A 72,089-nucleotide genomic window follows, 5' to 3' on the forward strand; every position below is an offset into this window, starting at 1 on the left:
AAGTGAGCCTTTAGCATTAAAATGAATAAAGGGCAATAACTCTAAAACTAAGAAAGCAAGAGTTACTGTTAATATGCACTGCACTTGCACTCCATGAAATCTATCTACATATTAAGTTTCAAGTTGATAACTCTTATATTCTACAAGATATGCCCCGGACAAAACGTAAAACATGAAAATTAACCAAGGGCAATTACTCTGAAAATATGAAAGCAAGAGTAACAGTTCTTAAGCAATGCACTTGCCCTCAATGAGATCTATCAACATATAAAATTTGAAGATGATACCACATATAGTTTATGAGATATGCTCCGGACAAGTGAAAACGAGACGCGACGGCTTCCGCCGCGGACAAAAGTAACCATTATATGTCGCCTAGTCAGGCGACTCAAAAATTAATGTACTTGATCATTGCTTCACTTAGTATGCTGCAATTATTAACATGGACCTTGTGCAACTAACAATGAAACTATATACATGTTTGCATTATATTTCATCGGGTGACTTAGCGTCATTCCAATTGTCATAAGTCAATCTGTTTTAAGTGAGAATTATGTAAGAATAACCTTTTTGTTTTACATTAGACGCTTTATTCAAGGTGGAGTATGACCAGTTTTAGCAAACAATGCAAATTATCGATCAAGAATTCTTTAATGTGATTTAGAACAAATGAATGTTTTAGTATAAGAATTTAGTATATCGCCGTGTGAATCAAACATTTATGTTTAAATGTATGGCAGTCATTTTTGAAAACAGCAACAGCCTTTGTTTGAAAGCAATGTGATACAATGTAGATCTATGGAAAATCGAAGCATAATCTTACACCAAGATTAAAACAAATACAGGCTAGATTAAATTAAGCGGGGAAAATTATGTCACTTTACGGTTCAGTTGGCTATTATACAAGTAGCTATCTAAACGTGGGGTTATATACTGAGTGCTTTAAAATTGGTTATCAGATAGCTTTTAATGCTTATTATGAATTAGTTGTAAATTAGTCATCATTGCTGTGTCATATTAACTTATGAAAAGTTTCGTCTTTTTAATGTTTTACTAATATTACTACAGGATTGATCATGAGTTCAGATACTTCACAAAAATTCTATTCAAGAGACATTTTGTACTTATTGACCAATCATACAGTATCAAAAGAAATCAATGTACATGTGGTATTTCATTTTCAAATCAAACCTGTGATAACATTTGGCCATTGACATTTTAAAACATCTAGACAAAACAATTGCATTATAAGTGCCTCATATGTGAAGGTCAGTGAAAGGCAAAAGTGTGTGTATGTGTGTGTGCGTGTGTGCGTGTGTGCGTGTCTGTGTGTGTTTGGGGGGGGGGCGTTCGCACGTGTGGGTGCGCATTACCGCCGTGTGGGTGGGCGTGTTTATCTGTTTGGCAGTTAGCATTTCAGTTTGTCGGCCTTACGTTTGTTGCAAACATTTGTTGAGCAAACTACTTCTGCGAACAGATTGAATGGATTGTTTTGAAACGTGTTGCAACAAATTACAAAGAAACAAGTGCCTTGAACATTTGTGTTAGTTGCATGACCAATTCGTTTTAGAGGCATGGCACTATAACTGAGTCACTTTAATACAATATAGGTTTTTTAGGTTTAATTCCACAGATTATAAGAGATGGTCTGAAACTTAGTACACGGGCTCACCATGAAGTATATTTGTGTCTGACATTGGTCTCATAAATTGCGGCAATGTGGTTTAAATTAACTTGCCCTTGTAGTTGATCTACACATTTACGGCTATAATATGAGTGGCGCAAACTACTTCCACAGTTTAGAAGAGTTTTTTCTATGCTTTGTACACTTGCTCACCTTGGGTTCGAGTGCTAAATAAATGTTCAATCAGTTTCAGCAAAGCCATGTAACGGAAATGTGCCCTTTAACTTAGATTAATTCACATATTATTATTGAAGTCTCTGGAGCAAGCGACTTCTACAATTGAAGAGAGATTGCTCTAAAACTTGATACATCTTTTCACATGACAGAGTGTACTAGTACACTCTACTACTGCTTGGTGTATTTTCAGTGAGATCTTGTACTTATAATTTTTGATTATCAATATTTAGTCTACGCACAAGAGAGTGTTTACCACTTTACAATATTAACGTCATCTACCCACAAGATTATATTGTCTGTTTAAAGACTTCTTTTTGTGGCAACATTTTTTTCTAAGAAATAAGTGAACAATTTTCTAAAATGTTGTTCTTCATCTTTCACTATTAAGTTGTGTTTCATACAATTAGAACACACAAACAAAATAAAGTTTTACATCTGTAAACATGTATTACCGGTAAGTGATGAAATTACACATTAAGGCAATGCAATAACACGTTTAAAAGTAGCAGTTATGTTTGAATGTAAAAACTTTTTGAGTGTTCTGGCTACATGCCAAATTGAGACATTGTCTCCGTAATGTATCTTCAATGATCTGCTGTAGCACATCCAAGCACTGCATGTTATGAAACTCATGTCTAAGAATGGTTAAGGCTGTGTCAATGTGGATATCAGCTTTGTAAAAACTGATGAAGTATCCTGGCTGCATGCCAGATGCAGACATTGTCTCTGTCATAGATTTCCATTGATTTGTTGTAGCACATCCAAGCCAGGTCCATCCTGTTCTGAAGTTCATAGCAGTGGCCCAGCATGCTGTGGGCTGTGTCAATGTGGCCAAAGTCCGTCCCCATTGTATACTCATGTAGGTTATGTAAGGCTGTTTGTGCTCTCCTAGATTGCTGTAGCTCCCAATATGTGAGATGTTGTAAGTAATAAAGGAATGGGACACAGTCAGTGACTACATTGTTCTTCCACTCTTCATATTCTAGTCTGTCTTCACCTTCTATCCTTAGATGTTGTGGAATACAGTTTATTTCTTCCTTTGTGAAGGATATACACATCATTGTGTATTTTTTCCGCATCTCTGTGTTTGAGTTGACTATCAACTTTTTCTTATACTCAGTGATAGGTTGAAGGCATTTCCTCCCATAATGTTTACAACACTGGCACACTTCTGGTCTCAGGAGCCCTTCACAGTAAGTCAGTACTTCTGAAGCTTCCTCATACTGCCCTCTGCAGTACAACATGGAGGCAAATTTCAACCTACTGGACATAAGGTCCGAGTCAAGAGACCGCTGGTACCAGTTGAAGATATCCTGTGTGATTGGTTGTCCCAGATAGATGCACCTTGAAGCCAGCATGGAAGCAAGGGTGCTACATAGGAATGGGGTCATCAGAGATACTACTTCCTGTTCAAGATCACTTGAGGAAGCAGACATACTCTGTAGGATAAAAAAGTGCCTTTTAATGTCATCAGCTGAATAATCAGTTATCAATACATCTAAAACAGCAGTCAATTCAGCTAATACATCCCACAGTAGTTTCTGTAGAACATCACTACAGTTTTGGGCTCTTGTGCCCACATGCTCATATGATACATTTTCAAGATTTGAGCATTGAAGCAATCTCATATCAATATTGTCCATATGAGTGAAAAACAAACACTGCAGTTTTGTGTTGATGAGATGTGAAATAATGCTGCATACCTTTGGAAGTTCCCAATTATGCAACTTTCCAACAAACAGATTTACTCCAGATATTGTGAAATGGGGACAGTATTTTTGTTTAAACCATCTTTTTAGTGTTGTCAGAAGTAGACACACACATTTAATAATCTTGTTTTCCCTCCATATTTCTGTAGGATAGTTTTCTATTGTAAATAGCATTGCTGTTTTAATATGAAATGTGCTGAATCTGTCATCAAACAAAGGTTTGAAACACGTTTTTCTCAATATTTTTGTCAGTGTATATACCTTCACTTGAACAGTGTTAAAATCAAACATTAAAAGCCGTTCCATTAATGAAGTTGAAAACCTCCACTGCCATTTGGAATAAGGGTAACTTGTTAACTTTGAAGGGATCATTAATGCTTTAGATCTACACAATGATTGTTTAGGTGGGATCTCTGTGTAGCCCTGTGGAACTATGAATACTCCAGTCTGCCTGGCACTGGCCAATGTTTCAGGTCTTGGCCATTGTCTAGGGCGTGGTCTGTGGAACATGAACTTGCACTCTTCTGGCAGCCTGCTACAATGGTATCCATGGACTATGTCAATCCTTTCATCATGTGACATTGATGGGCCATGTCTTATTATTTCACCAGATTCACTTCGTTGCTGTGCAATGTCCTGGTATTTCACTCTAATATTAGTCAATATTATTCTCCCTTCCCCATCTAGAACATCATCAGGTCCTTCTGGTTGTACTGCTGGCAGTGGGCAGTCACCTCTCAGTCTCTGTAAGTAGCAGTGTTGAGGAGGCGTGAGCTCATTCTTTAACACCAGCAGATTTGGCTTTCCATACTGCCAGGTTGCCAAGTTAAGAGCCACATGATCATTGTTTTCACAACACAAGTAGTCAGTGTCAGATTCCATCCCAGGTGTTGTGGTGCCTTCACTCTGACTGCCAAATATGTATGTAGTTATATTAATATCATTTAACAAGCCATCAACATTGTGCATAGTCTCAATCCTCAAATATGTTCTTCTCCTCCTTCTTATCATCCATCTGTTGACCCCTATATCCTCCATCACCCGGGACAGCCGCAGTGAAAACAGTCTCTCACTCTCCCTATCACTATCCATAGCTTGATGTTTTAAACTTAGTTTATAATGTCCAGCAGCAAGGCACATAAAATCAAAATATTTTTTTATTTCATGTTCATCATGTTGCTGACAAAATGTAAACTATTAATTCAGAAAGGTCTGCTTTCTTTTTTAAACACAATATTTAACCCATCCAACTTCATAGGCTGTTTACCATATACTGGAGAGGATCAATTATTTGTATTGAAATCATAGTTTCTTATCTGCCATTGAAATTTACTTTACGGTTCAGAATTTAAACAATCTTGTACATGTCTATATATACATCTGTCAAAAAGGAAGCATTTTTAAGCACAGTTATGTATGTTATCATGTATAGTGCATGCGTGTGGGTCATTCTTTACATACAAATCATATTTCTTATTTGCCATTCAGATTCATTAGACCTTGTACCATATATTTTCAGTATATTGTAAAAAAATTACTTATTGGTCATCTTTACCTCAATTTCAGCTTTTCTTCTTTAAAGTATATGACCTACAATTACTTATATGACACCCCATATTATTTTTAAACACATATGTCATTTCATGTCCAATTTTAGTTAAAATCATTGGCAAAAATACCAATTACAATATGTAAAAAAATAATTATATTAAAATGATTTTTAGTCATGTATCTAATATAAAATACACCAGCAAGCAATAATAGCTTTTCAATTAATTAAAAATTAAAATGGCAAAATAAATTAACATTGTTTATTAAAAAATTAGCTTTTATGTTTGTCAGAATATTAAGAACATAATTTCATCGCAGGTATTTAATGTAAAATTATTAATTTACTAAATTTAAAGAATCATGTACATTTATCAACTTTCCAAATATTTAAAATCCAAAAATCACTAATTTGTATTGATGTTTACCCATATACCCCCATCATACTGGGCAGCGACAGCGGACACAATCATTCCTATCCAAATACCCCCATCATACCGGGTAGCGACAGTGAAAACAGTCATCCATACCCAAATACCCCCATCATACTGGGCAGCAACAGCAAAAACTATCATTCCCATCCCAATACCCCCTTCATACCGGGCAGCAACAGCGAAAACAGACATTCCTACCCCAATACCCCATCATACCAGGCAGCAACAGCGAAAACAGACATTCCTACTGCAATACCCCCATCATACCAGGCAGCAACAGCGAAAACAGACACTCCTAACCCAATTCACCCATCATACCAGGCAGCAACAGCGAAAACTGTCATCCCTACCGCAATACCACCATCATACCAGGCAGCAACAGCGAAAACTGTCAACCCTACCGCAATATCCCCATCATACCAGGCAGCAACAGCGAAAACTGTCATCCATACCCCAATACCCCCATCATACCAGGCAGCAACAGCGAAAACTGTCATCCCTACCGCAATACCACCATCATACCAGGCAGCAACAGCGAAAACAGTCATCCATACCCCAATACCCCCATCATACCAGGCAGCAACAGCGAAAACTGTCATCCATACCCCAATACCCCCATCATACCAGGCAGCAACAGCGAAAACAGTCATCCATACCCCAATACCCCCATCATACCAGGCAGCAACAGCGAAAACAGACAATCCTAACCCAATTCACCCATCATACCAGGCAGCAACAGCGAAAACTGTCATCCCTACCGCAATACCACCATCATACCAGGCAGCAACAGCGAAAACAGTCATCCATACCCCAATACCCCAATCATACCAGGCAGCAACAGCGAAAACAGATATTCCTACCCAAATACCGTCATCATACCAGGCAGCAACAGCGAAAACTGTCATCCCTACCGCAATATTCCCATCATACCAGGCAGCGACAGCAAAAACAGTCATCCCTAACGCAATACCCCCATCATACCAGGCAGCCAGAGCGAAAACAGTCATTCTTACCCCACCATCATACCGGGCAGAAACAGCAAAAACTGTCATCCCTTCCCCCATACCCCAATCATACCGGGCAGCTACAGCAAAAACAGTCGCACCTACCCCAATACCCCCATAATAACAAGCAGCAACAGGGAAAACAGTCATCCCTACCCCCATATCATCATTATAACAGGCAGAAACAATCATCGAAATCAGTCATCCCTACCCCTATACCCCCATCATACCAGGCAGCAACATTGAAAATATTCACCACCACCCCAATACCACCATTATAACAGGCAGAAACAGGGAAAACAGTCATCCCTACCCCCATACCCCCATCATACCGGGCAGCGACAGCAAAAACAGTCATCCCTACCCGAATACCCCCATCATACCGGGCAGCGACAGGAAAAAAAGTCACCCATTCCCCTAAACCACTATTATAACAGGCAGAAACAGGGAAAACAGTAATCCCTACCCCCATACCCCCATCATACCGGGCAGCTACAGCGAAAACAGTCACCCATACCCCTAAACAACCATTATAACAGGCAAAAACAGGGAAAACAGTCATCCCTACCCCCATATCCCCATCATACCGGGCAGCGACAGCAAAAACAGTCACCAATATACCCCCATACCCCCATTATACCGGGCAGCGAAAGCACAAACGGTCATCCTTATCCATGATTTTTAAAATGAGTTAAATTTATGGAATTAATAGTTCCTTTAAGATGTATATTGCATTTATATATCTTGTAGTGGACTATTGTTTACTTTCTTATTCAAAATACACATGTTTAAATCAAGCATTTATTTGACTTCATTTCTGATACATAACCTATTTGTGTGTAAGATCATGAGTTTCAAAAGGTAATTGTTAAATGAGATCATATTTCAAATCCTGTTTTCAAATGATTTAAAGTTTAATAGGCATGCCCGTAATGTATATAATGATCTGGTTTCAAAGGGAAATACCCATTCTTGTTGCCAATTAATAAGTTGAAATGAATGCAAGATTTTAGAATGCTGGGTTATTTCTCAATTTTGTACATACAAAAGTGCTTTTCGTTTGTGCTCTTTTGTTCTTTAGAAAAACAAAGATTCCGGCCTTAATGATTCACAGAGTACTTTTCAACATTTTTAATGTGTTTCAAGTGATTGAGATAAGATAGGAATTCAAACCTCTTGCAAGAAAGACAATGTTTATTTCTTTAAATATAATTTTCACAATTAAAGGGTTATAATTCTGCAGTGCCAAAGAGGAATTTCATCATATTAAAAGATAATATGCCTTTTAAGAGAATTTCTAGAGTCAAAGGGTGATAACTCTCGAGTAACTTGATCAATAACTGCCAAAGTTTTCAAGTTATAATGCCCATTCACATTCTGATGAAATTTGGTGGTTATCTAAAGTTATTGATCGTACATGACTTTAATATGGTAATTTCTATAATCAAATGGCCATAATCTTCAATTGCAGACATGTGAACTCTACCGGCAGTATGTAAAATCTACAGTTTGTGAGACCCCCTCCCGCTCTACTGCTCACCCGACGAAAACTACCACTCTTGAAAAGACAAAAACAATTTTTGGCCTAAAAAGTTCATTTGAAAACCCGCAAAATTCTATAAACCATGCTTGAACACCCCATTCTATGTCACTTTAAGGAAATGGTGCAATAAACAACCTGTCAAATAACTTGACACCTAGGCCGAGATCGTTGCTGAGTTACGGCACTCAGAACCACCGGCATCCTACTATTCAGCATTCTATATTAATTGGCATCCTACTAATCGAAAATTAACATACACAATTTTGCAGTTGTCTACTCTAGACCTGTTTGGCAGTCTGATTGAATTATCAAGAGCTCTACTTAATATAAACTTGAGATTTCACTAGCCAGATGTAAAACCCCGATATTTGACAAGACCCTGAACCAATTTAATCATGACATATTTAATGCGTATTTTCCGAATATCTAAACATATGAACAACCATCAAGTTTTTGTTAACATTATGTCCATCATTGTTTTTGACTTAAAAATAAAAGGGATTAAGAAATTCTATCGCTTTTGAACCCAATCTACCGACTTGTAGACCAAAATGTACATCGCTATCATTGCCAGTCGGTTCAAATGTCTGCAATTGACATAGGCAATATGGCTTGATTTAACTTATGCCATATATATTATGCCCATCCACATTCTGGCCAAATTTGGTGATAAATGGACAAATGCTCCTCAACAACATACTGGACTTTAATGATTCAACGCCCTTACACTGAAAGTGAAACTATAATGTAATGTTCTATGAATGTAGCTGAAACTATATGTCCTGTTCTATGAAAGCAGATGAAACTATATGTCCTGTTCTATGAATACAGGTGAAACTATATGTCCCGTTCTATGAATGCAGGTGAAACTATATGTCCTGTTCTATGAATGCAGGTGAAACTATATGTCCCATTCTATGAATGCATGTGAAGCTATAATATGTCCCGTTCTTTGAATGCATGTGAAACTATGATATGTCCCTTTCTAAGAACGGGATAGAAAAGTTCCATGAACAGACCTATGAAAATGCTAAAACATATTATACATATTCAAAGAGAACAAAATGTTGTTGTACTTACTGTTATAATTCTATTCCAGAATTTTATATTGCTCTTTTCATATACACAATAGAAGTCCAAAAGCGCTTAATTATTTATGAATCTCATAAACAAGCCTCTCATTTTATCAGTTATCCTTTACAATTTTTTTTTAAAATCATTTGAATGGATAACGATTTTATGTCACCGCAGCAAACCATTAAGCGTATCTTTTCTTCCTAATCAAAGGGGCATAATTTAACATTATATAGAAGCAAGAATTTGGGGCCTGCTACACATAGGCACATTCTCACTGGTAAGTGTATACAAAGTTCCATGTGGAAATCATGATTGGTCATTAACTTACAGGCAAGTTTTTGCAATGCTAGTTCAGCTTTTACAGGACAGTTATTACAAACTTTATGTTCATAATGAGTTATGTAACCTAATTGCGTGAAAGCCTGGAACAACTGTGTTTAGTATGAAGTCCATGGAGTGAATAATTTTTGACATCTGAGTTAAAACCCAAAAATATTGTAAAACCAAATCAAATGCCAAAATTTATTTACAATAATATGGAGTTATGTAACCTAATAGAGTTATAGTCTTGAACAACTGCGTCATGTATGAAGTGCATTGAATGAACAGTATGTGTAATCTGAGTTAAAATCCCTACTTGCCCCAAAATTTTAACCAACTTATCTTAGACAGTCAATGGCCTTAATTTGTATAAAGGATGATATGGAGTTATGTAACCTAGTTGTGTGATGGTTGTGATAACTGGGGATGGCAACCAGTACCTGAGTACTCGAATACTCGATCAATCATCCGAGTATCAAATCATTACTCGAGTACTCGAAAAAATATAATTTTATTTTATAAAATTCACCAAATCCACAATTCAGATGTAAGAATCAGATCTTTCAAGTTTTCAAGCCGACAATTTACTGCCCCTCTAATCCCCACAATTGACCTTAATAAATTATTTGACAGTTTTGATAGTTGCAAACTGTCAACAAAGGGCCCTCATTTGCAAATTGCACTGATGTCAATTAGCGAAGTTTTGATGGCAGTACATCTCCTAGAGAATTGTATTGTTTACCAATAGAGTGTTTTCACTAAACAATGGATGTTGACGAGCAAATAAGTACCGACCGCTATGTGCAATGATTCCAGAATGGGCGTATTTTTTGCAATGATTATCACAATTGATTGGTGGATATCTTAATCATGGAAAAATGAATATTAATGAGGATAAGAACAATATTTCAGATGAAAAACTGTCATTTTAACAACTAAATTTACGTTTATTGTAATTCTGAATGTTGTTCATTATTGAGTGTAGTCGCGATCGTCTCAATGCTCGAATATGATCCGAGGTCTACTTTCCATTTATAATGTAGTACATATATACGTATAAATTGAAATGAAAACGACAAATTAAAAGCATGAAACAGTATTTGTTTTCTTTTTATTGATTTCTCTGTTAAGGTACATAATGACAGTCTTATTTAAAAAATGAAATGGCCAATATTACGGCCAACGCACAATGTACATGACCGATACATGTATACACGAACTTGTCTTTCCCAAAAACCAATTCAAGTTATCCGAGTAATCGAGTACCCGAGTCCTCATTCGGAAAATTGTCCGAGTACTCGAGCATCAATTTTACTACTCGTTGCCATCCCAAAAAAAGTAAAACATAATCATACCAGTCTTTGAAGATTGACTTCATAGTTGTATCTAACGCTTCTGTTCACGATTGCTCGATCGCTGCCTTGGAATATCAGACACCATTTCTGAACATCTGGCATGAAACCAGCCATCCTGTAAGAGTAATAAATGCACATGTACTTTTACAGGATATATCATATTAAGCTGTGTCCAAGGTTCATTATGTAGAATAGGGCTGGATTTAAGAGTTAGTTTCGTATGGGTCCACTTTAACATATGGGCTGACGATTAAACAAACATTTATTGCAATGTACAGTTTCTCAGTTTGACACAATCATTCAATAATGGTCGTCTGTCTTTGAGTTGACAAAATTTGCAAAAGCCTGAAAGCTTTACACAGAGGGATACATGTTTTACATATCTGGAACAGTTTTAGTGAGGATTTTGTGTCTGAGCTGCAAAATGTTTTGAAAAATAGATATTTTAGAATCTGTTTTCACCTGGTAGGTAGGATATATTACATAATATGTTAACCTCCCGGAGTGTAAGGCTTGCAATGTTTAAATTGTGATAATGGTCAATTAAGCCTTAAACTCTCCTATGCCAAAATGGAGATCACACCTATTTTTAAGCAGGAACTGGCTTGGTATCTTAATTTTCAGCCGCTTTATTAGCTGTAACTTTTAGCCGCCATTTTGCAGCTCAGACAAAAAAACTCAATTAAACCGATGCAAGTTGTAATATGTTTACTCCCTTGACAGTGGTAAAATGCCTTTGCAGACAAATAATGTATGTCATATAGGAGAGCTAGTTAACAATAAATGCCAAGCTCTTATTTAAATTAAGGCATGTTCATCCAATGATGGTCACCATTGTAAGTTGACAAAATGGGGTTTTATTTACAATTACATTCACCTTGGCTTACAAATGAATGTCAAAATGAAAACGGTGATAATTTTTAATAAAGCCTGAAGCACTCCTGTGCCAACATGTAACATAGTTATTATAAACTGAGACCTCACCTAGTTTTTAGCGGGTATTTGCTCCTTTGCAGACGGTTTGGGTAGAGAGATTTGCGCAGTGGTTTCAGCTCGGCCGCGTGGGCAAAACCATGCAGGGCACTTTGCAGGGTTGTCACATTGCCGGCCAGACCCTAAATGGATGATATACTTGTATTGTGAGTATAAATTTCTTATCAAGTTTTAAGGTGGAAACAAGAGCTGTCAGAGGAACATGACAAATAACCCTGTCTATGGCTAGTCTGTCTTGATATAGAACAATACATAAAAGTATAATATTTTGTTATTTCTGTTTGCTTAAGCATAATTATATCTTAATACTTGACTATGCATTATTATTGGCGACAATCTTTTGAGTTTGCTGGATATTAACAGCAATCTTTATTCAAACCTAAATTCGAAATGCCTTAAGCGTTACATCTGGCCAAGCTTCCAAAGAAATGAACAGTTCAACAGAATTTAGATCTCCTGCGAGAAATCATGCGAACAACTACATAAAGTAACATAAAGCAAAATTCATATTTTTAAAACTACTGGCCAAGCAAAATCAATAGTTTCAGGTAATTGTCAAACTGATTGTATACCCATAATATAGAAAAACAGCAGAACCAAACAACACAAATTATAATCAAGCTGATCACTAAATTTGATGAACTATTGCCTTTAAACTGTTGATTTGCGAAGGCTACAACCATCATTGGGCACGCTGTCCAACCCACATGCCCCAACGATGTACGCGAATGCATCCCGGGCTTGTACAGCAGCTGCATCTTCTCTTCACTTTTTCACATCTATAAGACAGTTGTCTTTTAAAGGGACTCCTTCATCGAGGTAAGGTTGAATACAATAAAATTTCGACTTTGTGGAAACGGAGTTACAGATACTCTAGATCTTTTGAAAGGAGTTTGTAAATCCAGCATAAAAACATTAGCATTCAAAATTGATAACATTCTTTAATGGAAATTGAACATTTCCTGTCACATAAATTGATATATACTAGGGGATTCATTTGAACTTCTGTTGTTGTTTAATCATGGGAACAAACACTTTTTTTAAATTTACACAAATTATTTAATCGATGTCTGACACTAAGATACATGAACAAGTCCCTTGAAACAGGCAAGACATATATATATATATATATTTCAATTTTTGTATTCGCCAAGTCTTAAGTGTAGATACAACTGGAGTTTCATATTGCATAACACGCAATGAATTATGCCATCATTTCAGGATTGTGGTCTGGTTGGATAAGCGTGACGTCATTTAACCTATGATATATAACATCACTTTTATCAGCTATTCTTTGATACAAAAGTATGTTGTCGGTAACATTTCTTTTAAAACAGATAGTCAATTGCAGAATAAACTGCTAATTTTAATCATGTTTAATAATTATTTAAAAATAATATGTAAATATAAGTATTGATCACGATGCGTTATTGCGCTTAAACGCAACGTTTCAATGTACTAAGTTTCATTGCATTTGGCTTTGGCCTAACTGTGAGAATTTACACAGTGGGAGAATTTATGATTGATCGCCGTTAGCTAGGGAATATGACCTACAACTGGTATCGAAAAGGTCATAGCTTTATCATGCATACTGATTGACACAGCCCAATCAGTCTGACCGAGGCTCTGGTCGTTGCATGTTTGCTATACATGTGCACAGTAGTTAAATATTTAACATTCAACCATCACCCGGGTCTTGTTTATTTACAATTCCTTTATCTTATTAGCATACATTATACATGAAAGCATAAAGGCTACACAATCATCTGAAAAATGAAAACGTGGACACAGCCTTTGATCTCTAATCAATATTTCAATAAATATTAAAATTGTACCTAAGATCTTTTAAAGTTGTTGCATAACTTTATATAAATCCACCGCAAAAACAAAAGTATCTCATTTTGGTCAAACTGTTAGATAGAGCCTTTCAATTATTATGTGGCGGGGATATGCTTAAATGTTTCCTGTAAGTAGCAAACCAAAGTATGCACTAATTAATGCAATCCCAGGACACCAATATCAAATAAACTATTCGACTATTACCCACAAAAGGCCAAACTTGACGTTCGTGATAAACGCAGAAAGTTCAGCGAGAGGACAGATGTCCGAAAAGAGACAAATTTGAAACGCTTAGTAACGTTTAGGAAATGAAAGCCCAATCGAGACATTAAAACCCTACGTCAAACAGGATTGGTCATTCACGGACGCAGGACAACCCGCACGGCTGGGAGCAAGTGATCGAACGTTGGGTAGAAAACGAACTTGAAAGAATATAAAAAAAATACGAAATAAGCATTATGGGGCCTCGTTAATTAAACAGAGTACAAAAACTTTGTATCTACCACTGTTCATCTTCTTTTGTATTTTTGAAAAAATTAATATGTAATAAGCGATCGATTTTTTTTTGTCATTTTGCCACCCCCCCTCGTCTGATTTTAAAGGAATTGAAGCAACTAAACAGTTTTTAGCAAACAAATAAGCAAAATTATAAAGATCAGAAAAAACATATTCTATTTTAACCGTAGAAAATTTGTTTTTATTAACTGCCTCTAGTTTGAGTACGGTTAACTTCATCTTGACTTTTATTTTTGAAACAAATCATATGTATTAAACAAGTTTAAACCAATAACTCCTCTCCGTATTATGCGTCACGTTACATCCCTTATTTCCCTTGCTATGTTAGATGAAATCGACTTAATTATCATGTAAACGAGTTTCTTACTTACATTTCACGATGACTTTGGTAATACACTCTATATAAACCGTGAATGGCAATGAAAGATAAAACAATTGGCTAGTTATTTGTTTGATTCCACTTATATCCCATGATTACAAGTAAACTTCTAAAATATACAGCTTAAAAAGGTGTCCATTTGAGTCGACAAAGTTTTGAAAGGTTTACATTTAAAATTGAAATATTACGTACACGTGTTTGAAAACGGTGTAAAGAATTATATTTTTAAAAAGGTGGGAAAATATATTATATTAGAAAACCTGCTAAGCCCAAGCAGTTTCGAAAATTCCCTCATTTTAAGATGGTGGATGACGTTCCCTACATTTTAAAGCTTTCGTCTCTCTTGCAACCTGTAAAAAGGAATAACTCCATGCGACAATGTTTAATAAAGCAATAAAACAATGTTATACTAAAGGGTATAGACAAGAGTATCGCAAGCAGTTGACAATGATTTTATGTTCGTTAAGTTGATCAAGAGGAATAACTCGACATGTTTTTCAGTTAGAGATAGGTGTCTTGTAAGTTGCTCCATGGTCTCCCTTGCATGATTCGCAACCAAGAATAATCCATATTAAAGCAAAGGCAATGCAGTAATAAATAAACTATAACGAGTCCAATTTTCTATTTATCAGCTGATTAAGGGTCATAACTCGACAAGTATTTTAGTCAGAGTTATTTGACATTTTTTGAGTAGCTGGAAGGGATTATAAGATCGAGTATTATCGGAAATCATTTGTTTGTCTTCAAGGCTTGTAATATCGAATACGTTGTATTTGGCGAGTATGTGAAAATTTGCATTGCATGTGAATCCAAGTTACATATGTCAATACCTTTGTCAAGAGAGCCATCATGGCCCTAAATCGCTCACCTGAGTAAAAGAGTTTAACCTTTGTAATCAATATAACTTGATATTTGTTCTCAAAGAATATTGAAAAACATACTGGTCAAACATGTTGCCTGGATAATCACTGACAGAACAGTTGCCTGCACACTGACACATCTTGTTACATTTTCCTGCACACTGACATGACTTGTCGATTGACTGCACACTGACAGGATTTTGATCAGTTGCCTGCACACTGACAGGAGTTGATGATTGCCTGCACACTGACAAAATTTTATTCTCATACCTGCACACTGACAGGACTTTATTCAGTTGCCTGCACACTGACAGGACTTGATAATTGACTGCACACTGACAGCACTTGGTACAGATACCTGCACACTGATAGGATTATTTTCAGTTGCCTGCACACTGACAGGACTTCGTTCAATTGCCTGCACACTGACAAGACTTCGTTCAATTGCCTGCACACTGACACTTTGTGCTCAGGTGATCTAATAATGTTCAACAAGCTTCAATATTTTTCAAGTCATGATCAACTCAGATTCCAACCTAAAAATATTAAAATTCATTAACTCAAAAACAATAAGAACTGTTTTCTATTATATTCTTTAAAGCGATACTTCATTAACAGTTGGAAATAATAAGTTTAGCTAATAAATGTAAAAGTAAGAACAATCGTTATATAGAAAGTCATATACAGTAAAAACAAAACGAATACATATGCAAATAAGGAAGCAATGTTCAATGCAAAGAATTACAACAAATAATGTTCGTTCATTATACAAGGAAAAAAATGTAATCGTTTCTACACTATGTATTTTTTGTGTACATCTAGTAATTATAATACCGAATAATAATTATAGTAAGCCAGGTGGTTGATAAATATCAGGTATTCTGCTATGCTGAATTACTTGTATCAGTTTTGGGGATTTTATTAGATATGTTTATGTTATTCATAATTATAAACGAATAATGTTACCATGTTAGTACACAAGTGTGCATCCAATCTTCAATAGACCTAATAAGATACAAATTATTGAAACCCCTACTAAAATGTACATCTAATATCTATAACTTAAGTACTTGTCACACATGGGTGCCTTCATTCTATTTTTAGCCACAGAACTGTGACTCGGTGTTTTCCACTTACATCATAATTATCATGTGACTTAATTTATGATACTAGCAATTATCTTTGGGTTTATCAAAAATATACATGTAGAAAATAGCGTACCGCATACTATATAGATTAAGAAAGCTTTTAAATTACGACTTTTGATTGCCCATATTGTTTGAATACACGGGTAGCTAATGTCATAACTCAAGGTAAATGATCAGAAAGCTTTTGAATTACGGTGTGATTGCAAAAATTACTAGAATAAACTTGTAGTTAATATTATATATATTAGCATTTATATATTATGTATAGTATAGTATACAGGTACCTTTTATTGTACCTCAAATCATAGGTTGAGAAAGCTTTAAAATTATGACTTATGAATCCGAAGAGCCTCAAGTATTTTACTTTAGTAATATAAACATACTCTTTATTGTTTTTTTTACAAAGGCATGTCATAATTTGTATAAAAAGACGATTACATACAAAAGTCTCACATGACATAATGTCGTGGCAAATGACATTAGATGGCAAAGATAAAGCTAGTTTTGATAGTGAGGTCCCAGCTATTGTTCACATATGGACAGGAATTTGGGCCCATCTATTGTTCACCAAGGAATGGTAATTTAGGACCAGCTATTGTTCACAGAGGGAATTGTTCTTTCACGACTTCAAACTTGATGTTGTTTTTGATGAGTCGTTCAATCAGGCTTGTTTCTCGGAAAAGCATGGCTGTTGTGTACACACCACCCCTGAAAGATATTTAAAATACATAACATACTAATCTGTTATAAGGTCTTAATGGCTTCTATTAGAATCTATATAAGGATGAATAGTATGCATAGAAGTTACAAAGTTTCAATAAATTTTACAATAGTGCTTGACGTTCATTGCTTTACAAAAGGTTGGTCGCTTTGCCTTATAATAAACTATTAAAAAATACAACCAAATGTTTTGAGTTCCCCCTTAATTGAAAACAAGATTGCAACCGTATATTTAATAGCTATAAGGCACAAATATTCATCATTTGTAATATATTTAAACAGTTGCATAAATTGTGGTACTGCTTATTTGGTAGTAAGAATGCAGCTTTAACGTACCTAAATTTGTCTTGGGAGATTTCCTTCAGCAGAGTACAGGCGCACTGAACCATGACAATTGGCGTGGCAACATATCCCGCTTCCGGGCCCGACACCCGCACAATCATCTGTGTGTCGGGGGCTGTGTCATGCTCTGTGTCGGCATCAGGAAGCTTTTCCTTCCAACCCTTGCCGACCACTGTGACGCTAAATGTTCCTGTCTCCATCTGTCGGGGAATCACCAATCAGTTTTTTATTACAAGAGAACATCAGGGAGATAACACTTCTTGTCTATCAATCTTATTTTAATAGTCAATGTATTAACTTTCGACAACCAGATCATCCAGAATAAGGGTCATTGCTGCACATTCTCATGAAGTTACAGCCGTGGTCCTTCTGATATAAGTCAAACTCTATGAGCCTTATATATTGATAATCATGACAGACAAGAAAGCTACGATTAATGTGAGGTCATATTCTACATTCAAAATTGACCCTCACAACAATACAACATTAATCAGTCTTTGAAAACTGTTCAAGGATCGGTGTTAAATGTTGATCAATAATGGTGTGATATTTTTTCACTAAATTAAATTGAAGATAAATGCCAGAGACAGACTGTACAAAGAAGGGAAACATCTCTGGTGTCCCATGCTAACTAACTTACCTGACAGATTTACTACATGTACATTTTTACCAACAGAAATGAAACAGATCATCATCATCATCATAATCATCATCATAATCATCAATGAATAATGTCATGTTATCCGACCAAGCTTAAAAACAGGTTCAGGTAGCCTTTTTAAAAGGTAGTCCATCTCAACAATTTATTAATAAACTTATATTTAGGCAAGCTCTGATTTATTTAGATGGAATTTAGGCCTAAACCTTTAACCTCTATAACCATAATGGATGGATTTTATAATCGATTTAAATTCAACCATTATTTTTCTGCCCTCCTTATACAAATAGGTAAGGAAATATTTTAGGATATAGTGATATTCATTATAACCCTTTGTTTGTATAACTATTTTACTGAAATGGTCATACCCCTCATTGTCTACTCATATCACACTTTAGCTGTTTCTTGGAAGGTCCTCCTTGTTTGAACACACCAAACGTAAATATGTGTGAATACTGTGGAAAGGAAATTAATTATTTCATGAGCAGCCACAATTATAATATACTTTTACATGAGCACTATCAATACATACATAGGATAGGACATAGATACAGCTGATTTACCAAGCATTTTTCTTTCAGTAAATACAGGGATGTGACTCATATAGTTATGAAAGCTGGGGATAAGGGCCCAATTTTTCAAAACATCTTAAGTCCCTAATAACAGAATCAAGCTGAGCACACTATTTTGTTTTTTTAACGAATTTCGAGTCTTTTAAAGGAAGTAATAATTGTGATATAAAATAAGATAAACTACTTTTTGCTTAATAAACTTATATTTTAGTATGTATTCCGCTAAATTAAATAAGATATACTTAAGTTAGTTACGCTTAAGATTTTTGCGAAATTCGGGCAAGGGCTTTGCTATACATTTGCATATGTCTCTGGCAACATGGGAATAAAGTTGCATTATAAAGTCTAATTTTAGATTTTTCACAACAATTCCAACGGCACCAAGATTATGTCATAACCTGATGACATAATTTGAATCTTAATTCTTACGAATGGGCGGAATGAGGATCTGAAGGATTTTAAATACAACCTCATTTAATGACACATTGTCCTCGCAAAATCAGACTTTAAACACCTGCGAAAGTTGAGCCTAGAACTAGTGCCATTCTGCAATTTCATTTGTTTTAAATTTAGGTTCTATTCTAAGACCACATATCAACTCTTTCCCTTTAAAACACACAAGCTGCTATGAACTGAATTGCTAAATATCTACCCAAAACAAGTATTTCAAGAAATGTGTAAAATAGAAATCGCCAACTTCTAAATAGAAATCGCCAACTTCTCTATTCATTCATGCCTAATTTGAGCTATTCCCACACAAAGTTGCAACTTTACGCCATGCTTCACAATGCCCCACATAGCTAAATTCTACTTACTTTTAAAATGAGAGCTCGTCAAGAGTTAAAATTTGCCAAGATGCCGACGATGAGTCCAAACAGCAGGGTGACCGCCAGATAGAAGAAATTCGGAACACAGGCATAAGCTGCTACTTCAAACTAGAAAATATGAACAGTTTACCCTTAATGTAAACATAGGATCTGTTATGAGTTGTCATAAAATTTACACATTCATTAAACGAGCTCAAGCAATTTTTGAACAAGGCAGTCTGAAGGACGGCTTTATCCCCCGCCGTTGTTTTTAAGTATATTTTGTTTTTCTAGCAACCTGACTGGTACGTCGAATCTGACCAAAGTTATACACAACCACTTGTCAAGAGTAGGAATATAGGAAGTACAAGTTGTTTGATCGGTAACCTAAATATTCTTGGATATTTGAACATATTGTAAAAGGTTATTTGTTTAAGTTTTTCATATTGTGTGTTCTGTAGGTTAGATCAATGTCAAGGTTATTTTGGCTAAAAAAGAAGGAAAATGAGTCATTGATATAAAACATCGATGAAATAGCAAGCCTTAACTTATCACTTTCAATAAAGTGATACATATATATTGTGAGACATCATAACATTGTTTTACTGCTTTTGAAGAGAAAACACATGTTATAAATATATTATCATTTGTGTCCATTGTTTTGTTTTTAAACATTAAACTTGTTGCACATAATGATAATGCTTGGTAGAGTGCACTAAGTATCAATTTGTGCAACTTGTTTAACACTTTCAGTTAACATTTATATCTTATTCACTATTTAGCATTGTCATTATATGGACCCGAAGCTTCATGATGGATAATTGGCACAAATTGCTATTGGTTCGAGTTCTTGGATGATATTCAGTTCTTGCTGCTAAAAGTACATGAAATGTATAAGGTCAATAAATCAAGTAAGAATTTACATTTCTACACTGCTAAATGTAAAAAGCCTGGACTCTAGCATGTGTAATATGACCTTTAAATGTCAGATGTGACCTTGACTTTTGACGCATGGACCCGGATCAAGGTCACTGCACATCGTTTAAATAAGGACAACATTTGTACCAAGTAATATGGTAATCCATCAATGCAAAAGTTATAGCGCGGATATAAGCATGTGTACTCTGAACTTATAATTTCTCATGTAACCTTGACCTTTGAGGTATGGACGCGGGTCAAGGTCACTGCACATTGTCTCAATGAGGACAACATTTGTACCAAGTAATATGGTAATCCATCAAGGCATAATTAAGTTAAAGCGCGGACACGAGCATGTGTACTCTGACATATAATTGTCTCGTGTGACCTTGACCTTGGAGGTTAGACCGGGTCAAGGCCACTGCACAACGTCTCAATAAGGACAACATTTGTACCAAGTAATATGGTAATCCATTAATGCATAAGTAAGTTATACCGCGGACACGAGCATGTGTACTCTGACCTTAACATGTCTCATGTGACCTTGACCTTTGAGGTATGGAACCGGTTCAAGGTCAATGCACATCGTTGCAATAAGGACAACATTTGTACTAAGTAATTTAGTTATCCATCAATTCATAAGTAAGTAATAGCCTGGCCACGAAATGTTACAGCCAGGCGGACAGACAGACGGACGGACTGACAGAAGGACAAAGTGCATTCCTATAATCCCCTCCCCACTCCGTAGCGGGGGATTAATAAACGAGCCTTTGGCGATTGAATTAACATGTTTTGAGACTAGTTGAAAATAATGTGTTTTATACGATGACGAGCGTGCGATTCATTTTATCATCAGCCTAATTAGGTCAAAAGTACTGCTAATGTGCAAATAAACACTAAACAATACTATTTTCCGCTGCAGAAACGTATAATCTAAAAAAGCAATCAACATATACAATCATTATTATTACCTTTTTAGAAGAATAGATTCCTTGATGATACCCAGTAAGAATCCAAACGTTAACATTAAAATGATAATAAAATTTAGTATCTTTTCAATCATGACATCTCATTTGGTCTTCTAACATAATGTTGTAATATGTTCATGATTTTATTTCGTGTATAAATAAAAAGAAAAGTTAATGCCAAAAACAATGTATCTCAGACAGTTCAAAGGAGAAATCATGTAACAGTGCTTAATTATAAAAGCAACATAACGAACTAGAAATGCCGCGACGAAACCAGATTTTTAATATGGGATATGAGAAATGAAACATTTTATATCGTGTATGGATAGTTAAACCTGAAGTTGTTGTGCGCAAACCATTTTTCCTTTTTTTAAAATACAGTTACCTTTACTTCATTCATCTCAAAAGCAATCTCAAGCTTACTGTTCACACAAGCTAATTACACACTATTCGCAGGAAACGATATTATTAACTGTTTAAGAAACAGGGACATTGACCTTGACTCCACCCACCACAAAATCAGTCCAAAGCTTGCCCCTCGTGTAAGAAACGTACACATCAACATTCACCACTTCCAATCGATTCTTACTTACGTTTTTGTGTAAAAAACTGTTTTTTATTTTTAGGTACAGTGACCTTTAACTTGATCTAACCCCTCAGAAGTAGTTCTAAGCTAGCGCATCACATAAGCTACCTGCATACGAACTTTCGTCTTATGATATTTAAGTTATTGGGCGGAAACTATTGTTCTATTTTTAGTAACTGTAACCTTTACCTTAACCTCAACCTTTCAAAAGAAATCCCAAGCTATCAAGCACTATTGGGCATAAACAAACTTTCTATTTTAGTCAAAGTGACCTTTACTCAGAACCATTTACACAAGCAATTTCGAGCTAGCTCTTTACATAAGGTTTCTCCCACCTCTGATAAGTAGATCCCATAATTTAACCATGCTAGAAATGCTTATATTGCCCACGGGTGAAGATAAAACGCCCTTATGAAACTCCTTTTTAATGGTCACCACAGCGCTTAAATGGATTGTCTCACAGATGATAAAATAGCGAAAAAAAAAATAAAACTGTCAAATAATGACATAAACTTATCACCGATGTGTACAATACATTGAAACTTACTAATTGAAGTACCACATAGTTTACAATTTAAGTTTAGCAGTTATTTCGTATTTTTCCATTAAAAAAGATTACTGGGTATGTCTACCAGGTAGAATTCATTCCTTATGCGTGATTGGCGTGTCGGTGTTATCACGTGATATTACCGAGGTAGGTTTATAGCTTAATTATGTCACCTATATAGTGAAAGCCTTGATAGCTCACTCAGGAAGACGTTGGACTTCAATTTTGGCGACGCGGGTTCGAACCCGGTCTCGGACACAACCTTTTTTTTACATTTTGGTTCTTCTTTACAATTATGACATCAAAGCGTACATTCTATTAGATAAATGTACTAAGATTCGTTACAGAAAAAAACTTTTTTGGTGCAAATCTGTGAAACAGTGCCTTTCACAAAAGCTGCCTACACACCAACTGTCATCGCCATACGTCCATTCTTACATAATTAATGGTCTGAAATCATATTTTTGTATTTCTAGTAACCTTGCAGCTTCAGCTTTTTGCATATATATTGACTCCAACCCAATCAAAAGCAATCCCATGCTTACTATTCACATATGCTACATATAAACTTTCTTTAATACTTTTTCATCAATTCTAGCTGAAGTAACTGGGCGGAAACCAATGTTTGACTACCACCCGCGCAAAGACTTCCTCATTTTAATATTTGCTTGATTTCGATGTAAATAATGAATAATTTGCTGAAATGTTTGTAAAAAAATACATTGACTTAAACATTTTTACAGCGAAAACTCCAAATATTATTACCATGCACTGATAGATTGGTATTGACTCGCTGATTTTATGGTTTCACTGATATGATCTTGTTGAGGCCTTCATAGTGGGTTTACCCAGATATCATTTCATATTAATCAATGGTCACAGTTACCAAGGTCATTCAAACAAGTTGATCTACAAATTAATGTACTTGATCATTGCTTTACTAAGTATGTTGCAATTATTAACATGAACTTTGTACGTCTCACATCCTGCTGTGCTGTTTGGGATATTTTAAGATAGAAATGGACCATAAATGGCCCTGAGGCAATAAATAAATACATGCTACTGTGACAACAGTGCAATTAGCAGGATATGCACAGCAGGGGATTATCATGACAAACATTCTTAAAACTAGGCCTTTAAATGAGAATTATGTTAGAATTTATTTTTTATTTTTACATTAGATGCTTTATTCAAGGTGGAGTTTGACCAATTCTTTTCAACAATGCAAATATTCGATCATGAATTCTTTAATGCAATTTAGAACAAATAAATGTATTTTTATTTTAGTATATCGCTGTATGAATCAAACCTCATGTTTAAATGCATGGCATTTGTTTTTGAAAAAAACACACAAAAAAACCCTCTGTTTGAAAACAATGTAATATAATCTGGATCTATGGAAAAATGTACAATCTTACACCAAGATTAAATACAAATACAGGCTAGATTACATTACAATTATGTCACTTTACATTGCTGTGACATTAACTTACGCAATGTTTAGTCTTTTTGATGTTATACTATTACTTTTACAGGATTGAGTAATGCTATTTTGCAACAATTCTATTCATGGCACATTTTGTATTCATTGACAAATCATACAGAAATTTGTTTCTCTTCTATATTAAAAGAAATCAATGTATATATAGTTTTCTCCCCACTTAAATGTAAATACTTTATATGCTATATCTGTATTTTTTTCTGCAATTTCGATATCATAGAGTAAAATAATGACTTAAAATTTATAACAGGGAAAACAATATTTGGTCCAAAACATAATCAAGTCAATTTAAACATGACAATGCTTACTAGTGGTTTGAGTATTTTCAATGAGAACTTGTTCAAAGAAGTCTTAACTCTTTCTTTGAATAAGTGAATGATATGCCACGATATGCCACAATGATTTGTTATCTTATTTAATCTGATTTCTTGCAATTAAAACACATATACAAATAAACATTCAACAAAGGTAAATTTATATAGAGTAGTAAAATAGAAATGTAAAGGCAATGCAAAAACGTGTTTAAAGGTAGAAAATAATAATGTGAAAACTTATTTGGTGATTAAGCTCCATGCCAGATAGAAATATTGTCTTTCATAATTATCGTCAATGATCTGCTGTAGCACATCCAAGTAAGGTCTTGCATGTAATGAAGCAAATAACATTCAGGTCCTGTGTCCAAGAATGTTTAAGGCTGTGTCAAAGTAGATATCACCTTTGTTAAAACTGTTCTATTATCCTGACTGCATGCCAGATAGAGACATTGTCTCTGTCATAGTATTCCAATGATCTTTTGTAGCACAGAAATGCCAGGAAAGGCCGGTTCTGAAGATCATAGCAGTGACCAAGCATGTTGAGGGCGGTTTCAATGTGACCCTCCTTTGTCCCTCTTGTGTACTCCATTAGGTTTTGTAAGGCTGCTTGTGCTCTCTGGAGTCGGTTTATCTCCATGAAGGTGAGATACTGTCAGTAGTAAAGGAATGGGACACAGTCAGTGACTACATTGTTCTTCCACATCTCATTAGACAATCTATTTCCACCGTCTATACTTCTCAGTTTTTCAATTCTAAGATGTTTTGGAATACAGTTTTTTTCTCCTTTTGTGAAAGCTATACACACCATTGTGTATTTCGTCATTATCTCTGTATGTGAGTTGAATATCAACTTGTCTCTAAACTCAGGGCTTGGTTCCAGGCATTTCCTTCCCTCATGTCCACAGAACTGACACACTGCTGGTAAGTCAGTACTTCTGCTGCTTCTTCATACTGCCCACTGCAGTACAACATGGAGGCAAATTTCAACCTACTGGACATAAGGTCAGAGTCCAGTGACAGCTGGTACCAGTTGAAGATATCCAGTGTAACCGATTGTTCCAGGTAGATGCACCTTGAAGCCAGGATTGAAGCAAAGGTGCCACACAAAAATGGGGTCAGCAGAGATGCTACTTCCTGTTCAAGGACACGTGGGGAATCTGATATACTCTGTAAAGTAATCAAGAAGCTTTCAATTCATTCAACCGAACACCCAGTTATCAATATACTTAAATTTTATGCCAGTGAATTTATGTTTGTATACATCAAATCATGTAGAACAACACTACAGGTCTGGGCTCTTGTGCTTACATTCAGATTTGATACATTTTCAAGATTTGAGCATTGAAGCAATCTCACATCAATATTGTCCATATGAGTGCAAAACAAACACTGCAGTTTTGTGTTGATGAGATGTGAAATAATGCTGCATATGTTTGGAAGATCCCAATTATGCAACTTTCCCACAAACAAATTAACTCCAGATATTGTGAAATTGGGGCAGTATTTTTGTTTAAACCATCTTTTAAGTGTCGTCAAAAGTAGACACACACATTTCACAATCTTGTTTTTCCTCCATTCTTCTGTATGATAGTTTTCTATTGTATATAACATTTCTGTTTTAATATGAAATGTGCTGAATCTGTCACCAAACATAGGTTTGAAACATTTTTTTCTCAATATTTTTTGTCAGTGTATAAACCTTCACTTGAACAGTGTTAAAATCAAACATTAATAACCGTTCCATTAACGAAGTTGAAAACCTCCACTGCCATTTTGAATAAGGGTAACTTGGTAACTTTGAAGGGATCATTAATGCTTTAGATCTACACATTGATTGTTTAGATGGACTCTCTGTGTAGCCTTGTGGTACTAGGAATACTCCAGTTTCCCTGGCACTGACCAAAGTCTCAGGTCTTGGCCAGTGTCCCGGGCGTGGTCTGTGGAACATGAACTTGCATTCTTCAGGTAGCTTGCTACAATGATATCCATCGACTATGTCCAGCTTTTCATTATATGACATTGATGGACCATGTCTTATGATTTCACCAGATTCACTTTGTTGCTGTACCCAGTCCTGGTCTTCAACTCTTGTATTTGCCAATACTATTTTTCCTTCCACATCTCGCACATCATTAGGACCTTCTTGTACTTCTGGTAGTGGACAGTCACCTCTATGTCTCTGTAGGTAGCAGTGCTGAGGAGGAGTGAGCTCATTCTTTAACACCAGAAGATTTGGTTTTCCACCCTGCCAGTCTCCCGAGTTAAGAGCCACATGTTGATTGTTATCACAAAACAAGTAGTCAGTATCAGATTCCATCCCAGGCGTTGTTGTGCCTTCACTCTGACTGCCAAATATGTATGTAGTACTGTTTACATCCCTCAAGAAGTAATCAACATTGTACACATTCTCTAACCTCAGTTGTGTTCTTCTGCTCCTATCAATCACCAAGCTATTGACCCCAATATCCCCCATCACCCGGGACAGCCGCAGTGAAAACAGGCTCTCACTATCACTATCCATTGCTTGTTTGTTTTAAACGCAGTTTTTAAGTGTCGAACAACCAGGTACTTCAAATCAAAACCTTTATTAATTGACTAGGATGTCATGTGCATCCATAAAACTGATCAAATGTAAACTATTTCTTCAGGAAGTTCAACTTCCTATTTTAAACAAAATATTAAACCCATCCAACTTTCTGGGCTGTTTATTATGTACTAGAGAGGAACAACTATTTACATTGAGATCATATTTCTTATCTGCCACTCAAATTCACTTTACGGTTTATAATCTAGAGATTGCTTTTTTGAAAAAGCGCTTGTCTCCCCTATTGTGTGATCGTAGGTGAATATAATAAATGATAGACATGAAATTTGTCATTTTGGACTGGACACGAACCAACAGTGAAGTTTGGTTTATTCACCCGTATTAAATAATAAAGAGAAAAAATTGTTGTTGATTAATCTTGGAAAATGTTTGCAACAAAGTTTGCATTGGATTAAGCGCAAGTGTTATTCATTCATTATCAAAAACCATTTTAAGCTCAAGGTCATCATGACATTGACCTTTGACCTACTCATCACAAAATCAAGGGATCATCTACATGACCAACTTGTATGCCAAGTATTAAGTTCTTAGTTGCAAGAATTCTTTAATTACTGAGCGGTAGCTGTTCTTCTCCTCAAGGTCACGTCAACCTTGACCTTTGACATACTGATCTCAAAATCAAAAGTGGATCATTTACTAGTTATGACCGACTACCATACCAAGTATTAAGCTCATGGGTGCAAGCGTTCTGCAGTTATAGAGCGGAAACAAAGTGTTACAATAAGACTGACGGACTGACTGACATAACAAATATGAAGTTCCTGGACCTGAAGGATATTTAGCAGAAACTGTTTCTTCACCTCAAGGTCACGGAGACCATGATCTTATTCCTAATGACCCAAAAAAACAATTGGGGTCATCTATCTGTCTGACCAATTAGCATACCAAGAATGAAGTTCCCTGATCTGATTGTTCTATACTTATTTAGCGGAAACAAAGTGTGACGCAGTGGCTGACTGACGGACTGATGGTCTGATGGACTGACGGACTGACTGACGGACAGGACAAAAAATATGTATCCCAATGAATGGGGGAGGCATAACTATTACATGTCCTGTTTTATGAATGCAGGTGTAACTGAAATATGTCCCGTTCTATTAATGCACGTGAAACAATAACATGTCCCATTCTTTAAATCCAGTTTGATCTAAAATATGCCCCATTCTATGAATGCTGGGGGAACTATAATATGGCCCGTTCTTTGAACCCAGGTGAACCTATAATATGTACCAATCTATGAATGCAGGTGAATCTATAATTTGTCCCGGTCTATGAATGCAGGTGAATGTATAATATGTCCCGTTATATTAATGCTGGTGGAACTATAATATGTCCCGTTCTTTGAATGCAGGTGAAACTATAATGTGTCCCATTCTTTAAATCCAGGTAAACTAAATATATCCCGTTATATGAATGCAGGTGAAACTATAATATGTCCCGTTCTTTAACTGTAGGTGAAATTATGTCCAATTCTTTAAATCCAGGTGAAACTTTAATATGTCCCATTCAAGGAATCCAGGTGAAACTAGTATATGCCCGGTCTATGAATCCATGTAAACAATGATATGTCCGGTTTTATAAATTCAGGTAAAACTATTATATGTCCTGTACTATGAATTTAGGTTAAACAATTATATTTGCCGTTGTATAAATGCAGGTGAAACTATAATATGTCGTATTTAAAGAATCCAGGTAAAACTATAATACGCCCCGTTCTATTAATCCAGGCAAAACAATAATATATCCCTTTCTATGAATCTGGTAAAACTGTTATATGTCCCGTCCTATGATTGCATGTGAAACTATAATATTTCCCGTTCTAAGAATGCAGTTGAAAATTTAATATGTCCCGTTCTTTGAAAGCAGTTGAAACTATAATATGCCCCGTTCTATCAATAAAGGTGAAACTATAATATGTTCCGTTCTATGAGTCCAGGTAAAACTATTATATGTCCCGTTCTATGAATCCAGGTGAAACTCTAGTATGTCCCGTTCTATGAATCCAGGTAAAACTTTACTCTGTCCCGTTCTATGAAAATAGGTAAAATTGTTATATTTCCCGTTCTATGAATCCAGATAAAAGTATTATATATATATCCCGTTCTATGAATCCAGGTATAACTTTTATATGTCCCGTTCTATGAATCCAGGTATAACTTTCATAATTGTCCCGTTCTATAAATCCAAGTAAAACTATAATTTGTCCTGTTCTTGAATCCAGGTAAAACTATAACATGTCCCGTTCTCTGAATCCAAGTAAAATTATAATATGTCACATTTTATAAATCCAGGTAAACCTGTAATATATCCCGTTCTATGAATCCAGGTAAAATAATTAAATGCTCCTTTCTATAAATCCAGGTATAACTATTATATGTCCCGTTCTATGGTTCCAGGTGAAACTGTTATGTGTCCCGTCCTATGAATGCATGTGAAACTATAATATTTCCCGTTCTAGGAATGCAGTTGAATATTTAATATGTCCTGTTCTTTGAAAGCAGTTGAAACTATGATATGCCCCGTTCTATCAATAGAGGTGAAACTATAATAGGACCCGTTCTATGTGTCCAGTAAACAACTATTATATATCCCGTTCTATGAATCCAGGTAAAACTATTATATGTCCCGTTCTATGAATCTAGGTAAAACTATACTATGTCCCGTTCTATGAATGGTAACTGGGCAATTTGGCACCAAACGAATTCGGCATAGTCAATTCGGCACCAACACATTCGGCACCCAGTCGACTCGGCACCATAAAGCATAGTCGATTCGGCACATAATTCAAATTATCTTTTACTCATTTTTTCTCATTTGAATTCGTTATATGGTTCGTTTAGTTCAATTAAACTACCTTTCAAAAAAAATTCGATCATAGTCAATTCGGCACCAACACATTCGGCACCAAGTCGACTCGGCACCATAAAGCATAGTCCATTCGGCACATAATTCAAATTATCTTTAACTCATTTTTTCTCATTTTAATTCGTTATATGGTTCGTTTATTTCAATTAAACTACCTTTCAAAAAAGATTCGATCATCCAATATGGGTATCATGTATCGTTTTTTTTCAGTTATAACAGATTATGAATATCTGTTTTTTTTTGTTATACAGTGTATTTTGTTGTGTTTTCTATATCTTTCTTTACTTCTAAATTTATTTCAGCGGTTCTTATTTTAACAGCATACTCATACATTGTTTATTGGAGGATATTTTGCTTCTTATTTTTTGAACTATAAATAAAGTCAGTAAAATGCGTGCGCTGTGCGTAAGTAATGATTACAAGAAACGTTCATTTTCAAAAATGTAATTCAAAATTTAAAAGCAATTCATAAATTGTCGTCAATAGTTATTTGCAAATACAATTTTTAGTTCATAATTGAATACACATGAAAATTTGCAAAGATTGGATCTTGAGCTGATCTTCCCTCGAGGCGTAAGCTCCTTCGTGTAGCTATATCGTAACATCAAATGGATCTGAAATGAATGGGTAAAAACATGAAACAATGTTAAGCCTATTTTCTCCATTTCGATATCTCCCATTGGTTTGGATTTTTAGAGAATTAGAACAGATGTAAGCGAACATTTGGCTGTTTAAAACCTAGGAGGTATACTGAAATGCTATTTTGTAGTATTCAAAATTATTGCATATTTTCTTATTTTAAAACAAATTATTTAATATATAGCTTTTGTCTAAAAACAAAACATAGATAAAAATACACGTTCAATTTGGTTTATTAGTTAAAGTTCACTTGTTTGTTTTTGTGACAATTTTAATGTACTTTGAATGTTGCTAGTTCATAAAGAGTGATACTCCGCTGTGCTTTTTTAAATGGGTAGATACATTGCCCCAATTGACTTAAGAAAGGCTGAAGCGCTAATTTCCCCGTCGTCAAAAGAAGTCCATAGGTCTTGCAGCTTCACGTCTTATTCCATGTACACTGTCCGGTTATGGCGGGATAAGATGTGCTCGAACACAAGTTGTATTTGTCGTCCAACAGTCTCGGCCTCACGCTGCAGCAATGGCACAATAACGTAAAACTGCAAATTACTGCGAATACAAGTACCTCGTGAGTACGCAATTTGAATAATGTATTAAGTATCATCAGCTAATTAATATGTGTACATTGTTTACCTTCTGAGTGTAGGAGAGACCGTCTGAAGACACGAGTTTTTTTCCTCCCCGCTCCGTGCCGGTCTCTAAGACTTTGAACCGCACCTCCACTGGATTCGAGGGTTCGTCAATGATATCGTCGGCATTTATACATGATTCCCTTTCCGGAATATATTCTTCGCATGGCCCGCACACAAAAGAACATGTCTCAGCTCCATCTGTAGTTAAAGGCGGATGAAACATAATTAATTTTATGTATTTCTATAGTAGTACAACATATGTGTATGCAGAAAAGAATACACATGAATAACAAGCACGTAAACTAAAACAATCACTTATTATACTAACAAAATACCCATTGGAAGTTTTTATGCAACAATATAATAATTAGAAAGCAACTAACTTTCATTATATATATATAAAAAGAAAGATTTTACCTACAAGGCACTGTTCATGATGTTTTTTTCCCACATGATATACATGTCCTTCCCTTTTGCCTCACAAGACGGCGACACTTTATGCACAAATCGTCGATCATTGTTTAATCCAATACAGATTTTCAACAGCTAATCAGAACGTTTAACAGTTAAATAGAAATATTCTACAACTATAACTGAAAATCAAACTGACTTTTTGGACATTATATGTGAATATACGCACACAAAAATCAATCAGAAAGTCGCCACGCGACCCCCGTCTACTCAATTAAACCATATGGTTATCAATAAACAATGTTATGTTAAAGATTATTATTAATTTTCACACAAGGGGTTGAACGGAAAGGCTTGATTAACGAGACACATGCCGACACACTATGACATGCGTTTTTACAGATAATAATCTCATCATACAACAAATAACTCTGTAATAAATTTAAAGTCGTCTGTTTATTTTAATTATGTTTTTAGTAGTTCATGAAGATATTCGATTTAAGTATTCTATGCATACGGAATAAGAAAGCAATTTGTCAATAAAATGATTTTAGTTTTAATAATAATTATATTCCTTTCCGTGTAAATGAATATACGTTTAAATTCAACTTTAACGAGTTCATTTTTATCAAAATCACATTAAATTGGGTATTATACCATAGCATCTTTATTTATTTTTTGCAAAATACTTTCATATGTTTTTTTTATATTTTTTTAACAACGTCAGTTTCAGCATAAAAGTTTAATGTTAACATTTTTATTATGTCACGTATATTGTTTGTTAGCTCGAACATTCCTTTTGAATTCAGTATAACATAAAAACGGATTTAAATGCTTTTAAATGTTTGCACCAGTACTTAAAATTAAGAATACGGTACTGTATATCAATGACAATGAATACAGAAATAAAGATTGAAAACAAAATAAAAATAAAGTAGCTCCATAAATATTTCGGGGCATAACTATTTTTCTTGAAAAACATTTAAACCCTTTATGCTTAAATACATGAGCAAAAAATAAAATAAAACGGTGCCGAATTATCTTGGTATCCAGTCGGATGGTGCCAAATTGGCGGTGCCGAATTAACTTAGTGGCAAAAAGGTATGTATGCCGAATTCGTTTGGTGCCGAATTGTCCGGAAACCCTATGAATCATGGCACAACTATACTATGTCCCGTTATATGAATCTAGGTAAAACTGTTATATTTCCCGTTCTATGAATTCAGGTAAAACTATTATATTTCCAGTTCTATGAATCCAGATAAAACTATTTATATCTCGTTCTATGAATCCATGTGAAATTAGTATATGCCCCGTTCTATACATTCAGGTATAACTTTCATAATTGTCCCGTTCTATTTATCCATGTAATACTATAATTCGTCCTGTTCTTTGAATCAAGGTAAAACTATTATAACGCCCGTTCTATGAATCCAAGTAAAACTATAATATGTCAAATTTTAGGAATCCAAGTAAACCTATAACATATCCCGTTCTGTGAATCCAGGTAAAATTATTAAATGCTCCTTTCTATAAATCCAGGTATAACTTTTATATGTCCCGTTCTATGAATCCAGGTAAAACTATAGTGTGTCTCGTTCTACGTGTAAAGGTAAAACTGTAATATGTCCCGTTCTATGAATCCAGGTGAAATGATTATTCTTCCCGCCCTATGAATCAAGGTGAAACTATTACATGTCCCAATCTATGAATCCAGGTAAAACTATTACATGTCCCAATCTATGAATCCAGGTAAAACTATAATATGTCCCGTTCTGTGTATCAAGGTAAAACCAATATGTCCCGTTCTATGAATCCAAGTAAAACTTTAATATGTCCCATTTTATGAATCCAGGTAAACCTATAATTTGTCCCTTTCTATGAATCCAGGTAAAACTGTAATATGTCCCGTTTTATGAATCCAGGTAAAACTATTACATGTCCCCTTCTATGAATCCATGTGAAACAATAATATGTCCCGTTTTATGAATCCAGGTAAAACTATAATATGTTCAGTTCTATGAATCCAGGTAAAATTATTATATATCCCGTTCTATGAATCCAGGTAAAACTATTATATATCCCGTTCTATGAATCCAGGTAAAACTATAATATGTTCAGTTCTATGAATCCAGGTAAAATTATTTTATGTCCCGTTCTTTAAATATATTTATAACTTTTATCATTGTCCCGTTCTATGAATCCAGGTGAAACTAAAATATGTCCCGTTCTTTGATTCCAATTAAAACTATTATATGTCCTGTTATATGAATGCAGGTGAAACTATAAGGTAAAACTAGTATATGTCCAGTTCATTAAATCCAGGTATAACTTTTATATGTCCTGTTCTATGAATGCAGGTGAAACTATAATATGTCCCGTTTTATTAATCCATGTGGAACTTTAATATGTCCCGTTCCATGAATGTAGGTGAAAGTAAATGTAATGTTCTATGAATCCAGTTGATACTTTTATATGTCCCGTTCTATGAATGCAGGTTAAACTCAAATATGTCCCATTCTATAAATTCATGTGAAATTATTATTTGTCCTGTTCTAGGAACCCGGTGAAGCTATAAGATTTCCCATTCTATGAATCCAGGTGAAACTATAATGTTTCCCGTTCTATGAATCCAAGTGAAACTATAATATTTCCCATTCTATCGATCGAGGTAAAACTATATTATGTCCCATTCTTGAAATCCAGGTGAATCTATTATGCAATCCATTCTTTAAATGCAGGTGAAATTATAATATGTCCCATTCTATGAATGCAGGTGAAACTATAATATGTCCCCCGTCTATGAATGCAGGGGAAGCTATAATATGTCCTGTTCTAAGAACAAGCCCATAAAAACGTTCCATAAACAGGCATATATACAAATACTAAAACTTATTATTTATTTTCAAAGAATACAAAATATTTTATTAGCAATAGGTATAAACAAGTCTCTCATTTTATACAGCCAACTATCCTTTACATTTTTTTTTAATACTTTGAATGGATATAGCTTGATGTCACCGCAGCGAACCATGAAGAGTGTCTTTTCTTCCTTATGAAAGGGGCATAATTTGCCACATAAAGAAGCAAGAATTGTGGGCCTGCTACACATGTGCAGATTATCACTGGTAAGTCAATACAAAATTCCATGTGGATATTTTGAATGGTCATTAACTTACACCCAGTTTTTGCAATGCTATTTCAACTTTTACCTGACAATCATTAAAAAAACCTTTTGGGCCTTTATGTTCATAAAGAGTTATGCAACCTTATTGTGTGAAAGCCTTGGAAATCTGTATGAAGTATGAAATCCATATAATGAACAGTATTTGAGATCTTATTTAAAACCCCAAAATGCCTTAACACCTTAACCGAATCAAAGGACAAAATTTATTTTTAGGATTATATAGAGTAAAGTAACCTAATTGTGTGATAGCCTTGAACAACTGTGTTAAGTATGAAGTCCATGGATTAAATAGTATTTGAGAACTTATTAAAAATCTCAAATTGCCCTAAAACTTTCACAAAACTTTCTATGTCCATTGTTTTTATTATAACATGGATTGATGTAATCTAATTATGTGATGGACTTAAACAACTGTGTGATGTATGAAGACCATTGGATGAACAGTATTTAAGATCTCAGTTGAAACCAAAAGTTGCCCTTTAATATTTACCATTTTTTCTTAGTCAATCAAGGGTCAAAATTTATATAAAGGATAATATGGAGTAATAAAACCTAATTGTGTGATGGCCTTAAACAACTGTGTGATGTATGAAGCTCATTGACTGAACGGTATTTGTGATCTAATGTTAAAATCCCTACTTGCCCTTAAACTTTAACCAAACTTTCTTAGTCCATCAAGGAAAATGAATTATGTTTAGGTAAACAGTTATCTTACCTAATTCATTGATGACAGTAAACATTTGGGTAAAAAACTAAGTCAATTGAATAAGGGTACATATAAGTTTTAAGTTAAAAACCAAAATTGCTCTAAAACTTAAACAGAAATTGATGTGCCCTAAAAATCTAACTTAAGATCTTAGGTCATTCAGTAACCATAATTTGTATAAAGAAGGATATGGAGTTACCTAATTGTTTAATGGTCCTGAACAACTGTGTGAAGAATGAAGTACAAAGTTACTAAGATTACATCTCGAACAGTAAAGCATCATCATACCGGTCTTTGCAGATTAGCTTCATAGTTGTATCTGACGTTTCTGTTCACGAATATCTGTGGGATTATCAGACACCATTTCTGAATATCTGGCATGAAACCAGCCATCCTGTTAATAAATGCACATGTATTTTAAAAGCATATATCATAAAAAAAATTAAGGTGTGTCCAAGTTTAACCTCATTTTGTAGACTAGGGCTGGATTAAAGAATTAGTTTAATATGGGTCCATATTAACATATGGGCTGACAATGAAACGAAAATTTATTGGAATGTACAGTTTCTCAGTTTGACACAATCATTCAATAATTGTCGTCATTCTTTGAGTTGACAAAATTTGCAAAAGCCTGAAAGATTTAATCTTAGAGGGATACATGTTTTCTGAAACTTCAACAGCTCCAGTGAGTATTTTGTGTCTGAGCTGCAAGATTGGTGCAAAAATTTGGGAAAAATAGATATTTTGGATTATTTTTTTTACCTGGTAGGTAGTAAATATTATATAATATGTGCACCTCCCTGTGTGTAAGGTGTGCAAGCTATAAATCGTGATAATGGTCAATTGAGCCTTAAGCACTCCTATGCCAACATGGAGATCTCACCTATTTTTTAGCAGGAACTTGCCTGGTATTTTAATTTTCAGACGCTGTCTTAGCTGTAACTTATTGCCGCCACCTTGTAGCTCAGACAAAAAAATCAAACTGACGCAGGTCGTAATATGCTTTTCCCCTTGACACTGGTAAATTGCTTTTGCAGACAAATTCTGTTTTTCATACAGGAGAGCTAGTTGACAAAAACTGCCAAGCTCGAGTTTAAATTAAGACATGTTCATCCAATGACAGTCGCAAAAATGGGGTTTAATTTACATTTACATTCACCTTGGCTTTCAAATGAATGTCAAAATGAAAAGGGTGATATTTTTCAATAAAACCTGAAGCACTCCTGTGCCAACATGTAACATTATTAGTTGAGACCTCACCTAGTTTTTAGCGGGTATTTGCTCCTTGGCAGACGGTTTGGGTAGAGAGATTTCCGCAGTGGTTTAAGCTCGGCTGCGTGGGCAAAACCATGCAGGGCACTTTGCAGGGTTGTCACATTGCCGGTCAGACCCTGAATGGATGATAAACATGTATAGTGAGTATGAATTTCTTAACAAGTTTTAAAGTGGAAACAACAGCTGTCAGATGAACATGACAAATAAACCTCACAAAGGCTAGTCTTTCTTGATATAAAGCAAATACATAAAAGTATGAAACTTTTCTATTTCTATTTGTTTTAGCATATTTATGTCTCCATACTTTACTATGCATTATTATTGGAGACATTATACATGCAGCGTTTTGAATTTTATGGAAATTATCAGCAATCAATATTTTTTATTGAAACCAAAATTCGATATGCTTTAAACCTAATATCGGGCCCAGCTTCCAAATAAAATGAACAGTTCAACAGAATTCAGATCTCCTGCAAAAAAACATGCACAAATGCCTGCAAAAACATGCAAAAATGTACATTAAGTGACATAAAGCAAACGTTATATTTTCAAAATTACTGTCAAAGCTAAATCAACGGTTTCAGTTAAATGTCGAACTGATTGTAAACCCCATAATATAGAAAAAAAACCAAACAGAACCAAACGACACAATTATATGCTATGGCCTGACTTTGTGAATGTTTGATTGATCGTCGTTAGCTTGGGACATTTAATATGACATACAATTGGTATCAAAGAGGCCATAGCCTTATCATGCATACTGAATGACCCAGTCAAAACAGTCTGACCGGGGCTTTAGTCGTTGTATCTTGGCTATACATGTGTGCAGTAGTTAAATATGTATATTTACAATCCCTTTGTCTTTAAGAGCACGTCTGCATACATTATACATTGAGCAGTGAGGTTTCACCACCAACTGAAAATGGAAAATGTTGACACAGCCTTTGATTCCTAATCAATATTTCAATATATATTAAAAATATGGCTAATAGATTAATAAAAGTAGTTGCATAACTATACATCAATCTATCTCAAAAGTATAAATATCTCATTTTAGGTCAAACTGTCGGATAGAACATTTCAAGGGTTATTAAAATTAAAATCAAAATTTAACTTTAAGTAGCTAACCAAAGTGACCGCTTAGTTATGCAATCCCAGGACACTTGTATCCCAGTACACACAACAAAACTATCCAACTATTCGATTATTACCCGCAATGGGCCAAACTGGTCCTTCGTAATTAACGCAGAAAATCCACCGAGAGGAGAAGGAGTCTGAGAGGAGAAAACTTGGAAACGCTTAGTAACATTGAGGAAATCACAGCCCCTTCGAGACGCAAAAAACAAACGCCAGTAATGATTGGTTATTCAAGGACGCAGAATAAACCGCACGGCTGGGAGCAAGTGATTGAACGTTGGGTACAGACCGAACTCGAAAGAAAAGCTTCCGAAATAAGCATAATAGGGCCTCGTTAATCAAACAGAGCACAAAAACCATGCATTTACCTCTGTTCTTCTATCGTTATAGTTTGGAAAATACTGAACAACCGGTGATTGTTTTGTCTGTTCGTCCCTCCACATCCTTTGATCTAAGAAGAATAAAAGCAATAAACATGTTTGTGAAAAAAATAAATAAGCAACAACTGGAAATATTAAAACAATCTAATCAGTTTCACTATTTGAACCGTAGACAACTGATATATTATCAACTGCCTCTAGTTTCAGTACGGTGACTTTACGGTTAACTTCATATTGAGTTGCAATTAAAAAATGTATTCGTTTGGACCGGTAACTTCTCTCCGTATTCTGCGTCACATTACAACAGTTATTCCCCTTGCTGTGTTTCATCAAATTGACTGAATTAGCTTATAAAAGACTTATTTTACTCACGTTTCACGATGACTTTTGTAATATACTCTATTAAAGCCGTGAATGTCAATGAAAGATCAAACTATTGGCTAGATATTGTTTTGATTTTTAAATTATCAAGAATCAACCTTCAAAATATACAGCTTATAAATCGTTCTGCGCTGTCATAACGCTGTATCATTAAGGTTTAAAATTCAAAAGCGCCCATGTCCATTTTGGTTTTTAAAGATTAAAAGGGTGTTTATGTTATTCATAATAACAAACGAATAATATCAACATTTACAATTAAACTAATTAGATACCGAAAAATAACTCTTATAAGCCAAATGGTTGATATCAATCAGGTCTTCTGCTATTCTGAATTGCTATTATCAGGGTTTGGGCATGTTTTTAATATGTTTCGGTTATTCATAATAACAAACGAATAATATTAACATGTTTATACACAAGTGTGCATCCATCTTCAATAAACCTAATAAGATACACTTTATTGAAACACTTACTTATTGTACATTTAACATTTATATTAAATTAAATACTTGTCACACATGGGTGCCTCCATTATATTTTTAGCCACAGAAAACTGGGACTCGGTGTTTTCCACTTACATCATAATTATCATGTGACTTATTACATGTATATACTAGCAATTATCTTCGGCTTTATAAAAAAATATACATGCGTACCGCAAACTATATAGATTAAGAAAGCTTTTAAATTACGACTTTTGATTGCCCATATTATTTGAATACTCAGGTAGCTAATATTATAACTCAAGGTAAAGGATCAAAAAGCTTTTGAATTACGGTGTCAGTTTGGATTGCAAATATCATTATATATACAGGTAGTCAATAGTGTACCTTAAAATATGGGTTGATAACATTTAAATTACAGTATAACATTTGATAGAAGGTATTATTAGAATATAATTGTAGCTAATATCAACATATAGGTTGAGGAAGCTTTTTTTCAAATTATGACTTTTGATTGAAAATTTTATAAGAATATACGGGTTGCTAATATTGTACCTCAAAGTATAAGTTGAGAACCTTTTTAAAATTATGGCTTATGAATGTAAAGATGCTCACTTATTTTACCTAAGGCCATAACAAATTGATCATTTGTTCGTCGCATTTGCCGCACCTAAAATTCGAAAAACGAAAAAAAAAAAAAAACCTTTTTTTTTGCGCCCGCACATATTATTATTTTTTTTACTTCTGAATTTCCTCTATTTTCTGACGTTTTTTTTACTTAAAATTTAAACCTGCAATGTCGACTTCGCCCTTTTTTGAAAGTATTACCATGCTTTCATTCCCCGCGAGCAAACTTTCCTCGTGTCAGGACAAAATCAGGTCCGGGTAACCGCAAAACAGCCGATATTTGTTGACAGTCTTTTTTGTCGGGAATATTTTGCAGGACGCACCGTTGTTATTTATTTCCGTTATTAATTTGCACCTTGCAGGATACTTTCAGTTTTCGTAAATGTAAAATACACATTTTTGATTGAAAATCAGTGTCATAGTCAATGGATTATAGTCTTCAGTAAACAACAACAGTTTCACAGCGTCGAAGGCAATAATTATTTATGTGTGATTTAAGTAATTCATTGTTTTGTACTCAAAATTTAGTGTTAAATAATAACTAAATCAGATATTGAGATACACGGACACTCGACCTACAACAAATGAACATGTTTCCGTGAGGTATTTTTTAAATTCTAAAATGCATTTCTCAGTTTTTAATTCTCAATGTCAAAGTCACTACAACCTTATCATTTGCTTCAAGGGGTTCAAATATAGACCTGACCTAATTTTTGGAAATGCTCAAATGATGAATTACTCTTACTAGTCTAAAAAAATTATTTTGTGATAGTATTAAGTTACGGGATGAATACAATAGTTTTCTTTTTGGTCTTCGAATAATTGCACGTTACTATGAGGAGTGTTGTCTTTACTATATATCCATGCTTAAATTGAAGTTAATAGTAAAGCACTGGATCTTATTGCCATTTTTTATTTATTGAGACAGATTTTCATGTGATACAATCAAAACCTTTTAATTTATATTTAAACCAAGAACCTATGTTTGCAATTAAAAAGCATTTCTTGACATATTGCGTGATATATTTGGTACTTTTTGTATTTTTTTTTTAATTTTTCGCCTTGCGCTCGCCTCTGAATTGCCTGAAATTTAAAAAAAAGTATTTTAATTTTTTTTTTCGCTCGCTCGCTCCTACTTTTTTTGGGCAAAATCCGTAGAACAAATGATCAATTTGTTGTGGCCTAAGTAATATATACATAATCGTTCATCTTTTTAAAACAATGGCATGTCATAGCTTTTATACATGTAGAATTTACATACAAAAGTCGAATATGATATAATGTCATGGCAAATTACATTGAATAGCAACAACAAAGCTAGTTTTGATATTGTGGTCCCAGCTAGTGTTCACAGAGGGAGTATAATTTGGGCCCTGCTATTGTTCACAGTGGGAATTGTTCATTCACCACTTCAAACTTGATGTTGTTTTTGATGAGTCGTTCAATCAGGCTTGTTTCTCGGAAAAGCATGGTTGTTGTGTACACACCACCCCTGAAAGATATTTAAGATACATAACATAATAATCTGTTATAAGGTCTTAATGGCTTCTGTTAGCCTCTGTATAAGAATAGTATGCATAGAAGTTACAAAATGTTAATACTCTTAACAGCAGTTTTGAACGTTCATTGCTTTACAAAAGGCTTTTATTTGTTTGCTTTGCCTTAGAAAATAAAATATTAAAAAATACAAAAAATGCACAAATATTAAATGACTGGTGAGTCCTAAAAGATTAACAGCGTCAACGATAGTGTCCTAAGGTAGAAATATCGTTTCAAATGAATCTTTGTATTCTTTATAATATTTATAGTTATGGATACTGATACATCATTTCTAATATATTCAAATAGTTGCATTAATTGTTGTACTGTTTATTTGGTAGTAAGAACGCAGCTTTAATCATACCTAAATTGGTCTTGGGAGATTTCCCTCATCAGAGTGCAGGCACACAGAGCCATTACAATGGGCGTGGCAACTATCCCGCTTCCAGGCCCGACACCCGCACAATCATCTGGGTGTCGGGGGCTGTGTCATGTTCTGTGTCGGCATCAGGAAGCTTCTCCTTCCAACCTTTGCCGACCACTGTGATGCTAAATGTCCCTCTCTACATCTGTCGGGAAATCACCAATCAGTTTTAATAACAAGAGAACACCCTAGAGAGATGCCAACTCGTGTCCATTATCCTTATTTAGTCAAGGTGATAACTTAAGATAACCATTTCAGCCAGAATAAGGGGTATTGCTGCACATTCCAATGCAGTTACAGCTGTGGTCCTCCTGATATTAAGCAGAGGTTATGAGCAGTATATACTGATAATCATGACAGACTGGGAAGCTGCGATCAATGTGAGGCATTGTTTTAACGTTCATAATTAACCCTGACAAACAATCAACATTTAGACAATCGTTGGGAACTAATCAGTATTCGGCGTTAAATGTTGATCAGTCATGGTGTCATTTATTTTCAGTAGGTTAAATTGAAGATAAATGCCACTGACTGTCCAAAGAAGGGAACTTACCAAACAGTTTAACTTAATGTAAATTTCTCACCAACATACATGAAACTGATAATTTTCAAGGGATGTATCAAAATATATCCAACCATCGATTTACAGGCATTCCCTTCTTTTTGTAAATATGTTGTTTAATTCCTGGTATTTGGCTACATCATCATCATTATCATCATCATCATCATAAATGAATAATGTCCAATCTGAAAAACTTAAGAAATATGACCACAGAAGAAGCTTTAAAAAACAGGTTCAGGGCGCCTTTAATAAGTATGTCCATCGCAACTATTTATTAATAAACGTTATAATTAGACAGGCTCTGATATTTTAGATGGAATCTATGTCTTAAATATTCAACTTCTATTCATGATGCTTCTATTACTGTTTCAATGAAATGGTATCATCCCTCAATCTACTTATATCAAACTTTACCTGTTTCTTGGAAGGTCCTCCTTGTTTGAACACACCGAACGTGAATATGTGTGGATACTGTAGAAAGAAAATTATTTAATTGATAAGCAGCTTTAATTATAACATACTTTTATATGACTTTTATCTATACATATATTGGATAGGACATATATAGAGCTGACTAACCAAGTTTTTTTTTCTTTTAGTAAAGACAGGAATGTGACTAAATGGTTATGCCTGACATAGCTAATAACTGGAGATATGGGCTTTGTTATGCATCGTAACATGGGTATAAGGTTTCATTCAAACACCTAATTTTAGATTTTCAAAACCTTTTCCACCAAGATTATGTAATAGTTTGATGAAAGGGATTTCAATCTTAATGATTAAAAATGGGCACATTGAACGTTGCGAATTAAGGTCTTCTAAAGGACTTAGAATACAACCTCATTTGCTGACACATTGTCCAAACAAAATCAGATTTTATGCACCTGCAAATTTTACAGTTGAGCCTAATACTTAATGATTGCCTATCTGCAATTTCATTTGTTGCAGATATAGATTGTATTCTAAGACCATATCTCAACCCTTTCCCTTTAAAAAACTCTGAAGGTCAGAACTGAATTGCTTTATATCTACCTTATACAAGTGACTGTTGACATTGACTTAATTCCACACAAAGGTGTAGCTTTACACCACACAGGCAGTAAGGTCCCTCACAGATTAAAACTACTTACTGTCAAAATTAGAGCTCGTCCAAAGCTAAACTTTGCCAAGATGCCGACGATGTGTCCAAACAGCAGCGTGATCACCAGATAGAAGAAATTCGGAACACAGGCATAAGCCTGGAAAATAGTATACCTTTATGTATACATATGATCTGTTATGAGTTGCCATAAAATAATACATTTATGTAACGAGTTCAAGAAATATTTATTAAGTGAGCCTTTAGCGATCTTAATAACATATCTTCTGGACCAGTTGAAAAAGTGTGTTTTACATGATAACGAAAGTATGATTTATTTTGATCACATGCCTTTACATATCAAAACTAACTGCTTATGAACAAAATACCACAAAGCAATACTAGTTCCCTGCTTCAGAAATGCCTGAAACTGAAAAAATGAAAGCAATCAATATATCCAATCATTTTAATTCCATTTATTAGAAAAATAAGTCAGTAGATGATATCCAGTAAGAATCTCAATGTTTACATTAAACTGTTCATGAATTTAAGTTTTTTGTTAAATCCTGACATTACAATTGGTTTAATGACATCATAATGTTTTAATATGTTCATGATATCATTTCCTGTACCAATTCTAAAAAAAGATGTCATAAACAATGTTTTTCGGCAATTTAGAGGAAAGATCACTTTTGTGTGTACATGTATGCTTTAAATGCAAATGAAACTACCGGTACTTATTTGCTTTTTTATAAAAAACAAAAAAGTAAAAACCTACTTATGAATTGCTGTAATGTTACCAAAGTAATATATTGACAAGTATATTTTTGCATTGGTTCAACGGGAAAACGAAAATATTATTACCATGAATGAGTGCATTCTTTATGACTAATTGATTTTTATGACTCATCTGTAATTGAGGCTTTCAGAGTGGATTTATCCAGATATCATTTTATATGAATCACTGATCACACTTCATTGCCAAGGTCATTCAAACAAATTAATCTGCAAATGTACTTGATCATGGCCTTACAAAGTGTTCTGCAATTATGAACATGGACCTTGTGCATCTAACATTTAAAACTATGTAGATATTTGCAGTCACATTTTTATTGGGTGACTCAGCGTAATTCCAATAGTCATATAAGTTAATCTGTTTAGTGAGAACTATGTAAGAATTTCCTTTAACTATTTACATTAGACGCTAAATTCATCGTTGAGTGTGAAAAACTTAGTTGAACAAAACAAATTATCAATCATGAAATATTTTGATTTTGACTAAAAAAGATATGCATTTTGAATTTGGTTTGCCGCCATAAGATTCGAATATTCATGTTTGGAAAAGAAACTTTGTTTGAAAACAATGTAATACAATGTAAATCCATGGAAAATTATTATCGTTCACCAAGATTTAAGACAAATACACGCTGGATTTACATTATACTCAACATAGCAGGAAATTATGTCTGTTTACAGTGCCGTTGTCTGTTATACAAAAAGTTGCTATTTTAACTTAGGGTGTATATAATGAGTGCTTTAAGATTGGTTATCAGATACTTCTTTTAATTTATCTTACATTCTTTGTAAGTTAGTCATCATTGATGTGACAATAATTTACGAAACCTAAAGTTTTGTCTTTTTAACTTTACTTCTTTTTTAAAAGATTGAGAAATGACATTTTACAAAAAAATCTTTTAATTTGAAATTTTGAATTGATAGACAAATCATTCAGAAATGTGTTTCTCTTCTATGTCAAAAGAAATCAATGTATATATTTTTTTCTTTTCAGATGCACAACTTCAATTATCAGATATGCAACACACTTTGTACTCCAATTATCTTTATTTGAAATAATTTCAATTTAAAATCAAACTATTCATAACATTTGCCCATTGACAATTTAAAAAAATCTAAACAAAACAAACTTTAAAAGTGCCTCATATTTGAAGGTCAGTGAAAGGCAATAGTGTGAATGTGTGTGTCTGTGCGGTAATGTGGTTAAAGTAACTTGCCATTTTAGTTGATCTACACATGTACGGCTATAATATTAGAAAGTGGTGCGAACTACTTCCATAGTCAAAATTCTTTATTATATGTTTTTACATAAGCTCACCTTGGGTACAAACACAGTTCTCATATTTTGCGGGAAAGTCGTTTGAGAGATATGTGACCATTTCCTTAGAATATTTTTAGTATGTAGTGAATTTTCTGGAGGAAACAATTCCCACAATTTAAAATTGGATTGTTTCAAACCTAAACATATTGTCACCCGACAAAGTGTACGTACTAGTGTTTGCAGTATTTTCAATGATACATTGTACTTTTTTTTAAGATAAACTGGTTTTGCACGACAGTATGTGCAAGAAAATAATAATTTCATCACTGACAAGATTCTTTGGTTTGTTTAAAAATGATTTAAATGACAACAATTCTTTTTCAGAAATAAGTAAAAACTAATATGCTACAACATTGTTTTTATCCTATTTAATCTGATTTCTTATAGTTAAAGCACACATACAAATAATAATGCCATATCTGTAGACATGTATTAAATGGTGAAATAACATGCAAAGGCATTGAAAAATACATTTTTAAAGGTAGAAATTGTGGTTGAATGCAAAAACTGATTTAGTGCTCTTGTTTCATGCCAGATGAAGACATTGTCTCTGTCATAGATCTTCAATGACCTGCTGTAGCCTATCCAAGCTTGGTCGAGCATATTCTGAAGTGCATAGCAGTGGGCAAGCGTGTTGAAGACAGTGTCAATGTAGATATCAGCTTTGTAAAAACTGATGTAGTATCCTGGCTGCATGCCAGATGGAGACATTGTCTCTGTTGTAGAACCTTTTCATTGATCTATTGTAGCACATCCACGCCAGGTCCAGCCTGTTCTGAAGTTCATAGCAGTGGCCCAGCATGTTAAAGGTGGTATCAATGTGGATTTGTGGTGGCCCCATTGCGTACCCATGTAGTTTATGTAGTGCGGTTTGCGCTCGTAAGGGTTGGTGTAGTTCCCTGTAGGTGAGATGCTGTAAGTAATAAAGGAATGGGATGCAGTCAGTGACTACACTGTTCTTCCACTTGTCAAGAGGTAATCTGTCTTCACCTGCTATACTTCTGAGCATTTCAAATGCAAGATGTTGTGGAATACAATTAATTTCTTCTTTTGTGAATGTTAAACACATCATTGTGTATTTCTTCAGCATTTCTGTATATGAGTTGAATATCAATTTGTTTCTAAACTCAGGGCTTGGTCTAGGGTATTTCCTTCCAATATGTCCACAGCACTGCCACAATTCTTGTCCCAGCAGTCCTTCGCAGTAAGTCAGTACTTCTGCAGCTTCCTCATGCTGCACTCTACAGTACAACATGGAGGCAAATTTCAACCTACTGGACATAAGATCATAGTCAAGAAAAAGTTGGTACCAGTTGAATATATCCTGTGGTATTGGTTGTCCCAGGTAGAGGCACTTTGAAGCCAGCATGGAAGCAATGGTGCTACATAGGAATGGGGTCAGCAAAAATACAATTTCCTGTTCAAGGTCACATTGAAAACCTGATATACTCTGTAGAATAAACAAGTAGCTTCTAATCTCTTCAACTGAATAACCAGAAATCAATCCATTAAAATAAAATATCATTGATCTTGTGTTTGTTATCATTAGGTCCTGTAGAACAACCCTACAGGTCTGGGTTCTTGTGCTCAAATGCTCATATGATACATTTTCAGGATCTGAGCATTGAAGCAATCTCATATCAATATTGTCCATATGAGTATAAAACAAACACTGCAGTTTTGAGTTGATGATGTGAAATAATGCTGCATCGGTTTGGAAGTTCCCAATTATGCAACTTTCCCACTAACAGATTAACTCCAGATATTGTGAAATGGGGACAGTATTTTTGTTTAAACCATCTTTTAAGTGTTGTCAGAAGTAGAATCACACATCGCACAATATTGTCTTCCCTCCATATTTCTGTTGGATAGTGTTCTATTGTAAATAGCATTGCTGTTTTGATATGAAATGTGCTGAATCTGTCACAAAACATAGGTTTGAAACACGTTTTTTTCAATATTTTTGTCAGAGTGTATACTTTCACTTGAACAGTGTTAAAATCAAACATTAAAAACCGTTCCATTAACGGAGGTGAAAACCTCCACTGCCATTTTGAATAAGGGTAACTGGTTAACCTTGAGGGGATCATGAATGCTTTAGATCTACACATAGGAGTACTCCAGTCTCCCTGGCCCTGACTAATGTCTCAGGTCTAGGCCAGTGTCCAGGGCGTGGTCTCTGAAACATGAACTTGCATTCTTCAGGCAGCTTGCTACAATAGTATCCATCGACAATATCCAACTTTTCATTTTATGACATTGATGGGCCATGTATGATAATTTCACTAGATTCAACTAGTTGCTGTATCCTGGCCTGTTTTGCAACTCTTGTATGAGTCAATATTATTTTCCCTTCCCAATCTACAACATCATCTGGACCCTCTGTATTTACTGCTGGTAGTGGGCAGTCACTTTTCAGTCTCTGTAAGTAGCAGTGTTGAGGAGGAGTGAGCTCATTCTTTAACACCAGCAGATTTGGCTTCCATTCTGCCAGTCTCCCCAGTCAAGAGCCACATGTTTACTTTTATCACAACTCAAGCAGTCAGTATCAGATTTCATCCCAGGAGTCGTTGTGCCCTCAGTCTGACTGCCAAATATGTTATAAGTTCTATTTTCATTACTCAACAAGCCATCTTGTACATAGTCTCCATCATCAGGAGTGTTCTCCTCCTCCTAGCAATCATCCAACTGTTGACCCCTATATCCTCCAAAACCCGGGACAGGCTCTCACCCTCCCTATCACTATCCATAGCTTGGTGTTTTAAACTCAGTTAATAAGTGTCTAGCATCCAAGCATATAAAATAAAAATCTTTATTAGTACATTAGGATTGTTGATAAAATGTAAACTATTATTTCAGGAAGTTCTACTTTCTTGTTTTAAACACAATATTAAACCCATCCAAATTCCAATGCTATTAATCATAAACTGGAGCGGATTAATACTTTACATTGAGATCTTTTTTTCTTATTTGCCATTCAAATTTACTTCACGGTTCAGAACCTAAACAATATAGTACATGTTAATATATAGTTTCTGTCAAAAAGGAAGCATTTATAAGCATTGTTATGTACGTAATCCTTTAAAATGCGTATGTGTGGGTCATTCTTTACATAGAAATCATATTTTTTAATCTGTATTTCAAAGACCTGGTACAATTAAATTTTTAATATATTGTAAAATAATTACTAATTGCTTATCTATACCTAAATTTCAGCTTTCCTTCCTTAGGGTATATGAACTACAATTACTTAAATTAAGGACGCCTGGTCACCGCATATAATTTTCTTATCATTTGAAAGGGTTTCATTTGCAGAAAACGAAAATGTAAAAAAGACAGAAATTAAAAACAATAAAATTCCCAAAATTAATCATTTCTATCGGAGTTTACCCCTATACCCCATCATACCGGGCAGCGGCAATGAAAACAGTCATCCTTACCCAATTACCCACATTATTACAGGCAGCTACAGGGAAAAAGTCATCCCTACTCCAATACCCCATCATACCAGGCAGCGGTAGAAAATAATCATCCCTACACCAATACCCCCATGATACCGGGCAGCGTTAGGGAAAACAGACATCTCAGCTCAAATACCCCTATCATACCGGGCAGCAACAGTAAAAACAAACATCACTTCCCTAATCAACCATCATACAGGGCAGCACCAGCCAAAACAGTCATCCCTACCCCCAATTCCCCATCGTACCGGGCAGCAACACTGAAAACAGTCTACCATGGCCCAATACCCCATCATACCAGGCAGCGAAAGTGAAAACAGTAATCCCAACCCCAATACCCCTATCAAAACGGGCAGCAACAGCGAAAAAGACATTACTAAACCAATTTCCACATATTACCGGGCAGCAACAGCAAAAAAAAAGACATCCCTAACCCAATACCCCCATCATGGAAGCAATGGTGCTACATAGGAATGGGGTCAGCAAAAATACAATTTCCTGTTCAAGGTCACATTGAAAACCTGATATACTCTGTAGAATAAACAAGTAGCTTCCAATCTCTTCAACTGAATAACCAGAAATCAATCCATTAAAATAAAATATCATTGATCTTGTGTTTGTTATCATTAGGTCCTGTAGAACGACCCTACAGGTCTGGGTTCTTGTGCTCAAATGCTCATATGATACATTTTCAGGATCTGAGCATTGAAGCAATCTCATATCAATATTGTCCATATGAGTATAAAACAAACACTGCAGTTTTGAGTTGATGATGTGAAATAATGCTGCATCGGTTTGGAAGTTCCCAATTATGCAACTTTCCCACTAACAGATTAACTCCAGATATTGTGAAATGGGGACAGTATTTTTGTTTAAACCATCTTTTAAGTGTTGTCAGAAGTAGAATCACACATCGCACAATATTGTCTTCCCTCCATATTTCTGTTGGATAGTGTTCTATTGTAAATAGCATTGCTGTTTTGATATGAAATGTGCTGAATCTGTCACAAAACATAGGTTTGAAACACGTTTTTTTCAATATTTTTGTCAGAGTGTATACTTTCACTTGAACAGTGTTAAAATCAAACATTAAAAACCGTTCCATTAACGGAGGTGAAAACCTCCACTGCCATTTTGAATAAGGGTAACTGGTTAACCTTGAGGGGATCATGAATGCTTTAGATCTACACATAGGAGTACTCCAGTCTCCCTGGCCCTGACTAATGTCTCAGGTCTAGGCCAGTGTCCAGGGCGTGGTCTCTGGAACATGAACTTGCATTCTTCAGGCAGCTTGCTACAATAGTATCCATCGACAATATCCAACTTTTCATTTTATGACATTGATGGGCCATGTATGATAATTTCACTAGATTCAACTAGTTGCTGTATCCTGGCCTGTTTTGCAACTCTTGTATGAGTCAATATTATTTTCCCTTCCCAATCTACAACATCATCTGGACCCTCTGTATTTACTGCTGGTAGTGGGCAGTCACTTTTCAGTCTCTGTAAGTAGCAGTGTTGAGGAGGAGTGAGCTCATTCTTTAACACCAGCAGATTTGGCTTCCATTCTGCCAGTCTCCCCAGTCAAGAGCCACATGTTTACTTTTATCACAACTCAAGCAGTCAGTATCAGATTTCATCCCAGGAGTCGTTGTGCCCTCAGTCTGACTGCCAAATATGTTATAAGTTCTATTTTCATTACTCAACAAGCCATCTTGTACATAGTCTCCATCATCAGGAGTGTTCTCCTCCTCCTAGCAATCATCCAACTGTTGACCCCTATATCCTCCAAAACCCGGGACAGGCTCTCACCCTCCCTATCACTATCCATAGCTTGGTGTTTTAAACTCAGTTAATAAGTGTCTAGCATCCAAGCATATAAAATAAAAATCTTTATTAGTACATTAGGATTGTTGATAAAATGTAAACTATTATTTCAGGAAGTTCTACTTTCTTGTTTTAAACACAATATTAAACCCATCCAAATTCCAATGCTATTAATCATAAACTGGAGCGGATTAATACTTTACATTGAGATCTTTTTTTCTTATTTGCCATTCAAATTTACTTCACGGTTCAGAACCTAAACAATATAGTACATGTTAATATATAGTTTCTGTCAAAAAGGAAGCATTTATAAGCATTGTTATGTACGTAATCCTTTAAAATGCGTATGTGTGGGTCATTCTTTACATAGAAATCATATTTTTTAATCTGTCATTCAAAGACCTGGTACAATTAAATTTTTAATATATTGTAAAATAATTACTAATTGCTTATCTATACCTAAGTTTCAGCTTTCCTTCCTTAGGGTATATGAACTACAATTACTTAAATTAAGGACGCCTGGTCACCGCATATAATTTTCTTATCATTTGAAAGGGTTTCATTTGCAGAAAACGAAAATGTAAAAAAGACAGAAATTAAAAACAATAAAATTCCCAAAATTAATCATTTCTATCGGAGTTTACCCCTATACCCCATCATACCGGGCAGCGGCAATGAAAACAGTCATCCTTACCCAATTACCCACATTATTACAGGCAGCTACAGGGAAAAAGTCATCCCTACCCCAATACCCCATCATACCAGGCAGCGGTAGAAAATAATCATCCCTACACCAATACCCCCATGATACCGGGCAGCGTTAGGGAAAACAGACATCTCAGCTCAAATACCCCTATCATACCGGGCAGCAACAGTAAAAACAAACATCACTTCCCTAATCAACCATCATACAGGGCAGCACCAGCCAAAACAGTCATCCCTACCCCCAATTCCCCATCGTACCGGGCAGCAACACTGAAAACAGTCTACCATGGCCCAATACCCCATCATACCAGGCAGCGAAAGTGAAAACAGTAATCCCAACCCCAATACCCCTATCAAAACGGGCAGCAACAGCGAAAAAGACATTACTAAACCAATTTCCACATATTACCGGGCAGCAACAGCAAAAAAAAGACATCCCTAACCCAATACCCCCATCATAACGGGCAGCCACAGTGAAAACAGTCACCCAATACCCCATCATACTGGGCAGCGCCAGCGAAAAAATACATCCTTTCCCCGAATCCCCAATCATACTGGGCAGCAACAGTGAAAATAGTCATCCCTACCCCAATACCTCCATTATACCGGGAAGCGCCAGCAAAAACAGTTATCTCTACCCCAAAACCCCTAACATACCAGGAAGTGGCAGCAAAAACAGTCATCCCTACCCCAATCACACCGGGCAACTCCAGCAAAAGCAGTAACCTCTGTCCATATACCATAATTATACAAGGCAGCAACTGCGAAAACAGTCATCCCAACCCAAATACCCCCATCAAATTGGGCAGCGCAGCGAAAATAGTCATTCATACCCAAATACCCCAATTATACCAGGCAGCGGCAGCCAATGTCATCACAACCCCAATACTAGCCCAATCATACCGGGCGGTAACAGCGAAATCACTCACACCTACCACAAAACCAAGGTATACCAGGCAGCGGCAGCGAAAATAGTCATCCCTACCCCAAAACACCCATTCATTCCGGGCAGCAAAAGCGAAAACAGTCACCCCCCCCCCATCATTCTGGGTAGCGACAGTGAAAACAGTCATCCCTTCCCAAATACCCTCCCCTCCCAATCATACCGGGCAGCAACAGCGAAAATAATCATCCCTTCCCCCAATACGCCCATCATAGCGGGCAGTGACAGTGAAAAGTGTCATCCCTACCCCAAAAACCTCATCATAGCGGGCAGCAACAGCGAAAACAGCCACCCCTACCCCTCCCCGCCCCAATCATACCGGTCAGTAGCAGCAAAAAAGTCACCTCTATCCCAAAACCCCCATCATACTAGGCAGCGGCAACAAAAACAGTCATCCCTCCCCCAATACCCCTATCATACCAGGCAGCGGCAACAAAAACAGTCATCCCTTCCCCAATACCCCAATAATACCAGGCAGCGGCAACAAAAACAGTCATCCCTTCCCCAATACCCCATCATACCAGGCAGCGGCAACAAAAACAGTCATCCCTACCCCAATACCCCAATCATACCAGGCAGCGGCAACAAAAACAGTCATCCCTTCCCCAATACCCCAATCATACCAGGCAGCGGCAACAAAAACAGTCATCCCTACCCCAAAACCCCCATCATACTAGGCAGCGGCAACAAAAACAGTCATCCCTCCCCCAATACCCCCATTCATACTAGGCAGAGGCAACAAAAACAGTCAGCCCTACCCCAACACTCCCACATAAAATCAAAAAGCAAAAGCGAAAAGAGTAATCCCTACCCGCCCCCCTCAATCATACCGGGTAGCGACAGCAGAAACAGTCTTCCCTACTCCAATACCCACATCATTCCGGGCAGCGGCAGCAAAATAAGTCATCCCTACCCCTGTATCACCCTATCATACGGGGCAGCAAAAGCGAAAAGAGTCATCCCTACCCCAACCCTTTCCAATCAAACCGGGCAACGACAGCGAAAACATACACCTCTAACCCCCCCCCTCCCCCAAATCATACGGGGCAGCGACAGAGAAAACAGTCACCCTTACCCCAATACCCCCATCATACCGGGCAGCAACAGCGAAAACAGTCATCCCGACCCCAATACCCCCATCATACCGGGCAGCAACAGCGAAAACAGTCATCCCGACCCCAATACCCCCATCATACCGGGCAGCGACAGAGAAAACAGTCACCCCTACCCCAATACCCCATCATACCGGGCAGCGACAGAGAAAACAGTCATCCCGACCCCAATACCCCATCATACCGGGCAGTGGCAGCGAAAACAGTCATCCCGACCCCAATACCCGCATTATACCGGGCAGTGGCAGCGAAAACAGTCATCCCGACCCTCAATACCCCCATATAACCGGGCAGCAACAGCGAAACAGTCATCCCGACCCCTGTATCTCCATTAAACCGGACGGCGAAAGCACAAACAGTCATCCCATATTCATGAGTTTCTAAAATGGTTTCAATTTATGAAATTTAGTTCCCTTAAGATGTATATTGCATTAACCTATATATCTTGTAGTGAATTACTGTTTACTTTCTTCACAATTTATTCAGGTTTAAATCAAGCATTGATTTTACCTCATTCCTGATACATAACCTACTTGTGTTGAGTGATTATTAAATGAGATCATATTTCAAATCTTGGTTTAAAATTATTTAAAGTTGAAAAGGCGATAATGTATATAAAGATCTGGTTTCAAAAGGAAATCCCCACACTAGTTGTCTATGTTATAAATTGAAATGAATACAACTATTTATAATGCTACTTTCTTTCTCAGCTTTTTACTTACAAAATTGCATTTTGTTGGTGCTTGTAGATCTTTAGAAAAAAAAAGCAAACAAACAAATCCTTGCTTCAGTGTGCGTCAAATTAAGCCCCCTTGATGAGGGACAATAGACACGCTTGATGGCTTGCTGCGGTGACATTAAGCTATATCCATTCAAATGATTTTTAAAAAAAATGTAAAGGATTACTGATAAAATCAGACGCTTGTTTATTCATAAATAATTAAGCGCTTTTAGACTTAAATTGTGTATATGCAAAGAGCAATATAAAATTCTGGAATAGAATTATAACAAAAACTACAACACATTTTGTTTTCTTTTATAATATGTTTTAGCATTTTTATAGGTCTGTTCATGGAACTTTTCTATGCCTTTTTTTAGAAAGTGACATATTATAGTGTTTCACCTGCATTCAAAGAATGGGACATTTAGTTGCACCTGCATTCATAGAAGAGGAGATATAGTTTCACCTGCATTCAAAGAACGGGACATATTATAGTTTATCCTGCATTCATAGAGTTTCAACTGCACTTATAGAATGCGACATAAAATTCCACCAGCATTCATAGAAATATTATAGTTTTACCTGCATTCATAGAATGGTACATATAGTTTCAGCTGCATTCATAGAACGGGACATATAATTTCAGCTGCATTCATATAACGGGACATAAAGTTTCACCTGCATTTATAGAACAGGACATATAGTTTCACCTGCATTCATAGAACATGACATATAGTTCCACCTGTATTCATAGAACAGAACATATAGTTTCACCTGCATTCATAGAACAGAACATATAGTTTCTCCTGCATTCATAGAATATGACATATAGTTCCACCTGTATTCATAGAACGGGACATATAGTTTCACCTGCATTCATAGAACAGAACATATAGTTTCACCTGCATTCATAGAACATGACATATAGTTCCACCTGTATTCATATAACGGGACATATAGTTTCACCTGCATTCATATAACGGGACATATAGTTTCAACTGGATTCATAGACCGGGACATATAGTTTCACCTGTATTCATAGATTAGGACGTATGGTTTCACCTGCATTCATAGAACAGGACGTATGGTTTCACCTGCATTCATAGAACAGGACGTATGGTTTCACCTGCATTCAAAGAACAGAACATATAGTTTAACCTGCATTCATAGAACGGGACATATAGTTTCACCTGCATTCATAGAACAGGACGTATGGTTTCACCTGCTTTCATAGAACGGGACATATAGTTTCACCTGGATTCATAGAACGGGACATATAGTTTCACCTGCATTCATAGAATGGGACATATAGTTTCACCTGCTTTCATAGAACGGGACATATAGTTTCACCTGGATTCTTAGAACGGGACATATAGTCTCACCTGCATTCATAGAATGGGACATATAGTTTCACCTGCATTCATAGAATGGGAGATATAGTTTCATCTGCATTCATAGAACGGGACATATAGTTTCACCTGCATTCATAGAACGGGACATATAGTTTCACCTGGATTCATAGAACGGGACATATAGTTTCACCTGCATTCATAGAATGGGACATATAGTGTCACCTGGATTCATAGAACGGGACATATAGTTTCACCTGCACTCATAAAATGGGACATAAAGTTTCACCTGAAGCGTAAGGACTTTGAGCCATCGGAGTCTATTATGTTCTGTGTCTTTATGAGCATGTGTCCACTTATCACCAAATTAGGTCAGAATGTTTTTGGGCATTGTATATGGAATATGTTCAATCAAGACATATTGCTTGAGTCAACTGCAGACAATTGAACCTCTGGCAATGTCAGAGAGGTAGATTTGGGTCTCCAAGTCGGTAGATTGCGTTCAAAATCGATGGAATTTCTGAATCCCTTTTATTATCAGTTATAAACAATGATGGATACAATGTTAACAAAACCCTTGATGGTCGTTACTATTTTCAGATTTTCGGAAAATCTGCATAAAATACGACATTCTTGAATTGGTTAAGGGTCTTGTCAAATGTCGGTGTTTTCCGTCTGGCTAGTCAAATATCAAGTTTATATTTAGTAGAGCTGCTGATAATTCAATCAGACTGCCAAACATGTCTAGAGCAGCCGAATGCAAAATCGTGTATGTTAGTTTTAAATTTATAGGGTGCTAATTAACAAAAAAGGCTGAATAGTAGAACTTAGCAACGATCTCGGCTAAGGGGTCAAGTTATTAAACAGGTTGTTTAAGGACCATAATGGTGCGAATAAATCCCACTAAGGCTAGTCTGTCTTGATATAGAACAAATACATGATAATTGCGATACTTTTCTATTTCTATTTGTATAATATAACATTAAGCATAATTATATCTAAATACTTTATTATACATTATTATAGGAGACATTATACAAGCAATTCTTTGAATTTTATGGAAATTATCAGCAATCAGTATCAAAATTCAGTATGCTTAAAGATGTGTAGCATATATATGGAATGATACACATCACTGGATATATATGTAACTATGCTAATACTGTTTGCTTGGCTTTAAAGCTGCACTCTCACAGATTGAACTTTTCAACAACTTTATCTATTTTTTGTCATGGTACAAGCAAACTTTTGTGAAAATGCAAAGCAACAAGTGATATAAGACTGCTGAAAAAAATCACATTTTCATATTTATTTTAAAAAATTGATGTTTTATGAATTTTTCAAAAACATTAATTTGCGACAGAAATATGAAAAACTGTGATAAAATCTTTTGTCAGCATTCTTATATCGCTGGTATTCAGATGTTTAAACACAATTGGCTCATTCAAGGACAAAAGATAAAATATTATCAAAACTGTTTATCTGTAAGAGTGCAGCCTTAAAGAAAACAATAGAAATAAAAAGGGTTTTGAATGATTTCTAGCAGATAAGTCTGTTGTCAAATAATCGAATTCAATGTATCATTATAGCCGTCTGTCATGTCAGAGAAAATACACTAATGATATTGTATTATATTTGTATATGATGTTTAGGTCTATAAATCCGGCTTTAAGAGATTTTGAGTTGTGCCGTTTATCTAACTGAGAAAACAACAGATGTTTTATTATACATATTTTACAAGTGGCTCTGTGAAATATTCTGTGACTGTTAAAAGGTGTAAGTTTGAAATATCTTGTATATCTACTCTTTTTTTATTTTATCATTGTTTTTTTATGCTCTTATAAAATAATTTTTGTTTTTCGTTTCAGAGACTCATCGCCGTGTCACAAATACTTCAGAACCTAGAATGAAAGTTACCGAAAGAGCAGTAGACTTTCCAATCTCTACATAATTCAAATTAACTGTTTTTTAAAGGTGATACTTGAGACAACCAAAGACTTTTCAAGGACAGAATTCACAAAACAGTTTATGCCACCATCTCATATCAAAGGATTGTGCTTGAGTTGAACAGCCTTCAAACAGAAACTGTTTCAATACCGTCAATGGATTCATTCAGTTTACTCTTGCTGTGATCTGAGCAACTATTTACATCATTTCAACATTGTAAATGGTTTAAACATGAAAATTCAGTCTTCGTGCAACTCACATGAATCTATATACTGTGGACTTTGATGTTGACTCTATACAGGAAGAAGAGACCATCTTTATACATGCTGGCATATCCTTTAAAAAGGATCAAATTTTATAACCAACATACTGCACTGTTATGTCATCTGAGGACTCAGCTACTTACTCCATTTATGAATACTACAAAGGAATGCCTTTGTCAATGTAATTACTGTTGAGCATAATAAGACATTTTTTATTGAAGCATGGCTCATTTCTTACATGTAGCTGTAACATTTTGGGCAACTTCTCAATTATTTTGTTGTAAGACATTTTTCATCCATCTCACCTAAGCCTTAGTTTGTGTTCATGTTGACTTTTGTAACTGCCTTTTTATTGTACTTTTTATAAATTATTTTCAATGACTTTTTCTCAAGAACCATTTGGATAAGTATGTCTTCTCCTGAAATAGATTAATTGTTTTAGCTCGAGTTGTCTGTCTGTCCGTCTGTAACAAATTTTGTCTGCTCCATGTCTCTTCAACCTTTTGAAGGATTTGATATAACTTCCCACAAATGTACACCATATTGAGAAGAAGGGTTTATTATTATAACTGTTGAGTAGTTTCTGAACTTGACTGTATTATATCTTGCATTTACCTCAGGCTGTTAAGTGAACAATATAACATTGACCAATACAAGGAACTAAACCTTCTTGGTCACCATTTTGGAATAAAGTAATACTTAAAGCTCATATTTCAATAAGAATCCGCTCATATACAGTTTAAATACCTTATACAAGTATTTCATTTCAACATAACATCAGATTCTCCACTGTTTTACGTTTGCAACATGTATGTTTTTTTAAACTTTGATTTAAATATCATGACTTTTATAAACAAATATCAAACAGCAACTCACAGATCTTTTCTCATTTGGGCAGAATTTTGTAAATTTAAGCCTTGTCATTTGATATTCAATGTTTTGGCAAATATGGGCGTTTTCTGTCACATTAAAATCAATAAATCTCCAACTTTAATATTATCATATTTTTGTGCCCATTCTTTGCCAATTATTTGTTTGTCTATTGGTATAATGTATGTTTATTCATACTGTTTGTCAAAATAAAGAATGAATAAAATGTTTGAAATATTGTATTTGTTCATAACTTATTTAATATGACAAAAAGATGACTGCATTTTGTTTTATTTCACATCATGATCACTCATAGAGCTAGACTTAGAAAAGTGTAGTGATATAGCCACAGGTGGTTGTCTGACTTTCTCCTACCCAAAAGGGCATGTGTTTGAATCCAAAGTTGGAAAACAAAGTTCAAAGGTCAGTTGATGTATCCTGATTGCAGGCAAAGGGAAACACTCTATGATGGGCACCTGTAAAATAGAAGATACAAAAATCTTTACTATCATCCAATAAACGTGAAAGTTGTTTGTAAAATAAAAAAGAAATGGTCTACCATGTTTTTCAAATACAATTTTTGATAATATTTCTTGTAATAGTACACATTTATCTTAAGAGATAAAAAAAACACTTCAGTACAAATTTGTTTTGTAAAAGCCATTCCTCAAATTTAAATGAAATGCCTGCACTGACAGTGATATTTTGTATTAATTATGATTACATATATTGGTAAAAAATCGGTTTGAATGCAAGAAGCAGTAGCAAGTATTTTCTTATTTCATACTATGTTTGAATGGCAATTGCATGTGTTTTTGAAAGACTGGGTCCAAATACAATAAAAAAAATCTAATAATAATCCTTCTCCCCGATTACCGTTTGCATAGTTTATGCAATATTTGGTTTACTCGTATGCTGAGATATACAGTCATACCCAATGCTTTTCAGGGCTGCAACACTGCATCTCAGATGACTGAGCTTTTCTTTCAAAAGATTGCCTGCAATGAAAAACTTAATAAATCATATCAATAATAAATAAAGGCTATATTGTAATTGACAATAGGTATACCTATTTATAATGACAAATGCAATTTGTATACTGGTTAGTATATAAAATTGTATATTAAAACATATTTGAGTGTGTAAACTTACATATCTTAAGGAAACGGTTCAAATAATATGCGCTAACTAAACTCTTTCTTAAATTTGTTCTTCCGGGTTTTTCAATCGAAGAGAACAAAGATTTAACGAAAGTAATAGTACAGTACTGACAAGTATACCTTTTGGGATGTGATTATTTAACATGTTAACGCCATAATAATTATTATACATAGTACAAGCGATAAGGAATGAATATAGTTGAATGGTATCGAAATGTGTCATAACCTGAAAACATTGCAATGTGACACAGGAAACAGCTGTTTAAGCGGATTAAACCTTGCCATAGCAACGTAGTCAACAAAAGGTTACCACCCACTATTTTTATTAAAATAAATAGTAAATATCTACTTTGATAATTCGAAAAGCGAAGCAGATCAAATCACTTTTTGCGATATTTATTTAGTATACTCACATCTACGGTTTGTTTTCATTTTCGTCCGATTCTTCCTCCTTTTGAAGAGTAATTACGTACGAAGTGTTCGTACGAAATAATGTACGAAGGTGTTAATAAAACGGTCGCAGAAATATTCGTACGCAATTTCGTGCGAAGTGATCGTAGATTTTGGGTCTAGTTCGTACGAAGTTTTTAATAAAACTGGCCCTTAAGCCTAATATCTGGCCCAGCTTCCAAAGAAATGAACAGTTCAACATAATTCAGATCTCCTGCAAACAAACATGCAAAAAAGCCTGCGAAAAAAACATGCAAACATGTACATAAAGTAACATAAACCAAACGTTATATTTTCAAAATTACTGGCAAAGCTAAATCAAATGTTTCAGGTAATTGTCGAACTGATTGTAAACCCCATACTTTAGAAGAAGAAAACAGAACCAACGACACAATTATATGGCCTGACTTTGTGAAAGTTTGATTGATCGCCGTTAGCTTGGGACATTTATTATGACATACAACTGGTATCAAAGAGGCCATAGCCTTATCATGCATACTGAATGACACAGTCAAAAGAGTCTGACCGGGGCTTTGGTCGTTGTATATTGGCTATACATGTGCGCAGTAGTTAAATATGTCTATTTACAATCCCTTTATCTTTAAGAGCACGTCTGCATACATTATACATGGAGCATGGAGGTTTCACCACCAACTGAAAATGGAAAATCTTGACACAGCCTTTGATTCCTAATCAATATTTCAATATATATTAAAAATACGGCTAAAAGAGTTTTAACAGTAGTTGAATAATTATATATTAACCCATCTCAAAAGTATAAATAACTCATTTTAGGTCAAACTATCGGATAGAGCATTTCAATAATTATGTGGCGGGAATAGGCTAAACATTTAACTTTAAGTAGCCAACCAAAGTGACCGCTAAGTAATGCAATCCCTGGACACTTGTATCCCCGTACACACAACAGGACTATCCAACTATTCGATTATTGCCCACAATGGGCCAAACTTGACCTTTGAAAATAACGCAGAAAATCCACCGAAAGGAACGATGTCCGAGCATAGACAACTTGGAAACGCTAAGTAACGTTTAGGAAGTCACAGCCCCATCGAGACGCAAAAACCAAACGTCAGACAGGATTGGTTATTCGAGGACACGGAACAACCCGCACGGCTGGGAGCAAGTGAATGAACGTTGGGTAGAAAAAGAACTTGAAAGAAAAGCTTCCGAAATAGGCATTATAGGGACTCGTTAGCAGAGAACAAGAAACGTGTATTTACCGCTGTTCATCTTTCGTTATAGTTTGGAAAATACTGAACAATCGGTGACTGTTTGACCGATTGTTTTGTCTGTTCGCCCCTCCACATCCTCTGATCTAAGAAGAATAAAAGCAATCAACATGTTTGTGAAAAAAACATAAAAATAAGCAACAACTGGAAATATTAAAAAACAACAAAAAAACAACAACATCTAAACAGTTTCACTATTTGAACCGTAGACAATCTGATATATTAACAACTGCCTCTTGTTTGAGTACGGTGACAATACGGTTCACGACATATTAAGTTGCATTTAAAATATGTATTCGTTAGGACCGGTAACTTCTCTCCGTATTCTGCGTCACATTACAACAGTTATTTCCCTTACTATGTTTCATCAAATTGACTTCATTATCTTATAAACGAGTTATTTTACTCACGTTTCACGATGACTTTTGTAATATACTCTATTAAAGCCGTGAATGTCAATGAAAGATCAAACTATATGCTAGATATTTGTTTGATTTTACTGGAATCAAATTATCAAGACTAAACCTTCAAAATAAACAGCTTATAAATCGTTCTGCGCTGTCATTAAGGTTTAAAATTCAAAAGCGCCCATGTCCATTTTTGTATTTAAATGTTAAAAAAGAGTTCATTTTAAATTCAAATATAAGCGCACGTGTTTAAAAACTCTGGGAAATAATGGCGTTAGAAATCCCGTAGCTTTACGCCAAAGAGGTTTTCGAAAACTCCCTCCTTTTTGGAGATGGTGATCACATTCCCTTTGAAAAAGGAAAACCGTTTTAAAGGTATTGTCTCTAATGAAACGAGTAGGAATGTATAATTTCATGCGAGAATGTTTGGATAAGCAGTATGAAATTGTAATACTAAAGGGTACAGACCAGAGTATTGCAAGCCGTTGACATTGTTCTTTTTCTGTTCGTTAAGTTAAACCCCCAGTAAATTTACCGTTCAAGGCGGTATCTAACAATTCTTGATAAACATACCTAGTTTTTATATATATATAGTATGTATGCACTGTGCTGTTTGTGGGGTTTTGTGCTGTTTTTCCATGTTTCTTGTTTGTGAGTTTATGTTCTATGTCTTTGGCGTTTACCCAGTGCCATTAAACCGGGTTTATGTTAAAACTTTTTGCTACTGTGCTTGTTTCTGTAGCTTTTCGCATAAATATTGATCACGGGGAATAACTCAACATGTTTTCCAGTCAGGGTTATGTGTCTTGTAAGCGGCTTCATGGTCTTCCTTGCATGATTGGTGAGCAAGAATAACGTATGATAAAGCCATAGCAATGTAGTAATGTATATACTACAAACAAGTGTACTCCAAGCGGGTGCAAAACCATTTTTCTATTTATTAGCTGATCAAGGGTTATAACTCAACATTGTATTTCAGTCAGAGTTATGTGTCTTGTAACTTGCCTCATGATTTTCATGGCATGATTCGCGAGCAAGAATTATGTATGATAAATAATAGCAATGTAGTAATTTATATACCATTGACAAGTGCACTAAAAGCAGGTGCTAAACAAGCTGATAACCGATCATTGTATTTCAGTCAGAGTTGTATGTTTTGTGAGTGGCTGGTGAGTTCATATTGCCAATTTCATGTGCGATATAAGTTAAATGTTAATACCTTCAAAATGATCAACTAGCTACAACATGTTTTCAAGTCATGGTCAACTCTGATTCCAACCCATGCTATTAAATTACATATTTTCATAAACTGAAACAATAAGAACTGTTTTCTTTATATTCTTTGTAGCGATACATCAACAGTTGCAAGTCACAAATAAGCTAATAAATGTAAAACTAAGAACAATCGTTATATACAAAGTCACATACAGTAAAACAAACGAATGCATGTACAAATAAGGAAGCAATGTTCAATGCAAAGAATTACAACAATAATGTTCCTACCTTATTCAAAGAAAACAATGTAAACTTTGACACTATGCACTTTTTGTGTATATATCGAAAATAAACTACCGAAAAATAATTCTTATAAGCCAAATGGTTGATATCAATCAGGTCTTCTGCTATTCTGAATTGCTATTATCAGGGTTTGGGCATGTTTTTAATATGTTTCCGTTATTCATAATAACAAACGAATAATATTAACATGTTTATACACTAGTGTGCATCCATCTTCAATAAACCTAATCAGATACACATTATTGAAACACTTACTTAAATGTACATTTAAAATTTATATTAAATTAAATACTTGTCACACATGGGTGCCTCCATTCTATTTTTAGCCACAGAAAACTGGGACTCGGTGTTTTCCACTAACATCATAATTATCATGTGACTTATTACATGTATTTACTAGCAATTATCTTTGGCTTTATCAAAAATATACATGTAGTAAATAGTGTTACTTAAACAATGTAGATTAAGAAAGCTTTTGAATAACGACTTTTGATTGCCCATATTATTTGAATGTACAGGTAGCTTATATCATAACCCAAGGTAAATAATCAGAAAGCTTTTGAATTACGGTGTGACTTTTGATTGCAAAAATTATTAAAATATACAGATAGTTAATATCACATATATTATTATAATTATATATAGTATATACATATAATAGTATACAGGTACCTTATAGTGTACCTCAAAGTACAGGTTGAGAAAGCTTTACAAATTATGACTTATAAATTCAAAGAGGCTCATTTATTTTACTTAAGTATTATATACATACTCTTCATTGTTTTTTACACAAAGGCATGTCATAGCTTGTATAAAAAGAAGTTTACATACAAAATTCTCACTTATGTCATGGCGAATGACATTAGATGGGAAAGATAAAACTAGTGTTGATATTGAGGTCCCAGCTATTGTTCACAGAGGGACTAGAATTTGGGCCCAGCTATTGTTCACAGAGGGACGATAATTTTGGCCCAGCTATTGTTTACAGAGGGACCATAATTTGGGCCCAGCTATTGTTGACAGTGGGAATTGTTCCTTCACAACTTCAAACTTGATGTTGTTTTTGATGAGTCGTTCAATCAGAATTGATTCTCGGAAAAGCATGGCTGTTGTGTACACACCACCCCTGAAAGATATTTTAAATACATAACAAACTAATCTCTTGTAAGAACTTAATGGCTTGTATTAGCCTGTATATAAAAATAGCATGCCTAGAAATTACAATATTTTATTACTTTTAACTTTTTGCTTTGTCTTAGAAAATAAAATATAAAAAAATACAACATTATTTGGACTTCCCCCTTAATTGAAAACAAGATTGTAACCGTGTATTTAATAGCTAAAATGCACAAATGTTAAATGACTGGTGGGTCCTAAAATATTAACAGCGATCAACGATAGTCTCATAAGGTAGAAAAATTGTGTCCTATGCACCTTTCTTTCAAATGAATCTCTGTTTCCTTTATAAGAACCATTGTTTTTGATACTTATTTATCATTTCTAATATATTTAAACAGTTGCATAAATTTTGGTACTGCTCATTTGGTAGTTAGAACGCAGCTTTAATCATACCTAAACTTGTCTTGGTAGATTTCCCTCAGCAGAGTACAGGCACACTGAACCATTACAATGGGCGTGGCAACATATCCCGCTTCCGGGCCCGACACCCGCACAATCATCTGGGTGTCGGGGACTGTGTCATGCTCTGTGTCGGCATCAGGAAGCTTCTCCTTCCAACCCTTGCCGACCACTGTGATGCTAAATGTTCCTGTCTCCATCTGTCGGGAAAATTTCAATCAGTTTTGATAACAAAAGAACACCAAAGAGTGATGCCAACTCTTGTCCATTTTCCTTATTTAGTCAAAGTGACAAATTTAGACAACTATTTCAGCCAGAATAAGGGACAATTCTGCACATTCTAATGAAGTTACAGCCATGGTCCTCCTGATTTAAGGCAAACGCTATTAGCAGTATATATTGATAATCATGACAGACAAGAAAGCTACGATTAATGTGAGGTCATGTGCTACATTCGAAATTGACCCTGACAACAATACAACATTAATCAATCTTTGGAAACTGTTCAAGGATCGGTGTTAAATGTTGATCAATCATGGTTTGATATTTTTTCACCAAATAAAATTGAAGATAAATGCCACAGACAGACTGTCCAAAGAAGAGAAACATCTCTGGTTACCCATGCTAACTAACTTACCTGATAGATTTGCTACATGGACATTTCTCACCAACAGACATGAAACAGATCATCATCATCATCATCATCATCATCATCATCATCATCATCATCATTATTATCATAATCATCAATGAATAATGTCCTGTTATCCGACCAACAAGAATAATGTAAAAAATATGACCACAGAAGAAGCTTAAAACAGGTTCATGTCGCCTTTTTTATAAGATAGTTCATTTGAACTATTTATTAATTGTTGCATAATAAACGTTATAGTTAGGCAGACTCTGATTTCGTTAGTAGGAATCTAGGCCAAAACCTTCACTCTATAACTTGTATATTATACACATGAGGCATTGAAAATGGATGGATTTTATAATGGATAGAAATTCAACCATTGATTTTCTGCCCTCCTAATACAAAAGGTAATGAAATATTTTAGGATATAGTCATATTCATTATAACCGTTTGTTTGTATAACTGTCGCACTGATATTGTTCTATCCCTCATTGTCTACTTATATCATACACTACCTGTTTCTTGGAAGGTCCTCCTTGTTTGAACACACCGAATGTGAATATGTGTGGATACGGTGGAAAGAAAATGTATACATTGATAAGCAGCTTTAATTATAACATACTTTTATATGACTTTTATCTATACATATATAGGTGAGGACATATATAGAGTTGACTAACCAAGTTTTTTTTTTCTTTTAGTAAAGACAGGAATGTGACTAAATGGTTATGCCTGACATAGCTAATAGCTGGAGAAATGGGATTTGTTATGCATCGTAACATGGGTATAAGGTTTTTTTCAAACACCTAATTTTAGATTTTCAAAACCTTTTCCACCAAGATTATGTAATAGCTCGTTGAAAAGGATTTAAATCTTAATGATAAATAATGGGCAGAGTGAACGTTGCAAATTCAGGTCATCTAAAGAACTTAGAATACAACCTCATTTGCCGACACGTTGTCCACACTAATTAGGATTTTAAACACCTGTGATAGTTAAAGGTTGCGCCTAAAACTTAATGATTACCTATCTGCAATTTCATTCGCTGTAAATTTAGGTTGTATTCTAAGACAACATCTTAACCCTTTCCTTTAAAACACACACAAGGTAAAAACGGAATTGCTCAATATCTACCTTAGACAGGGACTGTTGACAGCAAATTAGACTTGGATGAACAAGCCCGAATTCTTATCCTAGTGCTTGGCATCAAATTTTTGAACAAGCCCTGCTATATATAATTCAGAATTTGTGACCACTGTGACAGTGCAGTATTTCAAGAAATGCGTCAAATAAAACTCCTCTAATCGTTCATGCTTAATTTGAGCTAATCCAACACAAAGTTGCAGCTTTACGCCATGCTGCACAGTGTCCCTTACAGCTTACGACTACTTACTTTCAGAATAAGAGCTCGTCCAAAGCTGAACTTTGCCAAGATGCCAACGATGAGTCCAAACAGCAGGGTGACCGCCAGATAGAAGAAATTGGGAACACAGGCATAAGCTGACACTTCAAACTGGAAAATACGAACAGTATACCTTAATGTATACATATGATCTGTATAAGTTTATGTAACAAGTTCAAGAAATATTTATTAAGTGAGCTTTTAGCATGAAAATTAACAAAGGGCAATAACTCTAAAACTAAGAAAGCAAGAGTTACTTTTAATATGCACTGCTTTTGCACTCCATGAGATCTATCTACAAATGAAGTTTCAAGTTGATAACTCTTATATTCTACAAGATATGCCCCGGACAATTGAAGGGCAATAACTCTGAAAATATGAAAGCAAGAGTAACAGTTCTTAAGCAATACACTTGCCCTCAATGGGATCTGTCTACATATGAATTTTGAAGATGATACCACTCACAGTTTACGAGATATGCCCCGGACAAGTGAAAACGGGACGCGACCACCACCGCCGCGGACAAAAGTAACCCCTATATGTCGCCTAGTCAGGCGACTCAACAATTAATGTACTTGATCATTGCTTCACTTAGTATGCTGCAATTATTAACATGGAACTTGTGCAACTAACATTGAAAACTATATACATGTTTGCAGTACATTTAATCGGGTGACTTAGCGTCATTCCAATTATCATAAGTCAATCTGTTTCAAGTGAGAATTATGTAAGAATTACCTTTTCGTTATACATTAGACGCTTTATTCAAGGTAGAGTATAACCAGTTTTATCAAACAATGCAAATTATCGATCATGAATTCTTTAATGTGATTAAGAACAAAGGAATGTATTAGTATTATAATTTAGTATATCGCCGTGTGAATCAAACATTATGATTCAATTTATGGCAGTCATTTTTGAAAACAGCAACAACCTTTGTTTGAAAACAATGTAATACAATCTAGATCTATGGATAATCGAAGCATAATCTAGATTACATTAAGCAGGAAAATTATGTCACTTTACGGTGCAGTTGGCTATTATACAAGTAGCTATCTAAACTTGGGGTTATATACTGAGTGCTTTAAAATTGGTTATCAGATAGCTTTTAATGCTTATTATAAATTCTTTGTAAATTAGTCATCATTGCTGTGACATTAACTTACGAAAAGTTTTGTCTTTTTAATGTTTTACTATTATTATTACAGGATTGATCATGAGTTAAGATATTATACAAAAAATCTATTCATGAGACATTTTGTACTTATTGACCAATCATACAGAAACTTGTTTCTCTTAAGTATCAAAAGAAATAAAATTATATATAATTTCTCTTTTAGATGATCAACTTCAAATATCAGAAATGCGACACACTTTTGTTTATTTCATTGTTTTAAAAATTTCATTTTCAAATCAAATCTTTTGATAACATTTGTCCATTGACAATTTAAAAAATCAAGACAAAACAAACTCATTATAAGTGCCTCATATGTGAAGGTCAGTGAAAGGCAAAAGTGTGTGTGTGTGTGTGTGTGTGTGTGTGTGTGTGTGTGTACGTGCGTGTTTGTGCGTGTGTGCGTGCGTGCGTGCGTGCGCATTAACGCGCGTGTGTGTGTGCGTGTTTATCTGTTTGGCGGTTAGCATTTCAGTTTGTCGGCCTTACGTTGTTGCAAACATTTGTTGAGCAAACTACTTCTGCGAACAGATTAAATGGATTGTTTTGAAACTTGTTGCAACAAATTACAAAGAAACAAGTGCCTTGAACATTTGTGTTAGTTGCATGACCAATTCGTTTTAGAGGCATGGCCCTAAAACTGAGTCACTTAAATACAATATAGGTTTTTTTAGGTTTAATTCAACAGTTTATAAGAGATTGGTCTGAAACTTAGTACACAGGCTCAGCATGAAGTATATTAGTGTCTGACATTGGTCTCATAAATTGCGCCAATGTGGTTTAAATAAACTTGCCTTTGTAGTTGATCTACACATTTACGGTTATAATATGAGAAAGTGGCGCAAACTTCTTCCACAGTTTAGGAGAGTTTTTTGCCCCTTAAGATTAATTCACAGATGATTATAGCTTCTGGGGCAAGCGGCTTCTACAATTTAAGAGAGATTGCTCTAAAACATGATACATCTTGCAACATGACAGAGTGTACTAGTAAACTCTACTACTGCTTCATGTATTTTCAATGAGATTTTGTACTTATAATTTTTAATTATCAATATTTAGTCTATGCACAAGAGATTATTTACCACTTTAGAATAGTAACGTCATCTACCCACAATATTATATTGTCTATTTTAAGACTTCTTTTTGTGGCAACATTTTTTTCTTAGAAATAAGTGAACAATTTTCTAAAATGTTGTTCTTCATCTTTCACTATTAAGTGGGGTTTCATACAATTAGAACACACAAACAAAATAAAGTTTTACATCTGCATGTATTACCGGTAAGTGGTGAAACGTTAAGGCAATGTAATAACACGTTTAAGAGTAGCAGTTATGTTTGAATGTAAAAACTTTTTGAGTGCTCTGGCTACATGCCAAATTGAGACATTGTCTCTGTTATGTATCTTCAATGATCTGCTGTAGCACATCTAAGCATTGCATGTTATGAAACTCATGCCTAAGAATGGTTAAGGCTGTGTCAATGTGGATATCAGCTTTGTAAAAACTGATTTAGGATTCTGGCTGCATGCCAGATGGAGACATTGTCTCTGTCATAGATTTCCATTGATTTGTTGTAGCACATCCAAGCCAGGTCCTGCCTGTTCTGAAGTTCAAAGCAGTGGCCCAGCATATTGTGGGCTGTGTCAATATGGCCGTGTTCCGTCCCCATTGTGTACTCATGTAGATTATGTAGGGCTGTTTGTGCTCTCCTAGGTTGGTATAGCTCCCAGTATGTGAGATGCTGTAAGTAATAAAGGAATGGAACACAGTCAATGACTATATTGTTCTTCCACTTGTCAGGTGGCAATCTGTCTTCGCCTTCTATACTTCTCAGCATTTCAAATGCAAGATGTTGTCGAATACAGTTTACTTCTTCCTTTGTGAAGGGTATACACATCATTATGTATTTCTTCAGGATCTCTGTGTTTGATTTGAATATCAACTTTTTCTTATACTCTGTGCTAGGTTCAATGCATTTCCTTCCATCATGGTTACAGCACCGCCACACTTCTGGTCCCAGCAGCCCTTCACAGTAAGTCAGTACTTCTGCAGCTTCCTCATACTGACCGCTGCAGTACAACATGGAGGCAAATTTCAACCTACTGGACATAAGGTCAGAGTCAAGAGACAGCTGGTACCAGTTGAAGATATCCTGTGTGATTGGTTGTCCCAGGTTGATGCACCTTGAAGCCAGCATGGACGCAAGGGTGCTGCACAGGAATGGGGTCAGCATAGAAACTACTTCCTGTTCAAGGTCACTTGATGAATCAGACATACTCTGTAGGATAAAAAAGTGCCTTTTAATGTCATCAGCTGAATAATCAGTTATCAATACATCTAAAACAGCAGTCAATTCAGCTAATACATCCCACAGTAGTTTCTGTAGAACAACACTACAGTTTTGAGTTATTGTGCCCACATGCTCATATGATACAATTTCAAGATTTGAGCATTGAAGCAATCTCATATCAATATTGTCCATATGAGTGAAAAACAAACACTGCAGTTTTGTGTTGATGAGATGTGAAATAATGCTGCATATGTTTGGAAGTTCCCAATTATGCAACTTTCCAACAAACAGATTTACTCCAGATATTGTGAAATGGGGACAGTATTTTTGTTTAAACCATCTTTTCAGTGTTGTCAGAAGTAGACACACACATTTAATAATCTTGTTTTCCCTCCATATTTCTGTAGGATAGTTTTCTATTGTAAATAGCATTGCTGTTTTAATATGAAATGTGCTGAATCTGTCACTAAACATAGATTTGAAACATGTTTTTCTCAATATTTTTGTCAGTGTATATACCTTCACTTGAACAGTGTTAAAATCAAACATTAAGAACCGCTCCATTAACGAAGTTGAAAACCTCCACTGCCATTTTGAATAAGGGTAACTTGTTAACTTTGAAGGGATTAATGCTTTAGATCTACACAATGATTGTTTAAATGGGCTCTCTGTGTAGCCCTGTGGCACTAAGAATACTCCAGTCTCCCTGGCACTGGCCAATGTTTCAGGTCTTGGCCAGTGTCCAGGGCGTGGTCTGTGGAACATGAACTCGCATTCTTCTGGCAGCTTGCTACAATGGTATCCATGGACTATGTCAATCCTTTCATCATGTGACATTGATGGGCCATGTCTTATTATTTCACCAGATTCACTTCGTTGCTGTAACAAGTCCTGCCATTTATTTCTTGTATTGGCCAATATTATTCTCCCTTCCCCATCTAGAACATCATCAGGACCTACTGCTTGTACTTCTGGCAGTGGGCAGTCACCTCTCAGTCTCTGTAAGTAGCAGTGTTGAGGAGGAGTGAGCACATTCTTTAACACCAGCAGATTTGGCTTTCCATACTTCCAGGTTGCCAAGTTAAGAGCCACATGTTTTGTCTTATCGCAATGCAACTGGTCAGTATCAGATTCCATCCCAGGAGTTGTCGTGCCTTCACTCTGACTGCCAAATACGTATGTAGTTATATTTATATCACGTAACAAGCTATCAACGTTGTGCAAAATCTCAATCCTCAAATAATTTCTCCTCCTCCTTCTTATCATCCATCTGTGGACCCCGATATCACCCATCACCCGGGACAGCCGCAGTGAAAACAGTGTCTCACTCTCCCTATCACTATCCATATTTCGTTGTTTTAAACTCAGTTTATAAGAGTCCAGCAGCAAAGCACATAAATTCAAAGTCTTTATTATTTCATGTTCATCATGTTGCTGATAAAATGCAAACTATTAATTCAGGAAGGTCTACTTTCTTTTTTAAACACAAAATTTAACCCATCC

General features: G+C 35.3%; 2 pseudogenes; both read right to left on the minus strand.

The window, feature by feature from the left end:
- The window catches only part of LOC128241094 (saccharopine dehydrogenase-like oxidoreductase), a 16,173-nt pseudogene extending 2,689 nt beyond the window's left edge, over window positions 1-13,484 (minus strand).
- A 3,661-nt stretch (window positions 13,485-17,145) lies between these two features.
- LOC128241095 (saccharopine dehydrogenase-like oxidoreductase) lies at window positions 17,146-38,419 on the minus strand (annotated as a pseudogene).
- Window positions 38,420-72,089: the final 33,670 nt, after the last annotated feature.

Source organism: Mya arenaria, chromosome 7 (genome assembly GCF_026914265.1).
Source record: "Mya arenaria isolate MELC-2E11 chromosome 7, ASM2691426v1".
Classification (NCBI taxonomy): Eukaryota; Metazoa; Mollusca; class Bivalvia; order Myida; family Myidae; genus Mya; species Mya arenaria.